Source organism: Oncorhynchus gorbuscha, linkage group LG02, assembly GCF_021184085.1.
Source record: "Oncorhynchus gorbuscha isolate QuinsamMale2020 ecotype Even-year linkage group LG02, OgorEven_v1.0, whole genome shotgun sequence".
Taxonomy (NCBI): Eukaryota; Metazoa; Chordata; class Actinopteri; order Salmoniformes; family Salmonidae; genus Oncorhynchus; species Oncorhynchus gorbuscha.
The window spans coordinates 17,296,175-17,368,263 of record NC_060174.1 but is presented as its reverse complement, the minus strand read 5'-3'; the positions used below and the strand labels follow the sequence as shown (position 1 = coordinate 17,368,263).

General features: G+C 44.2%; 1 protein-coding gene and 2 long non-coding RNA genes across 6 annotated transcripts; 2 read left to right on the top strand and 1 right to left on the bottom strand.

Moving 5' to 3' along the window:
- Nucleotides 1–24,002: 24,002 nt before the first annotated feature.
- LOC123997944 (interferon-induced protein 44-like) lies at nt 24,003–34,288 on the bottom strand. Of its 4 annotated transcripts, none has more exons than XM_046302687.1 (8): nt 34,111–34,288; nt 26,381–26,892; nt 26,249–26,300; nt 25,873–26,068; nt 25,435–25,587; nt 25,133–25,304; nt 24,928–25,028; nt 24,003–24,841 (listed from the first exon to the last, which is right to left on the bottom strand). In XM_046302687.1, the coding sequence occupies exons 2-8, from the start codon at nt 26,856–26,858 to the stop codon at nt 24,659–24,661; spliced, it is 1,335 nt and encodes a 444-aa protein (XP_046158643.1). In that variant the 5' UTR covers nt 26,859–26,892; nt 34,111–34,288; the 3' UTR covers nt 24,003–24,658. The 4 variants fall into 4 exon arrangements, with proteins under 4 accessions (XP_046158643.1, XP_046158660.1, XP_046158668.1 ...); XM_046302704.1 differs by having other exon boundaries at nt 26,639–26,892; XM_046302712.1 differs by lacking the exon at nt 34,111–34,288 and adding an exon at nt 27,305–28,745 and having other exon boundaries at nt 26,778–26,892.
- Nucleotides 33,451–53,833, top strand: LOC123997965. Its single transcript, XR_006832206.1, has 3 exons — nt 33,451–33,700; nt 51,735–51,782; nt 52,748–53,833. It is a non-coding gene; the product is annotated as an uncharacterized LOC123997965 (long non-coding RNA).
- A 1,683-nt stretch (nt 53,834–55,516) lies between these two features.
- LOC123997970 lies at nt 55,517–58,095 on the top strand. The gene is made up of 2 exons (XR_006832208.1): nt 55,517–57,293; nt 57,634–58,095. It is a non-coding gene; the product is annotated as an uncharacterized LOC123997970 (long non-coding RNA).
- Nucleotides 58,096–72,089: the final 13,994 nt, after the last annotated feature.

Sequence of the window (72,089 nt, the reverse complement as noted above, 5' to 3'; positions counted from 1 at the left end):
CAGCATTTTGAGATATCAGCTGATGTACGAAGGGCTATATAAATACTTTTGATTTGATTTGATTTCACAAACACCCTAGACATACAAAAACCCCAGACAGGACAAACAAGCATACCCACCCCCGTCACACCCTGACCTGACCAAAATAATACATAAAACATAGATAATTAAGGTCAGGGCGTGACACATACGGGATCTGTAAAATGTATATAGGTTCAGAACTTTTGTGAAATAGCACAGTTACAAATAGAAACTGGATGTACATCATAAATAGAAGGAGTAAAAACAAACAAAATATAACTATTGTAAAATAGTTTGTGTCTGTAAAATACTCCAATTGGGGGAAGTGTGGTATAGTTTGCAGGGAATATTAAAGGTATATTCTAAAAAAACGTATGTCTATATTAGATATGTGTATGTATATACAGTGGGGCAAAAAAAGTATTTAGTCAGCCACCAATTGTGCAAGTTCTCCCACTTAAAAAGATGAGAGAGGCCTGTAATTTTCATCATAGGTACACTTCAACTATAACAGACAAAATGAGAAAAAAAATCCAGAAAATCACATTGTAGGATTTTTAATGAATTTATTTGCAAATTATGGTGGAAAATAAGTATTTGGTCACCTACAAACAAGCAAGATCTCTGGCTCTCACAGACCTGTAACTTCTTTAAGAGGCTCCTCTGTCCTCCACTCGTTACCTGTATTAATGGCACCTGTTTGAACTTGTTATCAGTATAAAATACACCGGTCCACAACCTCAAACAGTCACACTCCAAACTCCACTATGGCCAAGACCAAAGAGCTGTCAAAGGACACCAGAAACAAAATAGTAGACCTGCACCAGGCTGGGAAGACTGAATCTGCAATAGGTAAGCAGCTTGGTTTGAAGAAATCAACTGTGGGAGCAATTATTAGGAAACGGAAGACATACAAGACTACTGATAATCTCCCTCAATCTGGGGCTCCACGCAAGATCTCACCCCGTGGGGTCAAAATGATCACAATAACGGTGAGCAAAAATCCCAGAACCACACGGGGTGACCTAGTGAATGACCTATAGAGAGCTGGGATCAGAGTAACAAAGCCTACCATCGGTAACACACTACGCCGCCAGGGAGTCAAATCCTGCAGTGCCAGACATGTCCCCCTGCTTAAACCAGTACATGTCCAGGCCCGTCTGAAGTTTGCTAGAGAGCATTTGGATAATCCAGAAGAAGATTGGGAGAATGTCATATGGTCAGATGAAACCAAAATAGAACTTTTTGGTAAAAACTCAACTCGTCGTGTTTGGAGGACAAAGAATGCTAAGTTGCATCCAAAGAACACCATACCTACTGTGAAGCATCATGCTTTGGGGCTGTTTTTCTGCAAAGGGACCAGGACAACTGATCGGTGTAAAGGAAAGAATAAATGGGGCCATGTATCGTAAGATTTTGAGTGAAAACCTCCTTCCATCAGCAAGGGCATTGAAGATGAAACGTGGCTGGGTCTTTCAGCATGACAATGATCCCAAACACACCGCCCGGGCAACGAAGGAGTGGCTTCGTAAGAAGCATTTCAAGGTCCTGGAGTGGCCAAGCCAGTCTCCAGATCTCAACCCCATAGAAAATCTTTGGAGGGAGTTGAAAGTCCGTGTTGCCCAGCAGCAGCCCCAAAACATCACTGCTCTAGAGAAGATCTGCATGGAGGCATGCCATTTTGTCTGTCATAGTTGAAGTGTGCCTATGATTAACATTGCAGGCCTCTCTCATCTTTTTAAGTGGGAGAACGTGCACAATTGGTGTTTGACTAAATACTTTTTTGCCCCACTGTATGTGTATATGTATGCCTGCATGCATGGATATATATATATGGATATATACACTGCTCAAAAAAATAAAGGGAACACTTAAACAACACAATGTTCCTCCAAGTCAATCATACTTCTGTGAAATCAAACTGTCCACTTAGGATGCAACACTGATTGACAATGAATTTCACATGCTGTTGTGCAAATGGAATAGACTACAGGTGGAAATTATAGGCAATTAGCAAGACACCACCAATTAAGGAGTGGTTCTGCAGGTGGAGACCACAGACCACATCTCAGTTCCTATGCTTCCTGGCTCATGTTTTGGTCACTTTTGAATGCTGGCGGTGCTTTCACTCTAGTGGTTGCATGAGACGGAGTCTACAACCCACACAAGTGGCTCAGGTAGTGCAGCTCATCCAGGATGGCGCATCAATGCGAGCTGTGGCAAGAAGGTTTGCTGTGTCTGTCAGCGTAGTGTAGAGCATGGAGGCGCTACCAGGACACAGGCCAGTACATCAGGAGACGTGGAGGAGGCCGTAGGAGGGCAACAATCCAGCAGCAGGACCGCTACCTCCGCCTTTGTGCAAGGAGGAGCACTACCAGAGCCCTGCAAAATGACCTCTGGCAGACCACAAATATGCATATGTCTGCTCAAACGGTCAGAAACAGACTCCATGAGGGTGGTATGAGGGCCCGACGTCCACATGTGGGGGTTGTGCTTACAGCCCAACACCGTGCAGGACGTTTGGTATTTGCCAGAGAACACCAAGATTGGCAAATTCGCTACTGACGCCCTGTGCTCTTCACAGATGAAAGCAGGTTCACACTGAGCATGTGACAGACATGACAGAGTCTGGAGACGCCGTGGACAACGTTCTGCAGCCTGCAACATCCTCCAGCATGACCAGTTTGGCGGTGGGTCAGTCATGGTATGGGGTGGCATTTCTTTGGGGAGGCCACACAGCCCTCCATGTGCTCGCCAGAGGTAGCCTGACTGCCATTAGGTACCGAGATGAGATCCTCAGACCCCTTGTGAGACCATATGCTGGTGCGGTTGGCTCTGGGTTCCTCCTAATGCAAGACTATCCAGTGTGTCAGCAGTTCCTGCAAGAGGAAGACATTGATGCTATGGACTGCCTGCCTGTTCCCCAGACCTGAATCCAATTGAGCACATCTGGGACATCATGTCTCGCTCCATCCACCAACGCCACGTTGCACCACAGACTGTCCAGGAGTTTGCGGATGCTTTAGTCCAGGTCTGGGAGGAGATCCCTCAGGAGACCATCCGCCACCTCATCAGGAGCATGCCCAGGCATTGTAGGGAGCCATGTTAGTTTGTTGGGGACGTGGTCACCAAGGAACTTGAAGCTCCCAACCTGCTCCACTACAACCCTGTCAATGAGAATGAGGGTGTGCGCGGTCCTCCTTTCCTGTTGTCCTCAATCATCTCCTCTGTCTTGATCACGTTGAGGGAGAGGTTGTTGCCCTGGCACCATATTGCCAGGTCTCTGAACTCCTCCCAATAGGCTGTCTCGTTGTCTGTGATTAGGCCTACCACTGTTGTGTCACCGGCAAATTTGATGATGGTGTTGGAATCGTGCCTGGCCATGCAGTCATGAGTGAACAGGGAGTACAGGGCGGGACTGAGCACGCACCGCTGAGGGGCCCTTTTGTTGAGGATCAGCGTGGCGGATGTGTTGTTACCTACCCTTTCCACCTGGGGGCGGACTGTCAGGAAGTCCAGGATCCAATTGCAGAGGGAGATGTTTAGTCCCAAAGTCCTTATTGGGGAGGTTTCTGGGCACTATGGTGTTGAATGCTGAGCTGTAGTCAATGAATAGCATTCTCACATAGGTGTTCCTTTTTCCAGGTGGGAAAGGGCAGTGTGGAGTGCAATAGAGATTGCATCATCTGTGGATCTGTTGGGGTCGTATGCAAATTGGAGTGGGTCTAGGGTTTCTGGGATGATGGTGTTGATGTGAGCCATGACCAGCCTTTCAAAACACTTCATAGCTACAGACGTGAGTGCTATGGGTCGGTAGTCATTTAGGCAGGTTATTTTAGTGTTCTTGGGCACAGGCACTATGGTGGTCTGCTTAAAACATGTTGGTATTACAGACTCGGACAGGGAGAGGTTGAAAATGTCAGTGAAGACACTTGCCAGTTGGTCAGCGCATGCTCACAGTACACGTCCTGGTAATCCGTCTGGCCCTGCGGCCTTGTGAATGTTGACCTGTCTAAAGGTCTTACTCACATCTGCTGCTGAGAGCATGATCACACAATCTTCCGGTACAGCTGGTGCTCTCGTGCATGTTTCAGTGTTATTTGCGTCGAAGCAAGCATAGAAGTAGTTTAGCTCTTCTGGTAGGCTTGTTTCACTGGGAAGCTCTTGACTGTGCTTCACTTTGTAGTCTGTAATGGTTTGCAAGTCCTGCAACATTTGACAAGCGTTAGAATCGGTGTAGTACGACTTGATCTTAGTCCTGTATTTACGCTTTGCCTGTTTGATGGTTCGTCAGAGGGCATAACGGTATTTCTAATAAGCTTCCGGGTTAGAGTCCTGCTCCTTGAAAGCGGCAGCTCAGTGCGGATGCTGCCTGTAATCCATGGCTTCTGGTTGGTGTATGTACATACGGTCTCTGTGGGGACGACTTCATTGATGCAATTATTGATGAAGCCAATGACAGATGTGGTGTACTCCTCAATACCATTGGAGGAATCCCAGAACATATTCCAGTCTGTGCTAGCAAAACAGTCCTGTAGTTTAGCATCTGCATCATCCACCACTTTTTTATTGATCTAGTCACTGGTGCTTCCGGCTTTAATTTTTAGTTTGTAAGCAGGAATCAGGAAGATGGAATTATGGTCAGATTTTGCAAATGAAGGGCAAGGGAGAGCTTTGTATGTGTCTCTGTGTGTGGAGTATAGGTGGTCCAGAGTTATTTTCCCTCTGTTTTCACATTTAACATGCTGATAGACATTTTGTAAAACTGTTAAGTTTCCTAGCATTAAAGTCCCCGGCTACTAGGAGCGCCGCCTTCTTTTTTGCTCATTCAATGCTATCTTAGTGCCAATCACTGACTGAGGTGGCATGTAAACAGCTACAAAGAATACAGATGAGAACTCTCTCGGTAGGTAGAGTGGTCTACAGCTTAGCATGATATAGTCTACCTCAGGTGAACAATAGCTCGAGACTTCCTTAGATATCGTGTACCTGCTGTTATTTACAAAAAGAATAGTCCGCCACCCCTTGTCTTACCAGACGCCGCTGTTCAATCCTGCCGGTACATTGTATAACCAGCCAGCTGAATGTTGATATTGTCGTCGTTCAACCACGACTCAGTGAAGCATAAGATGTTACAGTTTTTAATGTTCCGTTGGTAGTTTAACCTTCCACCTAACTCATTACACTGTAAGCTCTACACCGGTTGTATTCGACGCACGTGACCTGTGATTTGATAGAAGTTATTTTCGGTCATAAGAGACGGTAGCAGCAACATTATGTACAAAATATATAAAACAATAAGTTACAAAACGCAGATAAACAAACAAAAAAACACAATCGGTTGGGGGCATGTAAAACGTCTGCCTTCTGCTCCGGCTCCATGTTACATTTCAGTGAACTGATCAGTTAGCTCAGTTGGTCAAGGCTACGTTAAGTACATCAGAACATTAAATTGAACAGAAACTCTGTTGTTCTGAACGATCAGTTGAAAAATGGGGAGGGGTTGCGTTGTGGGCTCAAATTCACCGCTGCCCTTTAAATAATGTCACTCATTGCTTCAAACCACACCCCAGCACACCCACCGAATGTAGCACATTTATCTCAGTCTGTTCAAGAACGTACAATAACGTTTTGGGAAAACGTGTTCAGTACAAACCGTTCCGCAACACAGCAAACGTTCAAGTGAACTGAACACACCCCTGGTGTGGTGCCTAGTTGACAAAAATCCTTGCAGTGCCTGTGGTACTCCAGGAAAAGGGTTGCCTACTCCTGCTCCTGAGTCCTTTGGTGAAACGACTGGTGTACTAGGTATTGGGCAACAGCTTTCTTCCAGGGCCCATATTCTTCCAGGGCCCATATAGTGACTGTGTAAATCACCTCAATAGTCAGCCTATTGTGTGTATTGAACTTTCATATTGCAATGTACAGCCTTACCTATGGATCTTGGGTGTTGGATCCATGAAATGGAGTATCTGCCTACTCAGTGACACCAACAGTACACAAGAGTTTACAAAAATTATAGTTGTAGATTTTATTGCAGGACTTTGACACCACTGTGAAATGAGCCACGTTAACTCACCAGTCAACCTACCATGTGTATTGAGCATTCATATTGCAACAGATCCTACAGATCCTGGGTCCAGGATATAAATAGCTAATGACTGACACATCAATAATTGAGAATAATGTCTGCTGAACGACCCGGATGCTGTACACCTGGGTGACGGGAGGTTTCCTGGTCCACGTGTGTCGGCAGTGGTATTTGATTTACACCTACAAAACAAATTTCACACACTGTCAACTGACAGAATTGACCACAGTTCCTATCCTATAACCATTAATTCCATTGTTAAAATGCTTCCTATTGTTCTCACCCAGGTCACTGATGTGTTTCTGAAGCTGTTTGGGGGTGGAGGTGCGGCGATTTGTTTTTCGCTGACTGGGATGTATTTTCCCACGTTACAGACAGCTATATCGGTCCCCTAATACAGGACTAGTAAAAGCACAGTGCAGGCACTACTTTTGTGTTTTATTTATTTATTTTTTCTGATTGCTTAGGCACTATCTTTGAAACTATAGGACATTTTTGCAAAACTCTACACACTAACCACAAAGCCTTACACAAAACCAGCAAAACATTATGCATCTCTTGCAAAGCAAGCAATTCTTGCAAAACTCTTCAAACTCTTTTTCAAAAAAGGTGTTTTTGCATCAATACAGTACACACAAACCATCATTTGAATAAGCACACGAAGCACCAACTACGCACTGATAGTATAAATGAAAAACACTTCTGGTGCTTTTTCTGTGTGCAGGGCATAGCAGTTTGCAATAAAGTGTTGTCATACATGTAGTAAACACACATACAAACAGGTATCCTAATGTGTATTCCTCACTATCTCACTATCACTATCAATACAAATAATATTTTTTCTTTTTTCTCTCATTGTTCTAACGCTCCTCAAACAACAAAAGTGCAGTAGAAGAAAAACATTTGTGTTAGAATAAAAAGAACAGAAAAAAATGTGGCTACATCTCATCTTCTTTGTGGATCTGGCCATAAAGCTTCATCCACATCACATGCAATGTTGTCTTGAGCTAGGCAGCGTGGAAATTATCGTCTGGAGTGCCATATCCAGGCCTGGCATGACCCCTGATCAATATCATCCTCAATTGCCTGTACAAGGGGTATGCATTGGTGTGGCTGGCGATCATACTGATCATGGTGGGGCGGCAGGGTAACCTAATACTTAGAGCGTTGGACTAGTAACCGGAAGGTTGCAAGTTCAGATCCCCAAGCTGACAAGGTACAAATCTGTCGTTCTGCCCCTGAACAGGCAGTTAGTTAGCCCACTGTTCCTAGGCCGTAATTGAAAATAAGAATTTGTTCTTAATTAACTGACTTGCCTAGTTAAATAAAGGTTACATTTAAATAAAAAAAATGCACCTTCCAATATCATGCAGAGAAGAATTCTGTCAACGTTTTGGAATATGGTGTTATCTGCCATTATGTGGTCCTGCAGTTTTTAGTCTGATACAGCTATTTGCAATGACCATATTTACAGTGTGGGTCTCCTGCTCTGGGGTGAACAGTCACCTCTTCCACCAGATACTGGTTTTCTTGCAGTTTTGTAAAAGCATTTGAATGGTTTTAGTGATAGATCCTTCTCATTATGAAAGTACAGTACATATTACTGTACCAGTAAGACTACAGCACTTATTTACTTACCGGTTCTCATTATTGTGTTATGTGTTAATAACATTTAGACTACTTTACCCAGCAGGCTAGGTGGATGGTTAAAGAATGCCTTGCATGGCTAAACATGGAGTTTTCTAGCTGAAGTATATGTTCCTTAAAAGTAGTTAAACGCCTCAGTTTGTCATTATATAAGGAACAAACATAACATGGTGTCAGATTTGTAGTCGCTATGACAATAAAGGAGTAACTCTGCGACGAAAATTTAACATTCTACCACAAGTCAAGTGGCGTGAGTAGTCGAATATGCTAGCTTGCAAGAGCGAGGATAACAAACCGCAGCAGCGAGAGTGACAGCAGCGAGAGCGAGGCTGCATTGGAATCTGTTGACGAGCAAGTTGATGAGCAACATACTAAAGTAATAGAAATTGACACTGTTCCTGTTCTCTGTCATGGATAGGCTTAGTCCTTCTACTCCTATGCAGTTAACAGGCAATTTAGCTGACAATTGGAAACGTTTCAAGCAGAGATTCAATATCTACCTAGCAGCCAGTGGTTCAGGGGGAGATGATGACAAATTGAAAGCTTCTATTTTTCTACATGTTATTGGAGAGGATGCATTGGACATTTACAATAGCTTTCAGCAAGACGAGGCAAACTTGACATTGACTGTGCTAATGGCTAAATTTGAGGAGTACTTTGTACCAAGCCAGAACGTCACGTTTGAGAGAGACACGTTTTTCTCTCATGATCAGAAACAGGGAGTCCGTTTTGACCAGTATTTGACTGAGCTGAACACTGAGCAAAACGTGTGAATTTGAAAATCTGAAAGACTCACTAGTGAATGACAGGATAGTCTGTGGCATACTTGATAATGGACTCAAGGAGAGATTGCTGCGTGAGCAAGATTTAACTTTGGATAAAGCAGTAAATATGTGTCGAGCAGCTGAAACCACCAGAGCACAAGCTAAAGAGCTGTGCAGGGATGAGATGCCAGTGTATGCAATAAAAAGAGAGGAGCAACACAGACAACACCTTACTGTCATGTTTTGTCTTAGATTGTCTTGTCATTATGCTTTCCCTTCTGTTCGTTTCCCCCTGCTGGTCTTATTAGGTTCGTTCCCTTTTTCTATCCCTCTCTCTCCCCCTCCCTCTCTCTCCTCTCTCTATCGTTCCGTTCCTGCTCCCAGCTGTTCCTATTCCCCTAATCATCATTTAGTCTTCCCACACCTGTTCCTTATCTTTTCCCCTGATTAGAGTCCCTATTTCTTCCCTTGTTTTCCGTTCCTGTCCTGTCGGATCCTTGTCTATTGTTCACCGTGCTGTGTCTATGTATTGCCCTGTCGTGTCGTGTTTCCCTCAGATGCTGCGTGGTGAGCAGGTGTCTGAGTCTGCTACGTTCAAGTGCCTTCCCGAGGCAACCTGCAGTTCTTGATCAAGTCTCCAGTCTGTTCTCGTCATTACGAGTAGTATTATGCCTTTTGTTTGTAAAGTAACTTTACTGGATTAAAGACTCTGTTTTCGCCAAGTCGCTTTTGGGTCCTCATTCACCTGCATAACAGAAGGATCCGACCAAGGAATGGACCCAGCGACTACAGATGCTCGTAACACTGCCGTCGAGATCCAAGGAGCCATGCTCGGCAGACACGAGCAGGAATTGTCTGCTGCTCGCCATGCCGTGGAGAACCTGGCCGCTCAGGTTTCCGACCTCTCTGGACAGTTCCAGAGTCTTCGTCTCGTGCCACCTGTTACTTCCTGGCCTGCCGAGCCTCCGGAACCTAGGGTTAATAACCCACCTTGCTACTCCGGGCAGCCCACGGAGTGCCGCTCCTTTCTCACCCAGTGTGATATTGTGTTCTCTCTCCAACCCAACACATACTCTAGCGAGAGAGCTCGGGTTGCTTACGTCATTTCACTCCTTACTGGCCGGGCTCGAGAGTGGGGCACAGCTATCTGGGAGGCAAGGGCTGATTGTTCTAACAATTACCAGAACTTTAAAGAGGAGATGATTCGGGTTTTTGACCGTTCAGTTTTTGGTAGGGAGGCTTCTAGGGCCCTGGCTTCCCTATGCCAAGGTGATCGATCCATAACGGATTACTCTATAGAGTTTCGCACTCTTGCTGCCTCTAGTGACTGGAACGAGCCGGCGCTGCTCGCTCGTTTTCTGGAGGGACTCCACGCAGTGGTCAAAGATGAGATTCTCTCTCGGGAGGTTCCTTCCAGTGTGGACTCTTTGATTGCTCTCGCCATCCGCATAGAACGACGGGTAGATCTTCGTCACCAAGCTCGTGGAAGAGAGCTCGCGTCAACGGTGTTTCCCTGCTCCGCATCGCAACCATCTCCCTCCTCTGGCTCAGAGACTGAGCCCATGCAGCTGGGAGGTATTCGCATCTCGACCAAGGAGAGGGAACGGAGGATCACCAACCGCCTGTGCCTCTATTGTGGATTTGATGGACATTTTGTCAATTCATGTCCAGTAAAAGGCCAGAGCTCATCAGTAAGCGGAGGGCTACTGGTGAGCGCTACTACTCAGGTCTCTTCATCTAGATCCTGTACTACTATGTCGGTCCATCTACGCTGGACCGGTTCGGGTGCTACATGCAGTGCCTTGATTGACTCTGGGGCTGAGGGTTGTTTCATGGACGAAGCATGGGCTCGGAAACATGACATTCCTTTCAGACAGTTAGACAAGCCTACGCCCATGTTTGCCTTAGATGGTAGTCATCTTCCCAGTATCAGATTTGAGACACTACCTTTAACTCTCACAGTATCTGGTAACCACAGTGAGACTATTTCTTTTTTGATTTTTCGTTCACCTTTTACACCTGTTGTTTTGGGTCATCCCTGGCTAGTATGTCATAATCCTTCTATTAATTGGTCTAGTAATTCTATCCTATCCTGGAACGTTTCTTGTCATGTGAAGTGTTTAATGTCTGCCATCCCTCCCATTTCTTCTGTCCCCACTTCTCAGGAGGAACCTGGCGATTTGACAGGAGTGCCGGAGGAATATCATGATCTGCGCACGGTCTTCAGTCGGTCCCGAGCCAACTCCCTTCCTCCTCACCGGTCGTATGATTGTAGTATTGATCTCCTTCCGGGGACCACTCCTCCTCGGGGTAGACTATACTCTCTGTCGGCTCCCGAACGTAAGGCTCTCGAGGATTATTTATCTGTGTCTCTTGACGCCGGTACCATAGTGCCTTCTTCCTCTCCGGCCGGGGCGGGGTTCTTTTTTGTTAAGAAGAAGGACGGTACTCTGCGCCCCTGCGTGGATTATCGAGGGCTGAATGACATAACGGTTAAGAATCGTTATCCGCTTCCCCTTATGTCATCAGCCTTCGAGATTCTGCAGGGAGCCAGGTGCTTTACTAAGTTGGACCTTCGTAACGCTTACCATCTCGTGCGCATCAGAGAGGGGGACGAGTGGAAAACGGCGTTTAACACTCCGTTAGGGCATTTTGAGTACCGGGTTCTGCCGTTTGGTCTCGCCAATGCGCCAGCTGTTTTTCAGGCATTAGTTAATGATGTTCTGAGAGACATGCTGAACATCTTTGTTTTTGTCTATCTTGACGATATCCTGATTTTTTCACCGTCACTCGAGATTCATGTTCAGCACGTTCGACGTGTTCTACAGCGCCTTTTAGAGAATTGTCTCTACGTAAAGGCTGAGAAGTGCTCTTTTCATGTCTCCTCCGTTACTTTTCTCGGTTCCGTTATTTCCGCTGAAGGCATTCAGATGGATTCCGCTAAGGTCCAAGCTGTCAGTGATTGGCCCGTTCCAAGGTCACGTGTCGAGTTGCAGCGCTTTTAGGTTTCGCTAATTTCTATCGGCGTTTCATTCGTAATTTCGGTCAAGTTGCTGCCCCTCTCACAGCTCTTACTTCTGTCAAGACGTGTTTTAAGTGGTCCGGTTCCGCCCAGGGAGCTTTTGATCTTCTAAAAGAACGTTTTACGTCCGCTCCTATCCTCGTTACTCCTGACGTCACTAGACAATTCATTGTCGAGGTTGACGCTTCAGAGGTAGGCGTGGGAGCCATTCTATCCCAGCGCTTCCAGTCTGACGATAAGGTTCATCCTTGCGCTTATTTTTCTCATCGCCTGTCGCCATCTGAGCGCAACTATGATGTGGGTAACCGTGAACTGCTCGCCATCCGCTTAGCCCTAGGTGAATGGCGACAGTGGTTGGAGGGGGCGACCGTTCCTTTTGTCGTTTGGACAGACCATAAGAACCTTGAGTACATCCGTTCTGCCAAACGACTTAATGCCCGTCAAGCTCGTTGGGCGTTGTTTTTCGCTCGTTTCGAGTTTGTGATTTCTTACCGTCCGGGTAGCAAGAACACCAAGCCTGATGCCTTATCCCGTCTGTTTAGTTCTTCTGTGGCTTCTACTGATCCCGAGGGGATTCTTCCTTATGGGCGTGTTGTCGGGTTAACAGTCTGGGGAATTGAAAGACAGGTTAAGCAAGCACTCACGCACACTGCGTCGCCGCGCGCTTGTCCTAGTAACCTCCTTTTCGTTCCTGTTTCCACTCGTCTGGCTGTTCTTCAGTGGGCTCACTCTGCCAAGTTAGCTGGTCATCCCGGTGTTCGAGGCACTCTTGCGTCTATTCGCCAGCGCTTTTGGTGGCCGACTCAGGAGCGTGACACGCGCCGTTTCGTGGCTGCTTGTTCGGACTGCGCGCAGACTAAGTCGGGTAACTCTCCTCCTGCCGGTCGTCTCAGACCGCTCCCCATTCCTTCTCGACCATGGTCTCACATCGCCCTAGACTTCATTACCGGTCTGCCTTTGTCTGCGGGGAAGACTGTGATTCTTACGGTTGTCGATAGGTTCTCTAAGGCGGCACATTTCATTCCCCTCGCTAAACTTCCTTCCGCTAAGGAGACGGCACAAATCATCATCGAGAATGTGTTCAGAATTCATGGCCTCCCGTTAGACGCCGTTTCAGACAGAGGCCCGCAATTCACGTCACAGTTTTGGAGGGAGTTCTGTCGTTTGATTGGTGCGTCCGTCAGTCTCTCTTCCGGGTTTCATCCCCAGTCTAACGGTCAAGCAGAGAGGGCCAATCAGACGATTGGTCGCATACTACGCAGCCTTTCTTTCAGAAACCCTGCGTCTTGGGCAGAACAGCTCCCCTGGGCAGAATACGCTCACAACTCGCTTCCTTCGTCTGCTACCGGGTTATCTCCGTTTCAGAGTAGTCTGGGTTACCAGCCTCCTCTGTTCTCATCCCAGCTTGCCGAGTCCAGCGTTCCCTCCGCTCAAGCTGTCATGCAGGTGAAAGAGGACCCAAAAGCGACTTAACAGAAACAGAGTTTATTTAAATCCAAACAGGGAATAACAAAAATCCTCTAGTCTGTAGAGGGGAATAACTAGAGAAGCGGCCACAGACTGCAGGTCGCTTCGGGTAGGCGCAGGCCGTAGTTGATAGAGCCACCTGCTCACACGCAGCATCTGATGAAGGCAAAAAACACGACAGGACAGGGCGAAACACAATCACAGCATGGTGAATACAAAACGAGGAACCGACGGGACAGGAACGGATCACAAAGGAATAAATAGGGACTCTAATCAGGGGAAAGGATCGGGAACAGGTGTGGGAAGACTAAATGATGATTAGGGGAATAGGAACAGCTGGGAGCAGGAACGGAACGATAGAGAGAAGAGAGAGCGAGAGAGTGAGAGAGGGAGGGGGAGAGAGAGGGATAGAAGGAGGGAAAGAACCAAATAAGACCAGCAGAGGGAAACGAATAGCATGGGGAGCACAGGGACAAGACATGATAATAAATGACAAACATGACAGTACCCCCCACTCACCGAGCGCCTCCTGGCGCACTCGAGGAGGAATCCTGGCGGCAACGGAGGAAATCATCGATGAGTGAACGGTCCAGCACGTCCCGAGACGGAACCCAACTCCTCTCCTCAGGACCGTAACCCTCCCAATCCACTAGGTATTGGTGACCCCGTCCCCGAGAACGCATGTCCATGATCTTATGTACCTTGTAAATAGGTGCGCTCTCGACAAGGACGGGAGGGGGGAGGGAAGACGAACGGGGTGCGAAGAAAGGGCTTAACACAGGAGACATGGAAGACAGGATGGACGCGACGAAGATGTCGCGGAAGAAGCAGTCGCACAGCGACAGGATTGACGACCTGGGAGACACGGAACGGACCAATGAACCGCGGAGTCAACTTACGAGAAGCTGTCGTAAGAGGAAGGTTGCGAGTGGAAAGCCACACTCTCTGGCCGCAACAATACCTTGGACTCTTAATCCTGCGTTTATTGGCGGCTCTCACCGTCTGTGCCCTGTAACGGCAAAGTGCAGACCTCACCCTCCTCCAGGTGCGCTCACAACGTTGGACAAACGCTTGAGCGGAGGGAACGCTGGACTCGGCAAGCTGGGATGAGAACAGAGGAGGCTGGTAACCCAGACTACTCTGAAACGGAGATAACCCGGTAGCAGACGAAGGAAGCGAATTGTGAGCGTATTCTGCCCAGGGGAGCTGTTCTGCCCAAGACGCAGGGTTTCTGAAAGAAAGGCTGCGTAGTATGCGACCAATCGTCTGATTGGCCCTCTCTGCTTGACCGTTAGACTGGGGATGAAACCCGGAAGAGAGACTGACGGACGCACCAATCAAACGACAGAACTCCCTCCAAAACTGTGACGTGAATTGCGGGCCTCTGTCTGAAACGGCGTCTAACGGGAGGCCATGAATTCTGAATACATTCTCAATAATGATTTGTGCCGTCTCCTTAGCGGAAGGAAGTTTAGCGAGGGGAATGAAATGTGCCGCCTTAGAGAACCTATCGACAACCGTCAGAATCACAGTCTTCCCCGCAGACAAAGGCAGACCGGTAATGAAGTCTAAGGCAATGTGAGACCATGGTCGAGAAGGAATGGGGAGCGGTCTGAGACGACCGGCAGGAGGAGAGTTACCCGACTTAGTCTGCGCGCAGTCCGAACAAGCAGCCACGAAACGGCGCGTGTCACGCTCCTGAGTCGGCCACCAAAAGCGCTGGCGAATAGACGCAAGAGTGCCTCGAACACCGGGATGACCAGCTAACTTGGCAGAGTGAGCCCACTGAAGAACAGCCAGACGAGTGGAAACAGGAACGAAAAGGAGGTTACTAGGACAAGCGCGCGGCGACGCAGTGTGCGTGAGTGCTTGCTTAACCTGTCTTTCAATTCCCCAGACTGTTAACCCGACAACACGCCCATAAGGAAGAATCCCCTCGGGATCAGTAGAAGCCACAGAAGAACTAAACAGACGGGATAAGGCATCAGGCTTGGTGTTCTTGCTACCCGGACGGTAAGAAATCACAAACTCGAAACGAGCGAAAAACAACGCCCAACGAGCTTGACGGGCATTAAGTCGTTTGGCAGAACGGATGTACTCAAGGTTCTTATGGTCTGTCCAAACGACAAAAGGAACGGTCGCCCCCTCCAACCACTGTCGCCATTCGCCTAGGGCTAAGCGGATGGCGAGCAGTTCACGGTTACCCACATCATAGTTGCGCTCAGATGGCGACAGGCGATGAGAAAAATAAGCGCAAGGATGAACCTTATCGTCAGACTGGAAGCGCTGGGATAGAATGGCTCCCACGCCTACCTCTGAAGCGTCAACCTCGACAATGAATTGTCTAGTGACGTCAGGAGTAACGAGGATAGGAGCGGACGTAAAACGTTCTTTTAGAAGATCAAAAGCTCCCTGGGCGGAACCGGACCACTTAAAACACGTCTTGACAGAAGTAAGAGCTGTGAGAGGGGCAGCAACTTGACCGAAATTACGAATGAAACGCCGATAGAAATTAGCGAAACCTAAAAAGCGCTGCAACTCGACACGTGACCTTGGAACGGGCCAATCACTGACAGCTTGGACCTTAGCGGAATCCATCTGAATGCCTTCAGCGGAAATAACGGAACCGAGAAAAGTAACGGAGGAGACATGAAAAGAGCACTTCTCAGCCTTTACGTAGAGACAATTCTCTAAAAGGCGCTGTAGAACACGTCGAACGTGCTGAACATGAATCTCGAGTGACGGAGAAAAAATCAGGATATCGTCAAGATAGACAAAAACAAAAATGTTCAGCATGTCTCTCAGAACATCATTAACTAATGCCTGAAAAACAGCTGGCGCATTGGCGAGACCGAACGGCAGAACCCGGTACTCAAAATGCCCTAACGGAGTGTTAAACGCCGTTTTCCACTCGTCCCCCCTCTCTGATGCGCACGAGATGGTAAGCGTTACGAAGGTCCAACTTAGTAAAGCACCTGGCTCCCTGCAGAATCTCGAAGGCTGATGACATAAGGGGAAGCGGATAACGATTCTTAACCGTTATGTCATTCAGCCTCGATAATCCACGCAGGGGCGCAGAGTACCGTCCTTCTTCTTAACAAAAAAGAACCCCGCCCCGGCCGGAGAAGAAGAAGGCACTATGGTACCGGCGTCAAGAGACACAGACAAATAATCCTCGAGAGCCTTACGTTCGGGAGCCGACAGAGAGTATAGTCTACCTCGAGGAGGAGTGGTCCCCGGAAGGAGATCAATACTACAATCATACGACCGGTGAGGAGGAAGGGAGTTGGCTCGGGACCGACTGAAGACCGTGCGCAGATCATGATATTCCTCCGGCACTCCTGTCAAATCGCCAGGTTCCTCCTGAGAAGTAGGGACAGAAGAAACGGGAGGGATGGCAGACATTAAACACTTCACATGACAAGAAACGTTCCAGGATAGGATAGAATTACTAGACCAATTAATAGAAGGATTATGACATACTAGCCAGGGATGACCCAAAACAACAGGTGTAAACGGTGAACGGAAAATCAAAAAAGAAATAGTCTCACTGTGGTTACCAGATACTGTGAGGGTTAAAGGTAGTGTCTCAAATCTGATACTGGGAAGATGACTACCATCTAAGGCGAACATGGGCGTAGGCTTATCTAACTCTCTGAAAGGAATGTCATGTTTCCGAACCCATGCTTCGTCCATGAAACAACCCTCAGCCCCAGAGTCTATCAAGGCACTACATGTAGCACCCGAACCGGTCCAGCGTAGGTGGACCGACAAAGTAGTACAGGACCTTGATGGAGAGACTTGAGTAGTTGCGCTCACCTGTAGCCCTCCGCTTACAGATGAGCTCTGGCTTTTACTGGACATGAATTAACAAAATGTCCAGCAACTCCGCAATAGAGGCACAGGCGGTTGGTGATCCTCCGTTCCCTCTCCTTATTCGAGATGCGAATCCCTCCCAGCTGCATGGGCTCAGTCTCAAAGCCAGAGGAGGGAGATGGTTGCGATGCGGAGCAGGGAAACACCGTTGATGCGAGCTCTCTTCCACGAGCCCGGTGACGAAGATCTACCCGTCGTTCTATGCGGATGGCGAGAGCAATCAAAGAGTCCACATCTGAAGGAACCTCCCGGGAGAGAATCTCATCCTTAACCACTGCGTGGAGTCCCTCCAGAAAACGAGCGAGCAGCGCCGGCTCGTTCCACTCACTAGAGGCAGCAAGAGTGCGAAACTCAATGGAATAATCCGTTATGGACCGTTCACCTTGGCATAAGGAAGCCAGGGCCCTAGAAGCCTCCCCACCAAAAACTGAACGGTCAAAAACCCGAATCATCTCCTCTTTAAAGTTCTGGAATTTGTTAGAGCAATCAGCCCTTGCCTCCCAGATAGCTGTGCCCCATTCTCGAGCCCGGCCAGTAAGGAGTGAAATGACGTAAGCAACCCGAGCTCTCTCTCTAGAGTATGTGTTGGGTTGGAGAGAGAACACAATCTCACACTGCGTGAGAAAGGAGCGGCACTCAGTGGGCTGCCCGGAGTAGCAAGGTGGGTTATTAACCCTAGGTTCTGGAGGCTCGGCAGGCCAGGAAGTAACAGGTGGCACGAGACGTAGACTCTGGAACTGTCCAGAGAGGTCGGAAACCTGAGCGGCCAGGTTCTCCACGGCATGGCGAGCAGCAGACAATTCCTGCTCGTGTCTGCCGAGCATGGCTCCTTGGATCTCGACGGCAGTGTAACGAGCGTCTGAAGTCGCTGGGTCCATTCCTTGGTCGGTTCCTTCTGTCATGCAGGTGAAGAGGACCCAAAAGCGACTTAACAGAAACAGAGTTTATTTAAATCCAAACAGGGAATAACAAAAATCCTCTAGTCTGTAGAGGGGAATAACTAGAGAAGCGGCCACAGACTGCAGGTCGCTTCGGGTAGGCGCAGGCCGTAGTTGATAGAGCCACCTGCTCACACGCAGCATCTGATGAAGGCAAAAAACACGACAGGACAGGGCGAAACACAATCACAGCATGGTGAATACAAAACGAGGAACCGACGGGACAGGAACGGATCACAAAGGAATAAATAGGGACTCTAATCAGGGGAAAGGATCGGGAACAGGTGTGGGAAGACTAAATGATGATTAGGGGAATAGGAACAGCTGGGAGCAGGAACGGAACGATAGAGAGAAGAGAGAGCGAGAGAGTGAGAGAGGGAGGGGGAGAGAGAGGGATAGAAGGAGGGAAAGAACCAAATAAGACCAGCAGAGGGAAACGAATAGCATGGGGAGCACAGGGACAAGACATGATAATAAATGACAAACATGACACAAGCGTTTGTCCAACGTTGTGAGCGCACCTGGAGGAGGGTGAGGTCTGCACTTTGCCGTTACAGGGCACAGACTGTGAGAGCCGCCAATAAACGCAGGATTAAGAGTCCAAGGTATTGTTGCGGCCAGAGAGTGTGGCTTTCCACTCGCAACCTTCCTCTTACGACAGCTTCTCGTAAGTTGACTCCGCGGTTCATTGGTCCGTTCCGTGTCTCCCAGGTCGTCAATCCTGTCGCTGTGCGACTGCTTCTTCCGCGACATCTTCGTCGCGTCCATCCTGTCTTCCATGTCTCCTGTGTCAAGCCCTTTCTTCGCACCCCCGTTCGTCTTCCTCCCCCCCCTCCCGTCCTTGTCGAGAGCGCACCTATTTACAAGGTACGTAAGATCATGGACATGCGTTCTCGGGGACGGGGTCACCAATACTTAGTGGATTGGGAGGGTTACGGTCCTGAGGAGAGGAGTTGGGTTCCGTCTCGGGACGTGCTGGACCGTTCACTTATTGATGATTTCCTCCGTTGCCGCCAGGATTCCTCCTCGAGTGCGCCAGGAGGCGCTCGGTGAGTGGGGGGTACTGTCATGTTTTGTCTTAGATTGTCTTGTCATTATGCTTTCCCTTCTGTTCGTTTCCCCCTGCTGGTCTTATTAGGTTCGTTCCCTTTTTCTATCCCTCTCTCTCCCCCTCCCTCTCTCTCCTCTCTCTATCGTTCCGTTCCTGCTCCCAGCTGTTCCTATTCCCCTAATCATCATTTAGTCTTCCCACACCTGTTCCTTATCTTTTCCCCTGATTAGAGTCCCTATTTCTTCCCTTGTTTTCCATTCCTGTCCTGTCGGATCCTTGTCTATTGTTCACCGTGCTGTGTCTATGTATTGCCCTGTCGTGTCGTGTTTCCCTCAGATGCTGCGTGGTGAGCAGGTGTCTGAGTCTGCTACGTTCAAGTGCCTTCCCGAGGCAACCTGCAGTTCTTGATCAAGTCTCCAGTCTGTTCTCGTCATTACGAGTAGTATTATGCCTTTTGTTTGTAAAGTAACTTTACTGGATTAAAGACTCTGTTTTCGCCAAGTCGCTTTTGGGTCCTCATTCACCTGCATAACACTTACAAAACAAAAACAAGCAAAAGAGAGAAATCAAAACACTACATGTGGAAAATGTGGATTTATCCACAAGCCAAAAAAATGCCCTGCATATGGCAAATCATGCAACAACTGTGGGAAAAATAATAATTTCTCAAAATGCTGCAAAGCTGAGGCTACAAAGAAAAAGGTTCACACAGTCGAGTAGATGGAAGAATTCTTGGTTGATTCTTTGCTGAATGGATTGTGCCATTGAAGGTGAATGAAACTATAATTACCATTCAAGCTTGATACTGGAGGTAAACCTGTTATCGCTGGATGACTACAAAACACTGAAGGCGAAGAGCAAAATACCCCTGGTGAAAATGAAGTTTACTGGTTATACTGGGGAGAACATACCAGTCAAAGGAAGCTGCATAGTATCTTTACAGCATAAAGGAACATTTAGAGCACAGCTGCTGATTGTGGAAAATAGTGTACAGCCTATTCTAGGAATCCATGCATGTGAAAAGCTCAATTTGTTGAAAAGAGTGTATGTAGTGACATCACAGACTGAAAATGAAATGTTATTGTGGTGAAAAATAATGGCGATCTCAGGATATGTCTAGACCCGAGAGATCTCAACAAAGCAATCAAGAGAGAGCATTTCAAGTAGCCAACCAGAGAAGAGATAATGTCACAGTTTGCTGGAGCAAAGTGGTTCAGTAAGCTTGATGCCTCATCAGGATTCTGGCAAATGAAGCTAGATGATGCAAGCTCAAGGCTATGCACATTCAACACACCTGAGGGCAGGTACAGATTTCTTCATCTACCATACGGAACTCTCTCAGCGCCAGAGGTCTACCACAAAACAATCCACATGATCTTCGAGCACATTCCAGGAGTGGAGACTATGATGGATGACATCATCGTCTGGGGGTCCACAAAAGAAGAACACGATGCGAGAGTGAGACAAGTAATGGACCTGACACGGAAAGTCAAACTAAAACTAAACAAGGACAAATGCGAGTTTGGTGTGAAAACACTTACCTTCGTGGGAGACGTACTTTCAGAGGACGGAGTCAAACCAGACCAGAGGAAAACATCAACCATCAACAACATGGAGCACCCGAAGAACAAGGACGATGTGAGACGCTTCATGGGCATGATCACCTACCTTGCAAAGTTCATACCTCAACTGTCAGTACAGTCCGCTCCACTCAGATGTCTTCTGGAACAGAAAAATGAATGGGAATGGTCCCATGAACAGGAAAACTGCTTCAAAGACAATCACAGAAGAGCCAATGCTCAGGTTCTATGATCCAGAGAAAAGCACAAGGATTTCTGCAGACGCGTCACAGTTTGGCCTGGGAGCAGTTCTTCTGCAACAGCATGGCGACACATGGCAACCCGTCGCTTATGCGTTCAGAGCCTTGACTGGCGCAGAGACAAGGTATGCACAAATAGAGAAAGAACTACTGGCGAGCACATACGCTTGCGAAAGGTTTCACCAATAAGTTTACGGACAAGACTTCGAAGTAGAAACCAACCACAAACCATTGGTGTCAATCATGTCTAAGCCACTGAATGATTGTCCAATGAGAATCCAGAGAATGTTGATCAGACTGCAAAAGTATGATGTGAAGATGATCTATACCCTGGGAAAGTTCATGTTCGCCGCCGACACTCTTTCTACGTCGACATGATTGTAGCATCACTTCCTGTGTCTTCTGAGAGCATGGAGCAGATCAAAAGACCAAACAATGACAGAGTTAAAAGAAACAACACTGATAGGATGGCCTGCACAGAAAAACAACTGTCCAAGGAGAATACAGTATTCCTGTGTGTGCAGAGCAGAGCTCACCATTGTGGATGACATAGTGTTCAAACAAATGCTACAGAAAATACATGAGGGCCACTTGGGTGAGGAGAAATGCAAACGACGAGCACGAGAAGTAATGTACTGGCCAAGAATGAACCAGGAAATCAGCCAGACCACAGCTTCATGTGAACTGTGTTTGACCTACAGGCCAAAGCAGCAAGCAGAGCCACTAATGCCTCATCCAGTACCCAACAGACCCTACTACAAAATTGTCAAAGGTCTGATGAAAAAGGCACACGATGGAAATTGTCTACCGCAACACACCCCTGCATGACAGACTATCACCTGCACAAATGTTGATGGGACGTCGCATCAGAACCAACCTACCCATCCATGAGGACTTGATAACACCCAGAGGTGCTCACAAAGTCAAACTTGCAAAGGAAAAACAGAAGGACAAACAAAAACAGTGACATGACAAAAGTGCAAGACACTTACCTGGACTGAATGTTTTGTTAATGTGAAAAGAAATAGAGCCACAATAGAGTATTGTTGGACAGACTATATTTAGTTGAAAATGTTTTTATTATTTTTTTTAAGGAAACATTTTTGGGGGGGAAGAAATGTGTGTTATTGAAAATGGCATGTTATGCAGGTTGAGTAAACAAATATGGAAAATAAGTTTTAATTTAAAGGAAAGAAGATGTTTTGTTGTGTTAATAACATTTAGACTACATAATAATATAATAATAATATATGCCATTTAGCAGACGCTTTTATCCAAAGCGACTTACAGTCATGTGTGCATACATTCTACGTATGGGTGGTCCCGGGGATCGAACCCACTACCCTGGCGTTACAAGCGCCATGCTCTACCAACTGAGCTACACAGGACCACCCAGCAGGCTAGGTGGATGGTTAAAGAATGCCTTTCATGTCTAAACATGGAGTTTTCTAGCTGAAGTATATGTTCATTAAATGTAGTTAAACGCCTCAGTTTGTCATTATATAAGGAACAAACATAACAATTATGAAAGTACAGTACATACTACTGTATCTATTACTGTACCAGTAAGACTACAGCACTTCGTTACTTACCGGTTCTCATTTCAAAATATCCAGATGATACCTGCAACAGTATAGCGGCTCAGATTTGGTTGAACCCGTTGCCCAGCCTCCCTCATGCTCATCGCATGGTTGACACGGTCAACCACAGTCGCTCTGATTTCATCAGCTATTGTGTTCCTTACTCCTCTTCCCTGTCCTCTCCTTCTCCCCCGTCCTACTTCACCTCTTCCTCCTCCTTCGCTTACTTCTTCTTAACCACCTCTTCCTCATCCTCCTCGTTTAGTTCTCACCCCTTACCCTCTGTCCAATATTAGCCTCCATTGTTGTCCAAACCAAATGTTTACCTGTGGCCTATTTATGGTGCTCAAGCTCTGATTTGTAAGTGAACTCATTATCTAAGTGTTTTCACATGTATCCATGTAGAAAGACAATTGGCGAAAGTGTAGTAATGTAGAGACCAATGTTTAGTTTTGAAAAAAGTGTGTTATAAAATGACAAACAGTGTAAAGCAGAGAATGTGCATTCAGTTTGCCACACTTGGTAAATGCATTGGCTACAAGTGTTAATGGTTTCAGAGATAGTGCTTCAAGAATCACTGTTAGTGTTTAAACATTCAGAAAAAAAAGAATAATTCAGCAGCCTACTTCCCACGGCTATATGTGTAACTGGACACTTTAGAAGCATCCACCACGAAGACGACAATTTGGACCTTGACTTTTAAGGTACGGCTTCTTCACATAGCCCACAGGCTGTTCAAGACTGAACATTACCTTGATTATTCAAACCAACCAGCTGAAAGAGTTGGAATATTCTGTACTTAGAGACATGTATGTCAGGGGTGAGCAACTCTTGTCTTATCCTGTGAGGCTGCCTGCATGAGTATGTTCCAACCCAGCGCTATCTCACCTGAGTCATAGTTGAATCAGGTGTGCTAGAGCTAAACTGAAACAAAAGCTGGCACACACTGTGGCCCCTGTTGCATTATAATCAAATTGGTTATTGTCTTATGTTTTTGTAATATGTAAGCACAGACGAAACAAAAACCTGTAAGCAGTCTATTGACTAGTAAAATATACAAAGGAGTGATCAAGAAACTTCCTCTTGTCATTTTGAAATGTTTTAAGGTCAGTGACATTTTGCAAGTCTACCGGTAAAGATATAATTAAATGAAGTCACCCAGAACCAAAACCAGTTTCTTTTTTTCAGCAACAGCTGTATGCATTATTTTCCTCGCTATGTCACAATCTAAACTGGACTATTATATTGAATTCCTGTTTTCATATAGGAGATACAAGTTATGTTTTGGGAGAGGGTTTCATTTCAGCAATGACGCTCGTCTTCCAGCAAAGTCATTTGAAAGAATCGATGAGGCCCCGAAATAAAATATTCTCTGGCTGTTTTGGAGTGCTTGTTGTGTTCCTTCTCTGGGGTGAGGACAGTGAATCACACCGCATTACATAGTAAGACCTCTGTCACCTGTCTGGAAGGGACATGGTGTCTAAATGAAGTTAAGCTCCTCAGTTGTAACACTGGAAAGACGTGGCAGCAGAAAGTAGTTGACAGTTTGTATTTGAAAGTAAGCAGAGTAGTCGAGGAACAGGTCAGGACCAATATAAAGGGAAACAGTGCTCAAAAAAATGTTCAAACATGTTCATTCCATTGATTTACTGTTTCATATGTGATCAATGGTGATTTAAATGTACCGTAGTGTCAACTAATACAATGAAAAATGAGGACACAATACTATGATATTCAACAAAGGTAACTTTAAATGGGCAGCTTTTCCAACAGCAGCACACACTGTTAATAACAACTTATTTTCACTTTCATGGTGATATACTGCCATCTAGTGGTTAAACTTCAAGCATTTGCAAGCCAAATGTGAAGTGAATCTAATATAAAAACTACATGATCTTGTACTAAGTTTTAGCTTGTCCTTTTCTTCAGCGGGGGTATATTCTGAGGAGCAGATTGCTATATGAGACTATCCAAGAACTGACTATGTAGGATCAACTAGTATAGAGTGGTGGTGTCTTTAGTTTGATGCAAAGCAACCAATGAACATATGAAGAAAACCCAATCCTTTCACCTATCCCATGTAATCCAAACAATCACAATGATGTAAACAGAATTAGCAACGCTAGTGAACTAACTTTCAATCTAGGCCTAATACAGATTATTTCTAGCAATCGAATCAAATATTCAAGATGTAGGCTCAATGAGGCATGTTAAGATATTCTTATCATTCTGTAGTTTTGTGTAATGGATAACTAGTCATCATAATTATGATTACGTGAACACCATAGAACAAGATATACAGAATGAAGCAGAGAGAGGGCTAAACAAGGTGGCATAGACAGGAAATACCACCACCATGCTGGGTGATCTCCTCCACTTGGTCTAGTCGTGCTTCTCTTGGTCGTTGACATCATCAAAGTAGTTGTCTACGAAGCGGAGCATCTGGATCAGGGCACTGAGGAGCAGGATGTCACAGCTCATGTCCAGCTCCAGCTCTTCACTGTAGTTCTTTACTGGGACAATGCAGGACATGGGTACCCCCAGACGGCCACTCACCTCCTGGGCCTATAGGAGTCGGGACACACCAAGCATTACCAAACATTAATGTGACTGTTCATGGTCATCTAATACAGGGGGAGTGCAGAGCTCACCTTGGTCTTTATGTACTGGCTGTTATACACATTCCTCAAGTTGTCAGCCACACAGGGACAGGCCTCATCCACCTTGGTAAGAAGAACCAGCTGTGGGATGCCTGTGGAACAACAACCCTCCATTAGTGTCACTAACCAGGGATTGCGCTAGTATAGTCTGTATAATCCATCATCTTTAACCCAGGTTTTTCTCTGACTGACTGACCTAGCAGGTTGACCCTCCTGCGAATGGCTGCCAGTTTCTCCTCTAGTTTGGTTGACATAATGGAGACTTTGCAGGTGTCCATGACGTACACCACACAGTGGATCCTTTTATGCAGGTTCACTGACTGCTGGAATTCCTGGGCATCTGCTTGCAGAGGGACTGATGGGTTGAACTGGGGAAGGGAAAGATGAGGGGTTTGGGTCACACTAAGGAGAATCAAAGTATATGCATGTATGCATGTATGCATGTATGCATGTATGCATGTATGCATGTATGTATGGTATGTATGTAGTGCCCCTCACCCGGTATCTGTCTGGCACATGGCCTTTCAGAATGCTGCTGATGTCATCCACATCTAGCCCCGCCCCTGTGGCCTCCTCCATTCCCATCGTGTCACACAAAATGATTGGCAGCGGTTTGCCATCGCGTCCAGCCTTAACTGAGTAGGTGCGAAACTGTGAAATATAATTAATGCATCTTCATTTTGTCCAGTGATGCAGTAGTAAAAAATAAATAGGTAAGCAAACTCCAATCATTGGTTGCGGTGGAAAAACTAATGCTGCCTGTACATTCAAAAGGTGTGTAGACTGTTGAGCAACAACAACAAAAAGTAGGTAAACTGTGTTTACCCTCTACTACATAACTGATTTTGTCCACATAAATGATGAAATTCATTCAAACTGTTGAAGCAGAGACAAAAGAAGAAGAAGACCAGTTGTTTAACATGGTAGACCACATACCTGAGTGGTCAGACTGGTTCCAGAATTGCCCGATATGGCCTGGCTGGTCACATGGCCTCGGAAGATGGAGTTGACAGAGTTGAAAAAGCTGGACTTTCCAGCTCCGACGGGGCCGATGAGTAGAACTCTAGCCTGACCCACAGAACTGATCGTGGGCCTGAAGAGCTTAACAGAATCCATCAGCTCCTTTCTCCTCCTGTGGATAACAAGAACCTCAATTTAATATGCAAATGCTTTAATGTACTGTACTCATCAAACGTATAACATTCAGTATATGTGGCCCATGTGAGAATCAAATGATGCAATTTGTAGTCAACTTTAATATAGGCATTACAGCATCACAAAAAATAAATGGTCATTTCTGGTTGGAGCTTACTCAGCTTTCCAAAGAATTGTCCTCCATGGCTTTTCGATGATGTTACCACCTTCTGTTAAAAAAAAAATAATCATAACATGCACAATAAAAAAATACACATTAAAGAGAGAAGAGAATTGATTCTACACTTACCTTCCACTTTATACACCTCACACTCAGTTAGGTTAAGGTTATTGCCATGCATTTCTGCAGCATTGAAGTTGTAGTAGTTTCCTGGAGTGCTGATCACTGTAGCTGTGTTAGCGTTCATAAACACCAAAGCCTCCCCAAAGTAAGGGCCAGTTGTGTTAAGCATTTTGACCGCACATTGGGCATTTGTGACGGGATACCTGACAGGATTTCTACCAGTTAAACTAAACAAAAAGGCTTTGTCATCCTGTATGTACTTGCCTTGCTTGGCTAGGTCATGATCTTTACTTGTGTAGCCTCCAAAAACAAACCCTGTGGAGTTATATCCTACAGAGACTGTGGGACCTTGGTGGTCACATTTCTGGTGAAAGGCTGCTCCTGTGTAACCATGTATACTGGCCTTGAACAGCAGGCTGAGTTTGATGTTTCCCAGTAAGGAACACAGCTGTTTCTCCTGTTCCTGGGTCAGTTTGGGGTTCATGGTGGGGATCACGTTTCTTCTCAGTAGGGGTAGTCTGAGGAAAAACACAAATGAGTAGTGATGCACCGATATTACATTTTTGGCCGATACCGATATTTTCCTTGTCAAAAACCCGATAACCGTTATTAAACATTTTAGATGCCTTAAGCATTTTGGTACAGTAAAATACACACAAGGACACAGCGGTCTAAGGCACTGCATTTCAGTGCAAGAGGTGTCACTACACTCCCTGGTTCGAATCCAGGCTGTATCACATCCGGCCGTGATTGGGAGTCCCATAGAGCGGAGCACAATTGGCCCAGCATCGTCCGGGTTTGGCCGTCATTGTAAATAAAAATGTGTTCTAGTTAAATAAAGGTTACACACACCAAAAATGTATTTAGTTGGCATTTACGCATGTCCCCATTACCAGTAAAACATAATCAAAACCTATTTCTTTCACTTACTTGCTGTGCTGTTTCGTTGTTCAGTCGTTTTATTCTCAACCAGAATTTCATCAGAAATGTCAAGCAGTGAAGTTTCAGCTCTGTCTGTCCGTGGCCTCTCTTTCTCGGTGCGCACTGTCCCTGTGTCCGTTTCCATCTTGTGTATGTAACATTTCACGTAAACCCGGTTTCTTGTCTGAATCGACATAGCGGTCCTTGTACATAGCATCGATCATGGTGGCGACACAGTAAAGAGAGAATGCCACCGAATCGCTTGTTCACAGCCTGTCGACAGTTTTGTTGAGCAGGTGTTTCAATGCCATGAGAGGGTATCACATCTGTTGCAGGCGCAGTAGAGCTTATTTCTCGAGTCAGTTGTTCGAATGGAGCTATCTAGTGTGTTCATGTTTCCAAGTTCAAAACATGTTCTCAAATGCCATTGAAATGGCAGCAGCGGTATGACAACCAGCATATTCTTGAGCATGCAATATGACTTTGCTCAGTACAAAATTCTCGACGACCCACTGTGCTGTTAGACTCAGCATGCTCATGGAGCTGATATGCTGGTCCAAATGTCCGTCGTGAAGCTATTATTGTGTAACTCCGGTAGGGCAACATATGAAAAATAACGCATGTGGTAGTGTGTACCTGTGCTCGACCAGTCGGCGAAAGCAAACATCACCCACGACAGAGAACGGTTGATTGTCAAGAGCAATGAATTCCAATATCTTGGCTTTAATGGATTTTGGCTTTTGAGTTGTCTCGCTGAAATTTTCTTACTCTTTCAAATGACTGCTTCACTTGTTGACTGCTCGATCCACACAGCAGACACTGTGGGCTAGGTTAGGAATGCTGTGCTGCACACGTAGCGCAACATTTTACCTGGCGCCATTACATCATGTACCTACGTTATATAAGTATGCACGTCAGCTTTCACATCGGGTTTGCACACCGGTGTTAAACTAGACATCGCTCGATCGGGTCACCGATATATCGTGCATCCATCTACAAATGAGATGCTGACATAAGACCCTAATGCTTCAGCTGTAGTTTTATCAAATTTACCCAGCTAACAACAAATGTTCCCACAACTTTAGAGAATGCGCCAAATGTTTTCATAGTAATGTTCCAGTGAATTGCAAGGACTGTTTAAGAGACCATTCCCTTAATGTCAACCAGAACTAACCCAGAACGTCATTACCATGTTCTAAAAATATTCAATATTAATGTTCTAGACATGTTTCATGTGAACTCTGTGTCCAGTTCTGAGGTTTAGTAGAACATTCCATCAACATCCCATAAACTTACATAGAACATGGTTGCCATGTTCTCACAATATAAGATCTAGAACACGGGTATACAACTGGGGGCCGCAGCGGTACTGCAGGGAGTCGTAAAAAAAATGATATACAGTGCATTCGGAAAGTATTCAGAACCCTTGACTTTTTCCACATTTTGTTACGTTACAACCTTATTCTAAAATGAATTAAATAATTTCTCTCTTCATGCTACACACAATACCTCATAATGACAAAGCAAAAACTGGGTTAGAAATCTTTGCAAATGTATATATGATTTTAAAAAGTAAATATGACATTTACATAATTATTTTGACCCTTCACTCCTTGGTTTCTCAAATGATTGCCTCGCCTGGTTCACCAACTACTTCTCTGATAGAGTTCAGTGTGTCAAATCGGAGGGTCTGCTGTCTGAACCTCTGGCAGTCTCTATGGGGGTGCCACAGGGTTCAATTCTTGGACCGACTCTCTTCTCTGTATACATCAATGAGGTCGCTCTTGCTGCTGGTGAGTCCCTGATCCAGCTCTACGCAGACGACACCATTCTGTATACTTCCGGCCCTTCTTTGGACACTGTGTTAACAACCCTCCAGGCAAGCTTCAATGCCATACAACTCTCCTTCCGTGGCCTCCAATTGCTCTTAAATACAAGTAAAACTAAATCCATGCTCTTCAACCGATCGCTATCTGCACCTACCCGCCTGTCCAACATCACTACTTTGGACGGCTCTGACTTAGAATACGTGGACAACTACAAATACTTAGGTGTCTGGTTAGACTGTAAACTCTCCTTCCAGACCCATATCAAACATCTCCAATCCAAAGTTAAATGTAGAATTGGCTTCCTATTTCGCAACAAAGCATCCTTCACTCATGCTGCCAAACATACCCTTGTAAAACTGACCATCCTACCAATCCTCGACTTTGGCGATGTCATTTACAAAATAGCCTCCAATACCCTACTCAAAAAATTGGATGCAGTCTATCACAGTGCAATCCGTTTTGTCACCAAAGCCCCATATACTACCCACCATTGCGACCTGTACGCTCTCGTTGGCTGGCCCTCGCTTCATATACTCGTCGCCAAACCCACTGGCTCCATGTCATCTACAAGACCCTGCTAGGTAAAGTCCCCCCTTATCTCAGCTCGCTGGTCACCATAGCATCTCCCACCTGTAGCACACGCTCCAGCAGGTATATCTCTCTGGTCACCCCCAAAACCAATTCTTTCTTTGGCCGCCTCTCCTTCCAGTTCTCTGCTGCCAGTGACTGGAACGAACTGCAAAAATCTCTGAAACTGGAAACACTTATCTCCCTCACTAGCTTTAAGCACCAACTGTCAGAGCATCTTACAGATTACTGCACCTGTACATAGCCCACCTATAATTTAGCCCAAACAACTACCTCTTTCCCAACTGTATTTAATTTATTTATTTATTTTGCTCCTTTGCACCCCATTATTTTTATGTCTACTTTGCACATTCTTCCATTGCAAAACTACCATTCCAGTGTTTTACTTGCTATATTGTATTTACTCTGCCACCATGGCCTTTTTTGCCTTTACCTCCCTTCTCACCTCATTTGCTCACATTGTATATAGACTTGTTTATACTGTATTATTGACTGTATGTTTGTTTTACTCCATGTGTAACTCTGTGTCGTTGTATCTGTCGAACTGCTTTGCTTTATCTTGGCCAGGTCGCAATTGTAAATGAGAACTTGTTCTCAACTTGCCAAACCTGGTTAAATAAAGGTGAAATAAATAAATAAAAAGTAGCTTGTTGCAGCACCTTTAGCAGCGATTACAGGCTAGAGTCTTCTTGGGTATGACACTACAAGCTTGGCACACCTGTGTTTGGAGAGTTTCTCCCATTCTTCTCTGCAGATCCTCTCAAGCTCTGTCAGGTTGGATGGGGAGCGTCAATGCACAGCTATTTTCTGGTCTCTCCAGAGATGTTTGATCGGGTTCCAGTCCGGGCTCTGGTTAGGCCACTCAAGGACATTCAGAGACTTGTCCCGAAGCCACTCTTGTCTTGTTTTCGCTGTGTGCTTAGGGTTGTTGTCTTGTTAGAAGGTGAACCGTCACCCCAATCTGAGGTTCATAGCACTCTGGAGCAGGTTTTCATCAAGGTTTTCTCTGTACTTTGCGCCGTTCATCTTTGCCTTGATCCTGACTAATCTCCAAGTCCCTGCTGCTGACAAACATCCCTACAGCATGATGCTGCCACCACCATGCTTCAACATAGGCATGGTGCCAGATTTACTCCAGACGTGATGCTTGGCATTCAGGCCAAAAATAGTTAAATCTTGGTTTCATCAGGCCAGAGAATCTTGTTTCTCATGGTCTGAGAGTCTTTAGGTGCCTTTTGCCAAATTCCAAAAGGGCTCTCATGTGCCTTTTACTGAGGAGTGTCTTCCGTCTGACCACTCTACCATAAAGGCCTAATTGGTTGAGTGCTGCAAGGACGGTTGTCCTTCTGGAAGGTTCTCCCATCTCCACAAAGGAACTCTGTCTGACAGGGCTCTGTGCAGGCTCTGTCAGAGTGACCATCGGGATCTTGGTCATGTCACTGACCAAGGTTCTTCTCCCTCGATTGCTCAGCTCTAGGAAGAGTCTTGGTGGTTCCAAACTTCTTCCATTTTAGAATAATGAAGGCCACTGTTCTTGGGGACATTCAATGCTGCAGACATTTTTTGGTACCCTTCCCCAGATCTGTGCCTCAACACAATCCTGTCTCGGAGCTCTCGGGACAATTCCTTTGACCTCAAAGCTTGGTTTTTCTCTGACATGCACTAACAACTGTGGGACCTTATTTAGACAGGTTTGTGCCTTTCCAAATCATGTCCAATCAACTGAATTTACATCAGGTGGACTCCAGTCAAGTTGTAGAAATATCAAGGATGATCAATGGAAACGGGATGCAACTGAGCTCAATTTCAAGTATCGTAGCAAAGGGTCTGAATACTTACATAAACAAGGTATTTCTGTTTAAAAAATGGTTTTAACTGTTTTCCCTTTGTCATTATGGGTTATTGTGTGTAGATTATTTAATCAATTTTAGAATAAGGCTGTAACATAAAATGTGGAAAAAGTCAAGGTCTGAATACTTTGTGAAAGCACTGTATATATACACTACATACATATACTATATACAAAAATATGTGGACACCTACTCTCATTCCAACATCTCATTCCAAAAATCATGGGCATTAATATGGAGTTGCCCCCCCCCCCCCTCTCCACTCTTGTGGGAAGGCTTTCCAATAGATGTTGGAACATTGCTGCAGGGACTTGTTTCCATTCAGCCACAAGGGCATTAGTGAGGTCGGGTACTGATGTTGGGTGATTAGGCCTGTTTCACAGTTGGTGTTACAATTAATCCCAAAGGTGTTCGATGGGTTAGAGGTCAGGGCTCTGTGCAGGCCAGTCAAGTTCTTCCACAACGATCTCGACAAACCATTTCTGTATGGACCTTGCTTTGTACACAGGGTATTGTCATGCTGAAACAGGAAAGGGCCATCCCCAAACTGTTGCCACAATGTTGGAAGCACCGAATTGTCTAGAATGTCATTGTATGCTGTAGCGTTAAAATTTCCCACCACTGGTATGAAGGGGACTAACCTGAACCATGGAAAACAGCCCCAGGCCATTACTCCTCCTCCACCAAACTTTACAGTTGGCACTATGCATTGGGGCAGGTAGCGTTCTCCTGGCATCAGCCAAACCCAGAATTGTTCGTCGGACTGCCAGATGGTGAAACGTAATTCATCACTCCAGAGAATGCGTTTCCACTGCTCCAGAGTCCAATGGCGACGAGCTTTACACCACTACAGCCGACACTTGGCATTGCACATGGTGATCTTAAGCTTGTGTGCGGCTGCTTGGCCATGGAAACCCAATTCAAGGAACTTCCAACTAACAGTTATTGTGTTGACTTTGCTTCCAGGGGCAGATTGGAACTCAGTAGTGAGTGTTGCAACTGAGGACAGATGGTTTTTACGCACTTTAGCGGTCCCGTTATGTGAGCTTGTGTGGCTCATCAGTAAGGCCATTCTATTGCCACTGTTTGTCTCTGGAGATTGCAGGGCTGTGTGCTCGATTTTATACACCTGTCAGCAAAGGGTGTGGCTGAAATAGCCGAATCCACTAATTTGAAGGGGGTCCACATACTTTTGTATATATAGTGTATTTCCAACCCTTTTTCATAAAACAGTTTAACACGCAAGAACTGATGTGCATCCAGAAATAACAGCAACAAAGTACTGGAAACCTACTTCAGATACACTAGAGTGAATTAGATACATTCACTCAGAGGTGGTTTAAACTGCATTCTAATGTCAACCATACTTATGAAAAATCGTATCAAGTCAAAGTTTTAAGCATGCTCGGTTATTGGGTCTCGTGCACTGCGCGAATGAATTTGAAATGGAAGTTATTATGGAACTCCCTTGCGTGCTTCTGTTATGAGAAAAATCGGGGCTATAGGCTACATACAATCATAAATCCAGATTGTAGTCAGTAGCATAGGCCATATGCCTATTGAAATGACAAGTAAATCTCGCAAATATACCATTTATAACTGTAGTCTTAACAGCTGGCACATACTAAACTGAACACTCTAACAAAATAACAAAGAGAATAAACGAAACCAAAACAGTCCTGTCAGTCCTGTTTGACCAGAAATATGTAGGCAATAGGGTGCCATTTTGACTGCAGTCCATGTCCTTTAAGCACAAAGGTCTCAATCTTCCACCATTGATTTGGACTTTTCTTAGCAGATATTAGCAGATATCTTAGCAGAGTATTCATCTGTGTCGTTTTACATAAAACGCTGGATGAAAGGAATATTTTCAGAGGCCGTTCTTATAGCCAAATCTGGTGCTGGCACAAGCATACTTCAAATATGTGATAGGAGGGACCTTGGGATGACTGTGCCAATGGTCACAGAAGTTGTATCAACCACTTCTGGTAACTTTAAAGTCCCGAGGAGTTACTCAATGACCACCATTGTCTTTTTTCAGGTTATTTTGGGTGTAAACATTACTGTCCTGGAAAAAGAGATTGAGATGCATAAAGAAATCGAGGCAAATCTCACTTCAGAAATCACGCTACACCAAGGTAGGAAAATTGCTGTCACAGTGGGAGGTATGGGATTTTTGTCTCTGGTATTGGCTACCATGAAAGGAGCTCTTTCTCACCAACAATATTGCTAGCAGCATTTCCCCCTGTAACTATAGAAACCGCCCAAATTAGGATAAATGAATACACATGAATGGTTAGTTATTGTTAAAAAAGGCTGTGCTTACAGCTGTTCAAAATGATGACAAATTATGATTTAAGTGAAAGTTCTAGTAAAGTGAATTTCTTTAATAGCCATCCCATCTGTTTACCATTCCTTAAAAGCTGTCACACAGGCTACTTTCAAATGAAATAGTGGACTCCCAAATGACCTTGTCTCTAATAATGATCACTACTCACACATTTTTTTACTTAGCTTAACAAGTTACCAAGTTAATTCAGTTACTCACTTTACTGTAGGCCTCCCAAATGGTCTGTTCTCTAACAATTAATCACCACACAACATAGTAGGCTGTAAGAAAATAGTTGTTAAGTCTGGTATTAAAATTCCGATATATGTAGGGTATAACTTCATAAGCGAGTCAGCGAGTCAGCGACCGGTCACATACTTCAGAGTAAATAGGTTAATCAGCCTGGTCTCAAAGACTAGACGTAACATAGTAAAAGCAAATCCGGGACACTACAATGAGTATTATATGTAACGTTTGGCATGGTTACATAAGACAGATGGTTACTTAAGGCAAACTTAGCAATTTTGTTACTACTTACTACTTTTTAGCTACTTTTCACATACTTAAAATGCTAGTTAACCATTCTCCTAACCATAAACCTAACATTAACCCTTTTAGCTAGCCCTTCCCCTAACCTTAACCCTTTAACCTAACTTATAAACGTAACCCTAACCCCTAACCTATCTGACATTAGCCAACTAGCTAACGTTAGCCACCTAGTTAGAATTCATAACATATCATACGTTTTTCAAATTCAGAACATATAGTAATTTTTGCAAATTTGGAACATATTGTACGTTTTGAAAATTGGTAACATATAATCAGTTGTGGAAGTAGTACCCAATTGTCATACTTGAGTAAAAGTAAACATACCTTAATAGAAAATTACTCAAGTAAATGGGAAAGTCACAGTAAAATCCTACTTGAGTAAAAGTCTAAAAGTATTTGGTTTTAAATATACTTAAGTATCAAAAGTAAAATTATACATAATTTCAAATTCCTTAATTACTTACTTTTTTATGATGGTTAATCGCTCAGCTCTAATAACCATATAATACCAAGTCCAGGTCCATCTTATTGTCGTAATTGTCTTCAATGACCACACAGGCTCAGCATCATGTTCCTGGAAACCATGTGGAAGGCAAATATTTAATCACATTGATATATAGATTATAGACAGTTACAGACAGTGTCTATGAATATCAAATCAAACAAACTAAGATTTATGATATGTTTGTTGTTATGATCTTTGGTTTATTTTCCACACTGCTATCACAGCCACTGCCTATATACAGTAAGCGTCCATGGCATTGAATAATGATGCTTAGTTAGCGCTTAGTGATATTACACTCACATGTTATCAAATGCAGACTGACGAAGAGGACAACAGACAGGGCAAGAATGCTACTCTGGGGTGCGGCAACTCCGCTCGCTGTGATGGTTCACTTTGCACATCTGCCTGCAAATATAACCATGGTGCAAAAACGATATCAACCCTCATGAAAGTTAAACCAGCCAGGCATGTTTAGCTGATTCATAACAGTAGTCAAGCTGAAGGTGTATATCAGTTCAGTATAACTCTGTACCAGGTCAGTGTCACTCTATTGATACTTACAGCTGCTTCTGTAAATACTGCTTGTTGGACTCGCAGTCCTTGGCCTTGCTCTCAGCTGCTATCCGCTGACTTTCAGCAGCTGAGTACAAAGCCTTGCAGGACACCCACTTATGAGATGTCCATGTCAAGTTATCCTGAAGGAATTTGATGTGCTCTGAAATCATAAGGCGCGAAAACAAAACATTTAGTGACATAAATAAAATCTTGAATCCATGTTGACCATAATCAGTTTTGAAGTGCAATAACAGTGCCATTTGATGCTAAGGCATACTATTGGTAGTTAGGGATGTTTTTGACATCTTCTTTGATAGATCAAAATAGGACATCCCTAGTTCTCATTACACAGGCAGCCCAATTCTGATATTCTTTCCACTTACATATTTGTCTTTTCACCAATCACATCTGATAAATCTCCTGTGAAAAAAGCTTTAATTGTAATCTGTCCCCCTTCTGCTTCACATGAATCCAACCTGGTCTCAGAGCATTTCATATTATTTTGTAAGTAAATCTGAGACACTCCATTTAGTATGATCTGTTACGTTTTGTATGGTATGTATTAATTTGTGGATGTCCATCACCCATTTTGTATGATATGTAAACAAATTACAATTCATATTATATGCAGTGATGTAAAGTACTTAAATAGCACTTTCAAGTATTTTTATTTAAGTAGTTTGTTTTGGTATCTGTGCTTTACTATTTATATTTATGAGTACTTTATACTTTTACTTCATTACATTCCTGAACGTAATTATGATATTTTTACTCCATACATTTTCCTTCACACCCCAAATTATTTGTTACATTTGGAATGCTTAGCAGGACAGGAAAATGGTCTAATTCACACACTTATCAAGAGAACATCCCTGGTCATCCCTACAGTCATGACTCTCCTGGTCAAGGATCCAAGGCCTCAGATCAGCTTGGCAAATGGCTGACAGATAATCAGACCCCCCTCTCTCCCACAGGAGAGGAGAGGGGGGGCAGGGCCGGTTTATGACACCTCACACCAATCGTACATTTTGTGCAGCAGAGAACACTCTCTTGCTTTTTAGTGTCAAGATTGGAATGTCTTTGTTACAGAGACATTTTGCCGCCCAAAAACTCTAATGTCCAAAGTTTGAACTTTGGAACAATATTTTGAAGAATATTTTGAATATTATGAATTGTCAGTGGGGATCTGAAGAATAATCATGTCATATTGCTTTTCATTTTGTGATGTTATTAAAAACTGTATGAACCAAATACAGTAACTTAGGAAGGAAACCCCCTTAGGCTGTTAAGTTTCCATCCAATATGATGTTAATACAATATGACAAAACTATTTTTGTTAAGATATTAATGTGATTTTAGTTTTCTAATGAGATCATAGTCTTTATATCCTTTGCACATTAACTAAGCCATGCCCTGAATGAGGTCAGAAGATGAATATCAGTGTGATGGAGCCCCCATTTTTGACCAGAGTGCTTTAAAAGATTAACTTACTAGACCAGGACTCCGTCAGTCTGCAGCTGTGCATGTAAAGTGAGTTAGGAACTTTGACTATCTACCCGAGGAAGAGAGGAGAAGCTCAACTCAGACAATCACTGGTGGATCATTGAAGCCACAGTCAACTAAGAAGAAGTACATTGTGACCTCTGGTGGACAACCAGAGCCTTACACCCATTGAGCCCTTCCCATAGAAGGATTGGTTGGTTTCAACAGAGAGAGGCGACGAACAAAGACATCTACACGTAAGTACATTGCACTTCTTACCCAAACGGGCGGCAGTTCGTGAGCAAGGTATCGGATTAATGTGAGAACATTCGTCTTGGAACGTATCCATAATAAATGTCCCCTTTCTCCATCTCTCTCTTTCCCCACTCCCTCTCCATATGTGTAACAAGCCGTCATATCTTATATTCTGTGTTATTATTTAGTTAGTTAGTAAATTTATAATTAAATACAGTTGTGTAGTACTGAATAATTAGAAACGGCGGGGGTTCTTGTGGATTCAAGTCTGCAACGTTCAGGTAATGATTAATAAGTGACTGTTATCGATATATAATTACTGCAACTCGCTGTTGGCTGGGCTCCCTGCCTGTGCCATTAAACCCCTTCAACTCATCCAGAACGCCGCAGCCCGTCTGGTGTTCAACCTTCCCAAGTTCTCTCACGTCACCCCGCTCCTCCGTTCTCTCCACTGGCTTCCAGTTGAAGCTCGCATCCGCTACAAGACCATGGTGCTTGCCTACGGAGCTGTGAGGGGAACGGCACCTCAGTACCTCCAGGCTCTGATCAGGCCCTACACCCAAACAAGGGCACTGCGTTCATCCACCTCTGGCCTGCTCGCCTCCCTACCACTGAGGAAGTACAGCTCCCGCTCAGCCCAGTCAAAACTGTTCGCTGCCCTGGCCCCCCCAATGGTGGAACAAACTCCCTCACGACGCCAGGACAGCGGAGTCAATCACCACCTTCCGGAGACACCTGAAACCCCACCTCTTTAAGGAATACCTAGGATAGGTTAAGTAATCCCTCTCACCCCACCCCCCCCCTAAGTTTTAGATGCACTATTGTTAAGTGACTGTCCCACTGGATGTCATAAGGTGAATGCACCAATTTGTAAGTCGCTCTGGATAAGAGCGTCTGCTAAATGACTTAAATGTAAATGTAAATGTAAATATAACACACATACACATATATACATATATATATATATCTTTTAGAGTTCGGGAGATGAAAACTCTATGAATAACTTCTTCCGTGGTGCCCCAAATTCCTAATGAGTTCATTGTTACCAGATTAATTTAATCTGGTAACAATTAAACATAGTTAGTTGATCCGATAAATTACAGTCATCACATTAATGAAAGTCACGTCATGACACTACTGCCTCTGATCTGGCGGCCTCACTAAACACATGCTTCGTTTGTAAATTATGTCTGTGGGTTGGAGCTATCCGTAATTTAAAAAACAAGAAAATGGTGCCATATGGTTTGCTTAACTCTTGGAACTACCCATCCCGGATCCGGGAGAATTGTCATCAACTAACACTAATTAGCATAACGCAACTGACAAAAAATCTTACTAGAAAATATTCATTCTCATGAAATCACAAGTGAAATATATTGAAACACAGCTTAGCCTTTTGTTAATCACCCTGTCATCTCAGATTTTGAAATTATGCTTTACAGCCAAAGCAAGACAAGCATTTGTGTAAGTTTATAAATAGCCTAGCATAGCATTATGCCTAGCTAGCAGCTGGCAACTTGGTCACGAAAATCAGAAAAGCAATCAAATTAAATCGTTTACCTTTGATGAGCTTCGGATGTTATCACACACGAGACTCCCAGTCAGATAGCAAATGTTCCTTTTTTCCATAAAGATTATTTTTGTAGCCGAAATAGCTTTTCAAAATAAAAGCCTGAAACTATGTCTTGTGACACTAGACACATTAGGGAAGCCATAGAAAAAGGAATCTGGTTGATATCCCATTCACTGCTCAATAGGGTTGCATAGGAACGCAGAGGTTTCTAAATAAGAGTCCCTTCCTGATTGGATTTTTCTCAGGTTTTCGCCTGCAATATCAGTTATGTTATACTCACAGACAATATTTTTACAGTTTTGGAAACTTTAGAGTGTTTTCTATCCTAAGCTGTCAATTCTATGCATATTCTAGCATCTTGTCCTGACAAAATAGCCCGTTTATTTTGGGAACGTTATTTTTCCAAAAATGAAAATCGTGCCCCCTAGTTTCAAGAGGTTAACCTTTCTGGGATAGGCGGGATGCTTGCGTCCCACTTGGCCAATAGCCAGGGAAAATGCAGAGCGCCAAATTCAAATAAAATACTATAAAAATCAAACTTTCATTAAATTACACATGTAAGACCCCAAGTAAAAACTACACTCGTTGTGAATCCAGCCAACATGTCAGATTTCAAAAAGGCTTTTCGGCGAAAGCATAAAATGCTATTATCTGATGATAGCACAATAGAAAACAAAGAGAGAGTAGCATATTTCAACCCTGCAGGCGCGACACAAAACACAGAAATAAAACGAGCTAGTTTTGTAGGCACTCCAGCATGTGCCATAAACATCACAAATGGTCCTTTTGTTCGATTAATTCCGTCGATATATATCCAAAATGTCAATTTATTTGGCACGTTTGATCCAGAAAAACACAGCTTCCAATTTGCGCAATGTCACTACAAAATATCTCAAACGTTACTTGTAAACTTTGCCAAAACATTTCAAATTACTTTTGAAATACAACTTTAGGTATTTCTAAACGTTAATAATCGATCAAATTGAAGACGGGACTATCTGTGTTCAATACAGGAAGACAACAAACTGACGCTACTTTTCGAGTGATGCACCTCTCTCAAAAAGTACACTTCAAATGACACTCGTTCAAGATGGCCGTACTTCTTCCTTACACAAAGGAATAACATCAACCAATTTCGAAAGACTGGTGACATCCAGTGGAAGCAGGAGGAACTGCAAACAAGTCCCTTAGAAATCTGATTTCACAATGAAAACTCATTGAATAGACAGTGACCTTAAAAATAAAATCTGAATGGTTTGTCCTCTGGGTTTTGTCTGCTACATAAGTTCTGTTATACTCACAGACATGATTCAAACAGTTGTAGAAACGTCAGTGTTTTCTATCCAAATCTACTAATAATATGCATATCTTATATTCTGGGGATGAGTAGCAGGAAGTTGAATTTGGGCACGCTATTTATCCAAAAGTGAAAATGCTGCCCCCTATCCCGAAGAAGGTTTAAACAAATAATTGACCAACCTCGGTTCAATTACTTGAATTTCATTTCATTTTATTTTTGGGAGCCCAACTTGCTGTTTCTCTAGAGAGAAATCAAATGATTCACAAGATAAATCAACTCAAGAAATGTGTGGGACGCTGGGCTGAAGGGAGTTTCCTTTAAGAAAATATTCAACCTAGTTCATTGTAGAAACATGTTAATTATTTACAGTGACCATAATCTATTGCGCCTATTTTCCTGTCTCATTCAGAGACAGAAACACTTTTACTCCTGCTATGTTAGGTTAGATATATACAGACCGCATAGACCGCATGAGAGAGGAATGTACACAACACAAAGACCTCAGAGAGGGATTGAGGAAGTTTGTGAAACTACGCCTTATTTTCTTTGAAGAACTAGTAAAATGATAACGTCAGACAACCTTGCAGCTAGCCTTGCTAAATATAATGACTAAAGACAGAACAGCATGGGGAGTACAGAGATGACGTTGTCTGGCTGTTTGGCTGCTAATTCCTGAGCAGTGATGAGATTATGACTTTAAGGAAAAATAATAATAAAGTCATCAAATAATATACACAACTGAAATATTGTATTATTTCATAGTAATTTTCTATTTTTCTATTGATGTCTACCCAATGTGGACCTGACAGAGACAATGGGACATTTTAGCCATCTGGCTTTTACCCAAAATGCCAGATGGCCAGTCCACCCATGCCAGAGTCCAGCCATTTTGGCTAATAATGGTGGCCTCAAGAAAAAACAATTGCTGGTGTGTTAGGAATGCCCGGGCTCATTTCTGGTCCCAGTCAGCCCTTGGACAGATGCATTTAAAAGTGTATGCTATTACAAGGTCAACTTGCAGAGCACAATTTGTTGAAGTTTTAGCAAAGCAAAACCCCTCTCGCTACAAGTGGAGTCTGGAAATATTATATTAGCCTCACAGACTGATTGTGGTGGCTTAGTACAACTTTGAATCAACATAGCCACCATTAGCCTGCTTCTTCCCCAATGCAAATCTGTGGTCATGTGCGGCCTATGATGAATGTTTCATTCCGAGCTATCCCAGAGGGGTATATGACAAAGCAGGATAAGTGAGTCACAGTTATTGTCTAATTGACTCAACAACAAAAAACACATACTGTATCTAAATTGAGCTTTCTTAAGAAAATGTAAACTTAATTCTGTTTGTTTATCAAAGTTAACTGGCTAACTCATTGATCCAGTTTTGTAAAATACCAATCTGATAGGTAGCTAGTTAACTAGCTATCTAGTGCTGTAGCAACTAGCTACTTTAGCAACTCTTCTCATTTTAACCAAATTGTTGTCTAGCTGGTGTGGTAACTGGATCCACAAATTGATGTTACACCTTCAATCAAGTGACTAAGTATACTGAGTTTTCGGGGTGTGTCGGGTGACATTCATTGTTGGCATTGTTGGTAGGATGGGCTAACTAACTTAGGCTGCATTTAGACAGGCAACCCAGTTCTGATCTTTATTTTATGTGATGTGATTGGTCAAAAGACCAATTAGTCGAAAATGTATCAAAATTGGGCTACCAGTGTGAACAGATTTTTCAAACAAAAGGCACATTCAGAAGGAAGTAACATTTTGGAACATTCACATAGAAATGTGCTTGTTATGTAGAACAAACATCCCTCTCTGGCATGTAGAATAAGGTATCACGCCTGCTCTATTCATGGTATTTCTATCTGCAACGTTTAAGAACATATTTAGGCAAATGAACATGGCCAAAGTAGTGACTGCTAGCTAGAACCAATGATGACTTACGTTAGCTGTTCCTCTGTGCAAATGCGAAAGTGGTTATGTTTTGATACGAAGTAACAGTAAACCAATAAAGTAATGTTAACATGACGTACTCTTTTTGGCAATTCTGAATCTGATATATTGGCTGCAGATACTGAGACAGAGGGGCGCTGTTTCTCTCGCTTGGATGCTTTTTCCTATGAGATTCAGCTACTTACGAATTGGAGCAAAATGAAAAAAATATTTCTTTATTTTGTCACGCCTTGGTCTTAGTATTTTGTGTTTTCTTTAATTATTTCTTCAGGCCAGGGTGTGACATGGGTTTATTGTGTTGTAGTATTGTTTTTTTTAATGTAGGCATTGGGATTGTGGCTGTTTAGGGGTGTGTCTAGCATAGGCTTGGCTGCCTGAGGCGGTTCTCAATCAGAGTCAGGTGATTCTCGTTGTCTCTGATTGGGAACCATATTTAGGTACCCTGGGTTTCACTGTGTATTTTGTGGGTGATTGTTCCTGTCTCTGTGTGGTTGTTCACCAGACAGGCTGTATAGGTTTTCACGTTCCGTTTGTTGTATTTGTATATTTATAAGTTATTTCATGTGTCGCGATTCCCCATTAAAGAACATGAGTAACCACCACGCTGCATTTTGGTCCGCTTCTCCTTCAACAGACGAACGCCGTTACAGAATCACCCACCACAAATGGACCAAGCAACGTGGTAACAGGCAACAGCGGCAGCAGGAGCAGCGCGACAAGAATTTCTGGACATGGGAAGACGTGTTGGATGGCAAAGGTTGTTACACTTGGGAGGAGATACTGGCCGGAAGAGATCGCCTCCCATGGAGACAGGTGGGCGGTCGACCCAGAGAGAGTGCCGGAGCCCGCCTGGGATTCACTGGAGCAGTGCGAGGAGGGTTATAGGAGAATGGAGTTGGAGAGACAATCACGACGGCGCAGAAGAAAGCCCGTGAGTCACCTCCAAAAATGTATTGGGGGGGGGGGCTCAGGGAGAGAGTGGCAGAGTCAGGAGATAGACCTGAGCCAACTCTCCTTGTAAATCGTGAGGAGCCAAGGAGGAGACCAGAACCAGAGCCGGTGTTAGAGGTGAGCGAAGCAGAGACTGTGAAGGAGTTAATGGGGAAAGTGGAGGAGAGAGTATTGAGGGAGTTGCTAGCTTGGTGCTTTAGGTACAAGATTCGTCCGACGGAGCGTGTCGGGGATTTGATGGCACCTGGGTCAGCGCTCCATACTCGTCCTGAGGTGCGTGTTAGTCGGCTGGTGAAAATTGTGCCAGCCTCACGCACTAGGCCTCCTGTGTACCTACCTAGCCTTGCACGTCCTGTGCCAGCCCTGCTCTCAGGCTCTCCAGTAAACCTTCACGGTCCAGTCCATCCTGTGCCACCTTCACACACCAGTCCTCCGGTGGCATCTCCCCGCGCCAGGCTTCCTGTGCGTGTTCTCGATCCAGTTCCAGCACCACGCACCAGGCCTTCAGTGCGCCTCGCCTGTTCAGCACAGCCAGAGCCTTCCTTCCCTCTAGCGCTGTCGGAGCCTCCCGCCTGTTCAGCGCAGCCAGCGCTTTCCTCCTCTACAGCGCTGCTGGAGTCTCCCTTCTGTTTAGCGCAGCCAGAGCCTTTCTCCTCTCCTGCGCTGCCAGAGCCTCCTGCCTGTTCAGCGCAGCCAGAGCTGCCAGCCTGCATGGAGCAGCCATAGCTGCCAGGTTGCATGGAGCAGCCAGAGCTGCCAGTCTGCATGGAGCAGCCAGAGATGCCAGTCTGCATGGAGCAGCCAGAGCTGTCAGTCTGCATGGAGCAGCCAGAGCTGTCAGTCTGCATGGAGCAGCCTGAGCTGTCAATCTGCATGGAGCAGCCTGAGCTGTCAATCTGCATGGAGCAGCCTGAGCTGCCAGTCTGCATGGAGCAGCCAGAGCTGCCAGTCTGCATGGAGCAGCCAGAGCTGCCAGTCTGCATGGAGCAGCCAGAGCTGCCAGTCTGCATGGAGCAGCCAGAGCTGCCAGTCTGCATGGAGCAGCCAGAGCTGCCAATCTGCATGGAGCAGCCAGAGCTGTCAGTCTACATGGAGCAGCCAGATCTGCCAGTCAACCAGATTCTGCCAGTCAACCAGACTCTTCCAGATCTGCCAGTCAACCAGACTCTTCCAGATCTGCCAGTCAACCAGACTCTTCCAGATCTGCCAGTCAACCAGACTCTTCCAGATCCGCCAGCCAGCCAGGATCTGCCGGAGCCAACTACCTGCCTGAGCTTCATCTCAGTACTGGGCTTCCTCTCAGTCCTGGGCTTCCCCTCAGTTCCGGGCTTCCCCTCAGTCCCGGGCTTCCCCTCAGTCCCGGGCTTCCCCTCAGTCCCGGGCTTCCCCTCAGTCCCGGGCTTCCCCTCAGTCCCGGGCTGCCCCTCAGTCCCGAGCTGCCCCTCAGTCCCGAGCTGCCCCTCAGTCCCGAGCTGCCCCTCAGTCCCGAGCTGCCTCAGTCCCGAGCTGCCCCTCAGTCCAGTGGGGTTCTGGGTGAGGACTATTAGGCCATGGTCGGTGGCGAGGGTGGATTATCCCAGGACGCGAGGGGGAGGAACTATGACATTAATGGAGTGGGGTCCACGTCCCGAGCCGGAGCCGCCACCATGGACAGACGCCCACCCGAACCCTCCCTATGGTTTTGAGGTGCGTCCGGGAGTCCGCACCCTGGGGGGGGGGGGTTCTGTCACGCCTTGGTCTTAGTATTTTGTGTTTTCTTTAATTATTTGTTCAGGCCAGGGTGTGACATGGGTTTATTGTGTTGTTGTATTGTTTTTTTGTAGGCATTGGCATTGTGGCTGATTAGGGGAGTGTCTAGCATAGGCTTGGCTGCCTGAGGCGGTTCTCAATCAGAGTCAGGTGATTCTCGTTGTCTCTGATTGGGAACCATATTTAGGGACCCTGGGTTTCACTGTGTATTTCGTGGGTGATTGTTCCTGTCTCTGTGTAGTTGTTCACCAGACAGGCTGTATAGGTTTTCACGTTCCGTTTGTTGTATTTGTATATTTATAAGTTATTTCATGTATCGCGATTCTTCATTAAAGAACATGAGTAACCACCACGCTGCATTTTGGTCCGCTTCTCCTTCAACAGACGAACGCCGTTACATATTTGTTTTATTTTTTCTTGTTCACATTTTTGGGGAAGCATGGCTTCCCTTGGCACCCATGAATACACCCACTGCAGTAGGTCTAATGACAATGGCCAAATGTCCTTACACTGATGGTGTTTGTAACAGATGTTTCTTTCCATTAATCAGGTGGTTTGGATGCTGAAATGATTTTGGAATGGATGAAAGTGCTGCAGGTAGCCTACTTTTTGAAGTAATTTGTTCAACAATCAGATGAAAACATCATGACTGGTTGTGTTCATGCCACATTAAAATGTAATACATTGTTACCGTTAAATGACATGTCTTAACTATTAGGCACAATAGGGGCTCCCCAAATGTCAAGGTACAATTTGCACTCTGCTAACATACTTTGAATAAGGGCACATATACACTAATGTACACACATCCCTTTCGATATCGGACGGATTTGTAAACACATGTGGAATCTGTGCATGTTTTTAGAAAAGCTAACCATCTCTTCCTACTGTGTTTTGGAGGGAAGGGGTGCAGTAATTTCTATCCTTTTCACATACTTCACCTTGTTTCAATTGTGCAAGGTTTTGAGACAGGTGTGCAATTCCTAGTGCTAAGCGATTAACCAAAACGTTGGTTATTTTTTGTTGAATTGACCAACATCAGTTCAATTATTTGAATTCTATTTTGTTCAGTTTTTTTCTGTGAACACAATGCCACATTGAGCTGCAGTTTCTTGAGAGATAAATTAGATCATAACCAAACTGTGCAATGTAGTAGGGAGTTGTAGTTTCTAACAGGCCACTGTTCTACATAGTTTAGAGCAAAACATTTTTTGATAATGAACTACAATAACCATAATCCATTATGCGGCTACTTATCCAGTCTGTGTTCCTTTTATGCCTGCTACATAAGAGACCGACGAATGCTGTGATCAAGAGGGGATACATAGAGAGCAGTTGCTTTGCAAGGTATTGGTACTCAGCAAATCAAATCAAATTGATTTATATAGCCCTTCGTACATCAGCTGATATCTCAAAGTGCTGTACAGAAACCCAGCCTAAAACCCCAAACAGCAAACAATGCAGGTGTAAAAGCACGGTGGCTAGGAAAAACTCCCTAGAAAGGCCAAAACCTAGGAAGAAACCTAGAGAGGAACCGGGCTATGTGGGGTGGCCAGTCCTCTTCTGGCTGTGCCGGGTAGAGATTATAACAGAACATGACCAAGATGTTCAAATGTTCATAAATGACCAGCATGGTCAAATAATAATAAGGCAGAACAGTTGAAACTGGAGCAGCAGCACAGTCAGGTGGACTGGGGACAGCAAGGAGCCATCATGTCAGGTAGTCCTGGGGCACGGTCCTAGGGCTCAGGTCCTCCGAGAGAGAGAAAGAAAGAGAGAATTAGAGAGAGCATATGTGGGGTGGCCAGTCCTCTTCTGGCTGTGCCGGGTGGAGATTATAACAGAACGTGGCCAAGATGTTCAAATGTTCATAAATGACCAGCATGGTTGAATAATAGTAAGGCAGAACAGTTGAAACTGGAGCAGGAGCATGGCCAGGTGGACTGGGGACAGCAAGGAGTCCTCATGTCAGGTAGTCCTGGGACATGGTCCTAGGGCTCAGGTCCTCCGAGAGAGAGAAAGAAAGAGAGAAGGAGAGAATTAGAGAACGCACACTTAGATTCACACAGGACACCGAATAGGACAGGAGAAGTACTCCAGATAAACAAACTGACCCTAGCCCCCCGACACATAAACTACTGCAGCATAAATACTGGAGGCTGAGACAGGAGGGGTCAGGAGACACTGTGGCCCCATCCGAGTAAAAGTATACCTTGTATACTTTGAAGAACTACTAAAATTGTGATTTTGTCAGACAGCATAGGCAGCAGCTCTATAGAAATAAGATGATAACTTGGAGTAAAATAATAAAATCATCAAATAAACCAAATGTAACTGACACAACAACTGAAATATTTTATTAAAGTAATGTGAATAAACTGATGGTTAATTAGTGATTAAGGAGTCATGGGCAGTCACTACCATCATGGGACTTTTATTCATTGTTTTATTCTGTGTTACAGCATTCAACCCACATAATGCATTTAATGTTTAAAAAAGAATTAAAACGGAAAATCGTGAGAATTGTTTTATAATTGAACTGAAACCGGACTGACCTCAAAATCGACTATTTGCTCAACACTAGCAATTCCAAAGGAGGAAGGATATGGAAGTGGAAATGTTGGGAGAATATCACAGGCAGGCCCTCTTGTTATTGCCAAACTCAGTACTCTTTTCTTGCTCTGACTGGGATACATTCATCAGTAGCCATTGGTGGAGGACTCCCAGCTAGCACATTTGGTTCCTTGGAAGTTGTGGGAACATATGTTTTTGGTTTCCCATTGGTTTAACGTTCTGAGAACTGAAGTGAAAATGTTGCCTGTTCTGGGAACTTACACTTTTAGGTTGCAGGGGGGTTCTGAGAATGTTTTACTATGTATGGTTCCCTGAAGGTGTTCCTGGGAGGTTTTATTAACATTCTGAGAATGGAAATTATAGGTTATTTTAAGGTAATTAAATACCGTTCTGCGAACATGTTTCAATTAGACTTTTAATAACATTTTGTCTTAACTCATTTGAACTCAAAGCACAGAAAACACAATTAATTTGCTTAAGCCGGAATTTCCCAACTCATGTACCCACAACAGTGCACATTTTTGTTGTTGCCCCTGACAATCTCACCTGATTCAACTCATTGATGGCTTGATAATTAGTTGACAAGTTAAATCAGGTGTGCTTGTCCAAAAGCTACAACAAAAATGTTTAGTGTTGGGGTACTCAAGGAAATACTGGCTTAGGCATTAATCATGCAAACATTTCAAATGTTTTATTGTCAAACGGCATCAGTGAGATTTGAAACTATGATCTTCTGTTCTCTTGCCATGTAATTAGTCCAAAGTACCACCAAGATGGAGCCAGTGTATCTTGCTTCCGGCCTTCTTCAACGTGGGCTTGAACCAGGGACCCTCTAAACCAGGGGTGGGCAACTCCAGTCCTCAGGGGCCGGACTGGTGTCACACTTTTTCACCCATCCACAGCAAGCACAAGGGGATTAAACTAATTGTGTTCTAAAATGAAGATCATGATTAGTTGATTATTGGAGTCAGGTGTATTACCTGGGGCTAGGGCAAAAGTGTAACACCAATCAGGCCCCTGAGGACTGGAGTTGCCCATCCCTGCTCTAAATACATCAATAACAGTCACCCACGAAGCATCGCTACCTATCGCACAACAAAAGCTGTGGCCCTTTGCAGAGCAAGTGTAACAGTATAATTTTACGTCCGTCCCCTCGCCCATACCCGGGCGCGAACCAGGGACCTTCTGCACATATCAACAACAGTCACCCTCGAAGCATCGTTACCCATCACTCCACAAAATATGCGGCCCTTGCAGAGCAAGGGGAACTACTACTTCACGGTCTCAGAGCAATTGACGTAACCGATTGAAACGCTATTTAGCGCGCACCGCTAACTAAGCTAGCCGTTTCACATCCGTTACACTCACCCCCCTTTTGACCTTCCTCCTTTTTCCGCAGCAACCAGTAATCCGGGTCAACAGCATCAATGTAAAAGTATAATTTTAAACCGTCCCCTCGCCGGGCGCGAACCAGGGACCTTCTGCACACATCAACAACAGTCACCCTCGAAGCATCGTTACCCATCGCTCCACAAAAGCCGCGGCCCTTGCAGAGCAAGGGGAACTACTACTTCAAGGTCTCAGAGCAAGTGACGTAAGCGATTGAAACGCTATTTAGCATGCACCGCTAACTAAGCTAGCCGTTACACAAGGGATACAACTAGTTCAAGCTTTAGAGCAAGGGATACAACTATTTCAAGCTTTAGAGCAAGGGATACAACTAGTTCAAGCTTTAGAGCAAGGGATACAACGACTTCAAGCTTTAGAGCAAGGGATACAACTACTTCAAGCTTTAGAGCAAGGGATACAACTACTTCAAGCTTTAGAGCAAGGGATACATCTACTTCAAGCTTTAGAGCAAGGGATACAACTACTTCAAGCTTTAGAGCAAGGGATACAACTACTTCAAGCTTTAGAGCAAGGGATACAACTACTTCAAGCTTTAGAGCAAGGGATACAACTACTTCAAGCTTTAGAGCAAGGGATACAACGACTTCAAGCTTTAGAGCAAGGGATACAACGACTTCAAGCTTTAGAGCAAGGGATACAACGACTTCAAGCTTTAGAGCAAGGGATACAACTACTTCAAGCTTTAGAGCAAGGGATACAACTACTTCAAGCTTTAGAGCAAGGGATATAACTACTTCAAGCTTTAGAGCAAGGGATACAACTACTTCAAGCTTTAGAGCAAGGGATACAACTACTTCAAGCTTTAGAGCAAGGGATACAACTACTTCAAGCTTTAGAGCAAGGGATACAACTACTTCAAGCTTTAGAGCAAGGGATACAACTACTTCAAGCTTTAGAGCAAGGGATACAACGACTTCAAGCTTTAGAGCAAGGGATACAACGACTTCAAGCTTTAGAGCAAGGGATACAACGACTTCAAGCTTTAGAGCAAGGGATACAACTACTTCAAGCTTTAGAGCAAGGGATACAACGACTTCAAGCTTTAGAGCAAGGGATACATCTACTTCAAGCTTTAGAGCAAGGGATACAACTACTTCAAGCTTTAGAGCAAGGGATACAACTACTTCAAGCTTTAGAGCAAGGGATACAACTACTTCAAGCTTTAGAGCAAGGGATACAACTACTTCAAGCTTTAGAGCAAGGGATACAACGACTTCAAGCTTTAGAGCAAGGGATACAACGACTTCAAGCTTTAGAGCAAGGGATACAACGACTTCAAGCTTTAGAGCAAGGGATACAACGACTTCAAGCTTTAGAGCAAGGGATACAACTACTTCAAGCTTTAGAGCAAGGGATACAACTACATCAAGCTTTAGAGCAAGGGATACAACTACTTCAAGCTTTAGAGCAAGGGATACAACGACTTCAAGCTTTAGAGCAAGGGATACAACGACTTCAAGCTTTAGAGCAAGGGATACAACTACTTCAAGCTTTAGAGCAAGGGATACAACTACTTCAAGCTTTAGAGCAAGGGATACAACTACTTCAAGCTTTAGAGCAAGGGATACAACTACTTCAAGCTTTAGAGCAAGGGATACAACGACTTCAAGCTTTAGAGCAAGGGATACAACGACTTCAAGCTTTAGAGCAAGGGATACAACGACTTCAAGCTTTAGAGCAAGGGATACAACGACTTCAAGCTTTAGAGCAAGGGATACAACTACTTTAAGCTTTAGAGCAAGGGATACAACTACTTCAAGCTTTAGAGCAAGGGATACAACTACTTCAAGGTCTAAGAGCAAGTGATACAACTACTTCAAGGTCTAAGAGCAAGTGACATCACCAATTGAAACGCTACATGTGTGCACCACTAACTAGCTAGCCATTTAACACCGATTCAACTAGCATGCCATGTTTTGTTTTACTCATACATAGCGATTCATTTTAATCTATTCAAACAGACCCCATTTCAAAGGAATCAAACACACATTAAGATCACGTGTGGCCAATTAGTGGGCGCAGCCAACACATCTGTACACTCTTTACAAGATAGAGGATAGAGAGAGTTTTGTTGACACTGAACTGAATGTACAAGCACATGAAACCACCATTATGCCATGTTAATGACAGCTGAGTGAGAATGGCTAACAAAATCAACAGGGGCACCCTGCAGGTCAGGGGCCCTGGGCATGTGCCCTGAGTGCCGGGTCGATATTCGGTAATGATAGCTGGCTAGATTAATTTATCAATTAAAAAATTGTTAGCTGACTGTCAGTCACTGACATAACAAGAGAAAAATTACTGATGCACAACCAAATTTATAACTTGCACCTTGTGTATTCTACTATTCTAACAGTAAGTTGAGACCTCAACTGAGTTCCTAAAAATAAAAAAATGTACTTTTCTTTTGTTTTTTGGGTCGGGCACCATAGTGGCCTAGGACCCTAAGCAACAGCTTATATCGCTTATGCCTGGAGCCGACCCTGTGTACATGTTTTTAAATAACAATCTTGATTATTATTCATGTTTACATGTTGTTTTTATAGAAAGTGTTCTTAATGTTCTGACAACATTACTTTAAATAGAACCATGAGGAAACCTGCAGAAAATGTCATAATGAAGTACTGAAATTCCCACAGATGAACGTTGATTCTTAATGTTTTCTGAAACAATTTGACAACATTACTTTAAATAGAACCATGAGGAAAGCGGTAAGAAACGTTATGCTGAAGTACTGAAATTCCCACATAAGAAACTTATATCGGCTGGAAGACACTATATTAACATAGACTGTTGGTCAATATTCACGTAGCTGATGGTCATTCACATTCTCATAGTTTACAGCTGAAGATATGATTCTCAGAATGTTGTGGGAAGGTTGTATGCAAAATAACCATAGGACAACCACACTCTCATCAAGCACTAAGAAACATATGATTCTCAGAACGGTGTGTGCTAGCTGGGCTGTGTATTTTGTTTTGCAGAGTGTTCGGTGTAGAAGGAAACAAACACTGATCCAAGAATACATCTGAGTAAGTCCCGCAGGCACACACTTCTGTCAACACATCTTTATTAACTAATGCCAGTCAATTCTTCCTCCTAACTGTGCGCTATCTCATGTCACAAGAGTAGAGGTGTTTTTAGTAGCTCTGTTTGTGTACAATGAGGTTCATTTCCTTTTCAGATGTGCAGTTTGACACTTTGATACTTTCTGACCAACTTCACCTCCCATATCACCCACAAGCCATCTGCAGCAGGGATGATTGGGTGTTGGCTTTTCTCTAGTCAACATTCTGTTCAACTTAAATTTGTCCTGTTGAGATACAGTTGTTGTCATTGTAAACCTGGCTCACGTACTGCCGTTTACATTATTTTCAGATACCATTTCAGATTATAGAGTGACTTCCCAGAAGTAGATCCTGAGTTATTTGAGCACTTGTGGGACAAAGGGTTGTACAGTTGAATGGAATCCACAATTGCAAACTCAGTATGTTAGTCAACTTACTGCCATACTTGTAATACTGGTGCAAAGGCAGAGCTCTTGATTTTGCAATAGAAAAAAGTTCAACAAGTTAAAATGAAATGACGCAGCCTAGTTCTTTGGCATGATTGATAGTCTAGTGTAAAGGGCAGATCGCTTGGACATCATGGGATGATATAAGAGTACAGATGCTAACACAGACAGTAAGCCCACATGTTCAAATGAGATGACACATGTTTACTACAATGTTGCCTTGTTTGAAACTGTGATCGTTGCACAGGAGGTTGGTGCAACCTTAATTGGGAAGGATGGGTTTGTGGTAATGGCTGGAGCAGAATGGTATCAAACACATGGTTTGATGCCGTTCCATTTGCGCCGTTCCAGACATTATTATGAGCTGTTCTCCCCTCAGCAGCCTCCACTGGTCGTTATCTATAACATGATCATGTGTGTTTGCATAGAATGTCCGTATTAAATCTCCCGATAACAACAATAGTATCTTTCACCCTCTCGCAGGTGATCATGGGTGAGAACCAATGAGAAAATTGAAATACCAGCGTTCACAGCGCTTGGTAAGGGATTTGTTCCCCTCAGGAGAGACCAGCAGCACTCCGGTGTTAGGATACCCCAGGACATCCAAAAAGTTACCATTGGCCCCTGAAGAGCAAGAAACGAGCAAGGAAAATAGCGGAAGGCCCTGGGCACATATCCACAAATCATCTCAGAAACATGTTTTAAGAGAAAAAAACTCCCAGTTCAGAGTAGGTTTTCATAAAGGCTTATCTCAACTGGTAATCACAACAGTTTGAGGTACCGCAGAAAAGATAGTGATGACGCTCATTAGCATTGTTGCAAATTATGGGAATAACCAATCGCAATGAGAAACCGCAACCTGTAAACTCTATAGCACAATTTAGACAACAACACTCTTAGGAAAAAAAGGGTTCCAAAATGGTTCTACCTAGACCCTTTAACAGAACCGTTTTTGGAAGATTGTTATTTTGTAAGGCAAAGGGTTCTACCTAGACCTTTTAACATCCTAAGAACCGTTTTTGGAAGAAATGGCTCTTTGATGATTCTTTGGAAGGCAAGAAAGATTCTTTGGAAGGCAAGAAGGGTTTTACATACTGTAGAACCTTATAATAATATTTCCCAGCATGCTCTATTGCAAGGAAATTTTCATAACTGTTTGTTTTACTGTAATATGTGTTTTTCCATGTACATTGATTGGTTGATTACTTTTCTGCTACAGGAAGATAAATAACATACACTTTTCTAAACTAATCCAATTAGATAGTAATTTGATTTATTGGACTCGTTACGGAGATAGTTGTTCCTGCTTAGATGACTGAGGTAGTCTCAGTATTCAAACTACCGTACCCTGGCAGTTATGAATGCAGGTGATTTTAACAATTCCACTTGTTGGATATCCTAACGCTGTCTGGATTCCAATAGGAATTACGCATCACTTTGCAAGCCAGCATAATTTGACCTGCAGACCTATTGTGGCCTGTTAACCAGGTGTTTCCCTAACACCTGTGGTAAATTCAATTGATTGGACATAATTTGGAAAGGCATACACCTGTCTATATAAGGTCACACAGTTGACAGCACGTCAGAGCAAGAACCAAGCCATGAGGTTGAAGGAATTGTCCGTAGAGCTCCGAGACAGGATTGTGTCGAGGCACAGATCTGGGGAAGGGTTGCAAAACATGTATTCAGCATTGAAGGTCCCCAATAACACAGTGGTCTCCATCATTCCTAAATTGGAAGAAGTTTGGAACCACCAAGACTCTTCCAAGAGCTGGCCGCCCGGCCAAACTAAGCAATCAGGGGAGAAGGGCTTGGTCAGGGAGGTGACCAAGAACCCGGTGGTCACTCTGACAGAGCTCCAGAGATCCTCTGTGTAGATGGGAGAACCTTCTGTAGAAAGACAACCATATCTGCTGCACTCCACCAATCAGGCATTTATGGTACAGTGGCCAGACAGAAGCCACTACTCAGTAAAAGGCACATGACAGCCCACTTGGAGTTTGCCAAAAGGCACCGAAAGGAGTCTCAGACCATGAGAAACAGGATTCTCTGTTCTGATGAAACCAAGACTGAACTATTTTGCCTGAATGCTCAAGTGTAACGTCTGGAGGAAACCTGGCACCATTCCTACGTGAAGCATGGTGGTGGCAGCAACATGCTGTGAGGATGTTTTTCAGCAGCAGGGACGGGGACACTAGTCAGGATCAAGGAAAAGCTGAACAGAGATTCCTGATGAAAACCTGCCCCAGAGCACTCAGGACCTCAGACTGGCGGCAAAGGGTCAACTTCCAACAGGACAGCGACCCTAAGCACACAGCCAAGTCAACGCAGGAGTGGCTTCGGGACAAGTCTCTGAATGTCCTTGAGTGGCCTAGCCAGAGCCCGGACTTGAACCTGATCAAACATCTCTGGAGAGATCTGAAAATAGCTGTGCAGCGATGCTCCCCATCCAACCTGACAGAGCATGAAAGGATCTGCAGAGAAGAATGGGAGAAACTGCCCAAATACAGGTGTGCCAAGCTTGTAGCATCATACCCAAGAACACTTCAAATCAAATGTATTTATATAGCTCTTCGTACATCAACTGATATCTCAAAGTGCTGTACAGAAACCCAGCCTAAAACCCCAAACAGCAAGCAATGCAGGTGTAGAAGCACGGTGGCTAGGAAAAACTCTCTAGAAAGGCCAAAACCTAGGAAGAAACCTAGAGAGGAACCAGGCTATGTGGGGTGGCCAGTCCTCTTCTGGCTGTGCCGGGTGGAGAGTATAACAGAACATGGCCAAGATGTTCAAATGTTCATAAATGACCAGCATGGTCCAATAATAATAAGGCAGAACAGTTGAAACTGGAGCAGCAGCACGGCCAGGTGGACTGGGGACAGCCAGGAGTCATCATGTCAGGTAGTCCTGAAGCATGGTCCGAGAGAGAGAGAAAGAAAGAGAGAGAGAGAGAATTAGAGAGCACACTTAAATTCACACAGGACACCGAATAGGACAGGAGAAGTACTCCAGATATAACACATTGACCCTAGCCCCCCGACACATAAACTACTGCAGCATAAATACAGAAGAATGAGACAGGAGGGGTCAGGAGACACTGTGGCCCCATCTGAGGACACCCCCGGACAGGGCCAAACAGGAAGGATATAACCCCACCCACTATGCCAAAGCACAGCCACCACACCACTCGAGGGATATCTTCAACAACCAACTTACCATCTCGAGACAAGGCCGAGTATAGCCCACAATGATCTCCGCCACGGCACAACCCGGGGGGCCGGGGGCGCCAACACTTGAGGCTGTAATCACTGCTAAAGTTTCTCCTACAAAGTACTGAGTAAAGGGGGGCCACATTGCGGGCCACCAGTTGTCCATCCCAACCCTTGTCATCTGAAGCAGAGAATAGCTAACTCACACATTGCTTACATACTGTTGAGCTAGGCCCGTGAGTTGAATTGGACCGGGTCCCTCCGGGGTCGAGAACTGGCACCAGGCGGAGCTGAGACTCTGTACCTTTTGGTTATTTGAATGATCTAATAGTTGTCCACATTTAATTTTCCACAGCCAACAACATGAGTAAGCGACAACAAAATCAGACAACCACATAGTTGACGTAAGTAATTGTTCAGCCTGTCGCATATATGCAAGAAAATAATACTCCTGTCGAGTCGCATTGAAATTGCAAGTACCTGATAGTGGAATTTCTAAATTCCTGTATGTTTTGTAGCCAAAACCAGATTCTCACTCATTCTAATTCATTAATGAGTTGTAAGTTCATTAATTATGCATGAAGTAGATTGAGACCAGTCTTAAAAGCCAAAGGTAACAGCGTTTATTTCAAGAGAGTACTAACCACATACACATATTTCCACAGGTTATAAACTGAAAATGACATCATCAGTTTCCCACACTCTCTCCGATTCTCACAATAGCCCAGGGTTTTTAGGTCTGGAGATTTTTCTACTCCCCTCATAAACCAGACATTCCAATCTGTCTAAAAGATATCTTCTCTTCCACAAATGGTACGTCAAGGACCATTCTTATCTGTCAGAAAAGATACGTGCTCTCTCTCCCTTAAACCGCCCGAGAGGTACAGACAATTAATTCGTTTTGCTTACATTTTCAGTAACAGCTTAACCAAGAGCCCATACATAATAGAATTAGAAGAAATGGTTCTAATTGAAATGTATACATTATTAATCATTTCAACTATAATTTCCTCCAACAGTACCTCACATGGAGAGAAATATATATGCCCAGTCATTGTACAACGTTCTTAATGCAGTTGCAGGAAAACACCTTTGAGAGCAGTTTTGATGGCCACTGTTAAAAGAGGAGGATCCTGGAGCTTTCTAGTACCAGTCTACACTTAAATCCAACAAATTTGTCAAATGCACAATTTTAGAATCAGTTTTTAGCAGCGGAATGGTTAATGCGTGTTAGGGCTTTCTAAAGGCGTTGGATGCATAGGTAAGACTGGGGCTAAATGTAACAAAGGTAGTCCTACATTATATTCACAGTACATGGTCCTTGGTTGCCTAAGTGCCAGTGCAATGTTTTTTCAGGGGACATTCAAGTCATCAATATGTTGCTAACTAGCAATATTTAGACTTGAGTTTATGATCTAGCTAATGATTAGCCAAAGGGGCAACCCTCAGCCTACTTATTTATAGCCACTTGGCTTCATCACGTAAACTGGTGATACCTGATGATACCTAAGGCTTATATAGCTTCGCTTTAGTACATAATGAACGCATGCGCAGTACATAATCTTCACTTTCAATCCAACCAGTGAAAACAACACGCGCTCTCTTCCAAGATGTCAGCGCCTATGGAAATAGTTTTATGTGCCGATTCGGCTGGACAGCTATGGAACTGTGCCATTCTTGAACTCCATTCTGGTACAAATCTCTTGGCCTATCGAGGTGGTAATACTTCTTCGAGGTCCCTCACAGTTTTGAATGGAGAGTACATCCTCGGAGCCCAACTCGGGAAAAACTTCATCAACGTGTGGGAAATCCAGAGAAAGGTAGCTAGCTAACTTGCAAACGTTTAAAAGCTGTCTACCTTGCTAGCGGCGTATGCTCTGTTCATAGCTGTCTGAAGATATAACTGAAATGTATTTGGACATGGCTACGTTTAGAACAAGAGATTCTGTCATATATACATATATTCATACACATAGCTCATATATCAAGCACATATAGGCTGCTTTAAGAGCCTGTTTTTGACCATAGGATTAAAGCTTGCACAACACACCCAGCCATAAACTGCCCCTCTCAGTTCCCCTTATCTCACGATTCCCTGACACACAAACACCTTCTTGCATAAGCACACACACACACTCCACCCCCTCTTCAACTGGGCAGGAGCCAGGATCGGACGACTTCACGGGGCACCAATGAGGCTCCTGCACAGGCTCGGTCAGGACCCGCCCCCAACCTTCACCAACCAGTCAGAAGACAGAACTACAAGAATCAACCTACGTCATTCTATATACAAAATCCGCTACACACTCTGTTTAGGGACCCTTTTCAGCTGACTCCTTCCGAGCCATATTTTTACCTTTATTTTACTAGGCAAGAAGGTTAAGAACAAATTCTTATTTTCAATGACGGCCTAGGAACAATGGGTTAACTGCCAGTTCAGGGGCAGAACGACAGATTTGTACCTTGTCAGCTTGGGGATTCAAACTTGCAACCTTTCGGTTACTAGTCCAACGCTCTAACCACTAGGCTACCCTGCCGCCCCATATGATTAGGTCCGTGCACGCTAAAACTGTAGGACAAGATATCTTTTGACTAAATAAACTGCCTTTTTGCTATACTTGATTCCACTCTGTCCAGCTTCTTGATTTGGTCTCCCTCTCTGGTAGTTATTCATCAACAATTCCCTAAAAACACACCACTTAGGGTGACACATGCTCTCCAAACCTACGAAAAGTCATTTCCGGTTGTAAATGGGAGTCCTAAACTGTTCGATTACCCAGACAAACATACTGTAATGACCCTGGGTTTCTAAGCGAGGAAATCGACTCTGCCGCACGAGCATGCTTTTGCAGCACAGTCGATAGCGCGCCAGACCTTGGGGTCGAGATCTGCTCCCTGCTGTTTCATTACAATACTGTATACTACATATTTAACGAGTATATACAACATACTATTCATTTTAGTAACGTTATACTGTAAACGAATAGCATGCTTTCAGTTTTCAAATTCATTTGAGCGTACAAGCGGTTAGACTGTCTACCGGAAGTTGATGCAGTTGCTATGCAACCTCTTGTTAGCATAACACATTTACTAGATATATTTTACGACTTCGGGTGTGTTAAATTCAATCTGTACTGCAAGAGTGCGCTCGTAAATTCAGAGCATTGTTGGTATGTAAATGCAGAGCGTTTCACGTTCGGAGCGCACACTACGTTCGGGCGGAGTAGTAGGGTTGATTTGAGCGTCCTGACCAAGTTACAACGGGAGTCAAGCACCAACGCTAACGTTAGCTAGCTACTACTTTAGCCGTCCTATCAGAGCTGGTTCGGCAGTTTGTTATCCAGAGCGTAGGTGATTAACTGTGCTGCTGGCAGCAATTTAATTGAGCTATTTTTGCCGACGTTTACCGACACCAGCCATATTCAACAGGTGTTGAGAGCTCGTAAATTCATTATTCTGCGCTCTGGTACACTCAGACGAGTGTTCTGAAATCGGAGTAGATAGCCAGAGCGAACTTACGAAAGCCCCGCAATGTCCATTGGGAACGCCCAACGACTATACCATTCAGCGAATCTAAGAGTGACGGGAATAATCAAGTAAATAAACGTTGGGTAGTTAGTTAGCCTATAGTTATATTAACTAACGTTAGGTGCTAGCTAACAACATACCGGTACCTAATGCTGCTGTACTGATACGCTATGTGGTTCGTAAGGACAGCGTAGCTGACATTGTAAACCAATATAACGTGTAAGGTAACTTATTTGAAAAGTAATTACTTTATAATTACTTTATTACATTGCTCAACATTTTCTTAACATTTGTCATAATTGGTTAAAGCAATGAATTTGTATCCGCTCTCGTTGTACTTCGACTGCGGTGAAGCCACGGCAATTTCCTGAAGAATTGCATTATGGGCCCTAAAGTACGAAAATAGTGTCCTCTGCGTGTATAGCTCATGTTTTGGCGAATTTAGTACCGCATCCGGAAACGTTTGGTATACTAACTATATTCACACTATGATCCATAAGGATATATTAAATTCACGTCACAAATAGTACGGTTAGCATCTCCCAAGTGGCACAGCCAAAGATAGATGAGAGGGATATGTATAAATGTGAGACATCCGGTTTGCGTTTCCTCTCACTACCAAATATGACAGTGATAGGAAGCCCGTTTGCCGGCCGTGGGAGAAGATTGAGCTAGATGGATTTTGGCTGACATTTGGCTAATTTTCTCAAACATTTGATTTCCAAAACTAGAATCTATAACATAGTGCACAAAGTTCAGTAGACTTGACTTACCTAATTGTTTATAGAGATTACTTTGTGTAGGATGAGTGCACTAGATAGTGGGTGTTTTCCTAATGAACATAATGCATATTCAGTAAGGCACAAATGGTCTCCATCCTCTTCTTGGCGGTAGCTGGTTAGCTAATTCACCCCAACGTACTGGACTTAAAAATCGAGAATTTGATTTCTTTGCATGTTTTCCCACTACTAGTACCTCTTCTGTGAATCAACTTTTTTCCCCGATAAGAAACATGTCATCAATAAATACCTTGTTTACTGTAAATGGAAGGGAGGAAAATCCCTTTTCCAGTTTCCAACAGACGTTGAAAGGTATGTAATAAATAATAAAGGTGCATTTGGAGTAATTATTGCATGTTGAGGCACACGTCTTTGGTTGTATAATCAGTAGAGTGCTGTATCCATGACTATCCATTGAATCAATCACCAAAGCAATGTTCACTGATAGATAAAACATGCTAGCTACCAGTAATGAAACAAATCTATCGCTGGGTTTAACACAACTAGCATGAGGCAGCATGGCTAGCTAACATTGGTAAACTAATGTGCCCAGCCATATTACATCCAGGGCCATCCCAGGGTATGCTGCACAATCAATAGAAGCCATTTGTGACACTGGGTCTTTCCAAAGTATTTTATTGAGTTGTGGAACACCATTAAGTACCTCTTAAAGTATTGTAGATGTCTGTAAAACATATTATAGGCAACTGTTATGCAGGTGAGTGAGGACCCAAAAGCGACTTAACAGAAACTGAGTTTATTCAAGTCCAAACAGAAAATAACAAATCCTGAATCCTTAACAGGAAATGTCCAAACGGGGATAACAGAAATCCTCTAGTTTGTAGAGGGGAATAACAGGATAAGCGGCCACAGACTGCAGGTCCCTTCGGGTAGGCGCAGGCCGTAGCTGACAGAGACACCTGCTCACACGCAGCATCTGATGAAGGCAAAACACGACAGGACGGAACAAGAACACAGCACAGCAAACAAGGATCCGACAAGGACAGAAGCAGAAACAGAGAGAGAAATAGAGACTTAATCAGAGGGCAAAATAGGGGACAGGTGTGAAAGAGTAAACGAGGTCGTTAGGAGAATGAGGAACAGCTGGGAGCAGGAACGGAACGATAGAGAGAGAGAGGGATAGAGAGAGGGAAAGAAACCTAATAAGACCAGCAGGGGGAAACGAATAGAAGAGAAAGCACAGGGACAAGACATGACAATATATGACAATACATGACAGGCAACTACTTATGTTCTGTTGCCCTATGATCAGATTAAGTAAGAATACCACAAAATATAGTCTACTATAATGATATGCATCTTCAGGAAATGGACACAACTCTAAAGGTTGTACGTTTATTAAATGCCTGTTAAAATGGTGAAAAATATAGAACCTATCAGAACCATGATAGTAGAGCATTTGATCACATTGTGCATGCACCCCTCAATAGGATAATGGTGAAAAATACATTTCATTTGAGTGTAGAGCTTCATGTGTAACATTCGAGCAGAGCTTTAACACATCTATAAGGTTTAAGAGGGCAGCAACTGAATCATTCATAGGATAAAGTTTGGGTCTTTGTTGTAATGTTTCATAGGGCAGGATAAAGTGTGGGTCTTTTTATTCTATAATATGTTCTCCGTTATTGGGACTTTTGCTAATCAGGCAATGGTTAAGCTGGTGTCTCAGAGGAGTATCAGTTTTGATTGAAGAGGTGTCTGCAGTCTGAGAAACATTAGTCTGCAGAAGTTCTTTGAGGACCTGAAGAAAGGGGGTTGCGCTGTGTGCGAGGAGCACTTTGAAGAGCGTTTTATCCTGATTATTGACCATTTTTGTCAAAAAATGCATTTCAGTCATATGATACTTTTCTGGAAGACACTGTCCTCCGAGGCAATACTGTGGCGAAATCCTGCATGGAGCGTTCACTGTGCGTTGCCACTTTAAGAGCGCATCAGCAGTAAGGAAGGAGGAAATAAAGACAGCTTTTTCATGGGAGGAGCTCTGGGTTGGTGCGACAGTTTAATTGTGTATGCTATGCTGCATACGTTTTGTTTATTTTCACAATAGTTAATAAAGTATTTAACTCACTCATCGGTGTGACCGCTCTAGGTCGTGGTTGTCATGGTTTGGGACCGCACCGGTTGTGGATCAATGGATTAGTAGCAACATTGTTTCGAAGCTTTGACATACAAACCATCGGGCGGTCAGACAGGACAACTGCAAGTCCGAAGACCACAGCTAAGATCTCTCTCTCTCTTTTGCTTCCCTCTATCGTTCCAGTGCTTTACACTCCAGCAGACTTTCTATTTTTCAAATGCACTTCCTGTTGACGTTCATTAGTGCTGGACTATTATTGCCCTGCCAGAAGTATTTGGGTTGACATTTTAATTAAAAGGGAGGTTGCTTGCAAGTTGTGTATTGTTAGTTGAGCTGTATTGAGGTGGTGTGTACTAATGACATGTGGCCGAGAAGATTGTGGACATTTTTAAGGCCTTTGTTTTGTCTATGAACACCCCCCACATTCATACCCTTTGCACTCCTCCACTGGAAAATAATACAGATTATTGCAAATCCTCTGATGACTGGGTTCTACTTCCGGCGCCGACAGAGATGGCCGCCTTGCTTCGCGTTCCTAGGAAACTGCAGTTTTTTTTACGTGCTATTTCTTACATTGGTACTCCAGGTAATCTTAAGTTTCATTACATACAGTCAGGAAGAACTACTGAATATATGAGAAAAGTCAATTCACCATCAGTACGACCAGGAATATGACTTTCCCAAAGCGGATCCTGTGTTCCGCCTTTCACCCAGAACAACGGAATGGATCCCAGCCTGCGACCCAAAACAAAGATGTCGTAAAAGAGGGAAACGAAGCGGTCTTCTGGTCAGGCTCCAGAGACGGTCACATCGCATACTTCTCGCCAATATCCAGTCTCTTGACAACAAGGTTGATGAAATCCAAGCAAGGGTAGCATTCCAGAGGGACATCAGAGACTAACGTTCTTTGCTTTACGGAAACATGGCTCACTCGAGAGACTCTAACGGAATCGGTGCAGCCAGCTGGTTTCTTCATGCATCGCGCCGACAGAAACAAACATCTTTCTGGAAAGAAGAGGGACGGGGGCGCATGCCTTATGGTTAAGGAGACGTGGTGTGGTCACAACAACATATAGGAACTCAAGTCCTTCTGTTCACCTGATTTAGAATTCCTCACAATCAAATGTCGACCGCATTATCTACCAAGGGAATTCTCTTCGATTATAATCACAGCCGTATATATTCCCCACCAAGCAGACATATCGATGGCTCTGAACTAACTTTATTTGACTCTTTGCAAACTGGAAACCACATATCCTGAGGCTGCATTCATTGTAGCTGGGGATTTTAACAAGGCTCATCTGAAAACAAGACTCCCTAAATTGTATCAGCATATTGATTGCGCAACCAGGGCTGGTAAAACCTTGGATCATTGCTATTCTAACTTCCGTGACACATATAAAGCCCTCCCCCGCCCTCCTTTCGTAAAAGCTGACCACAACTCCATTTTGTTGCTCCCTGCCTACAGACAGAAGCTAAAACAAGAAGCTCCCGCGCTCAGGTCTGTTCAACGCTGGTCCGACCAATCTGATTCCATGCTCCAAGACTGCTTCCATCACGTGGACTGGGATATGTTCCGCACTGCGTCCAACAACAACATTGAAGAATACGCTGATTCGGTGAGCGAGTTCATTAGAACGTGCATTGAAGATGTCGTTCCCAAACATTCCCAAACCAGAAAACGTGGATTGATGGCAGCATTCGCGTGAAACTGAAAGCGCAAACCACTGCTTTTAAACAGGGCAAGGTGACCGGAAACATGACCGAATACAAACAGTGTAGCTATACCCTCCGCAAGGCAATCAAACAAGCTAAGCATCAGTATAGAGACAAAGTAGAGTCGCAATTCAACGGCTCAGACACGAGGTATGTGGCAGGGTCTACAGTCGATCACGGATTACAAAAAGAAAACCAGCCCCGTCACGGACCAGGATGTCTTGCTCCCAGGCAGACTAAATAAATTTTTGCCCGCTTTTGAGAACAATACAGTGCAACTGACACGGCCCGCAACCAAAACATGCGGCCTCCCCTTCACTGCAGCCGACGTAAAACATTTAAACGTGTTAACCCTCGCAAGGCTGCAGGCGCAGACTGCATCCCCAGCCGCGCCCTCAGAGCATGCGCAGACCAGCTGGCTGGTGTGTTTACGGGCATATTCTATCAATCCTTATCCCAGTCTGCTGTTCCCACATGCTTCAAGAGGGCCACCATTGTTCCTGTTCCCAAGAAAGCTAAGGTAACTGAGCTAAACGACTACCGCCCCGTAGCACTCACTTCCGTCATCATGAAGTGCTTTGAGAGACTAGTCAAGGACCATATCACCTCCACCCTAACTGACAACCTAGACCCACTCCAATTTGCTTACCGCCCAAATAGGTCCACAGACGATGCAATCTCAACCACACTGCACACTGCCCTAACCCATCTGGACAAGAGGAATACCTATGTGAGAATGCTGTTCATCGACTATAGCTCAGCATTTAACACCATAGTATCCTCCAAACTCATCATCAAGCTCGAGACCCTGGGTCTCGACCCCGCCCTGTGCAACTGGGTACTGGACTTCCTGACGGGCCACCCCCAGGTGGTGAGGGTAGGTAACAACATCTCCACCCCGCTGAACCTCAACACTGGGGCCCCACAAGGGTGCGTTCCTGTACTCCCTGTTCACCCACGAACATAAATAATGCAAAAACAATGTGTTGGAGAAAGTAAAAGTGCAATATTTGCCATGTAAGAAAGCTAACGTTTAAGTTCCTTGCTCAGAACATGAGAACATATGAAAGCTGGTGGTTCCTTTTAACATGAGTCTTCAATATTCCCAGGTAAGAAGTTTTAGGTTGTAGTTATTATAGGAATTATAGGACTATTTCTCTATACCATTTGTATTTCATTAACCTTTGACTATTGGATGTTCTTACAGGCACTTTAGTATTGCCAGTGTAACAGTATAGCTTCCGTCTCGCTCCTCATTGGGCTCGAACCAGGAACATAACGACAACAGCCACCCTCGAAGCAGCGTTACCCATGCAGAGCAAGGGAAACAACCACTCCAAGGCTCAGAGCGAGCAAGTGACGTTTGAAATGCTATTAGCGCGCGCAAACTAGCCAACCATTTCACTTCGGTTACACCAGCCCCATCTCCGGAGTTGATATGCTTGAAGTCATAAACAGCGCAATGCTTGACGCACAACGAAGAGCTGCTGGCAAAACCCACGAAAGTGATGTTTGAATGAGTGTTTATGCGCCTGCTTCTGCCTACCACCGCTCAGTCAGATGCTTAGATGCTTGTATGCTCAGTCAGATTATACACAACGCATGACACGCTAGATAATATCTAGTAATATCATCAACCATGTGTAGTTAACTAGTGATTATGATTGATTGATTGTTTTTTATAAGATAAGTTTAATGCTAGCTAGCAACTTACCTTAGTTTACTGCATTTGCATAACAGGCAGTCTCCTTGTGGAGTGCAACAAGAGGCAGGTCCAACTCAATGATCAAGTTTGCAGACGACACAACAGTGGTAGGCTTGATTACCAACAACGACGAGACGGCCTACAGGGAGGAGGTGAGGGCCCTCGGTGTGTGGTGTCAGGAAAATAACCTCACACTCAACGTCAACAAAACTAAGGAGATGATTGTGCACTTCAGGAAACAGCAGAGGGAACACCCCCCTATCCACATCGATGGAACAGTAGTGGAGAGGGTAGTAAGTTTTAAGTTCCTCTGCGTACACATCACAGACAAACTGAATTGGTCCACCCACACAGACAGCATCGTGAAGAAGGCGCAGCAGCGCCTCTTCAACCTCAGGAGGCTGAAGAAATTTGGCTTGTCACCAAAAGCACTCACAAACTTCTACAGATGCACAATCGAGAGCATCCTGTCGGGCTGTATCACCGCCTGGTACGGCAACTGCTCCGCCCACAACCGTAAGGCTCTCCAGAGGGTAGTGAGGTATGCACAACGCATCACCGGGGGCAAACTACCTGCCCTCCAGGACACCTACACCACCCGATGTCACAGGAAGGCCATAAAGATCATCAAGGACAGCAACCACCCGAGCCACTGCCTGTTCACCCCTCTATCATCCAGAAGGCGAGGTCAGTACAGGTGCATCAAAGCTGGGACCGAGAGACTGAAAAACAGCTTCTATCCCATGCCATCAGACTGTTAAACAGCCACCACTAACATTGAGTGGCTGCTGCCAACACACTGACTCAACTCCAGCCACTTTAATAATGGGAATTGATGGGAAATGATGTAAAATATATCACTAGCCACTTTAAACAATGCTACCTAATATAATGTTTACATACCCTACATTATTAATCTCATATGTATACGTATATACTGTACTCTATATCATCTACTGCATCCTTATGTAATACATGTATCACTAGCCACTTTAACTATGCCACTTTGTTTACATATTCATCTCATATGTATATACTGCACTCAATACCATCTACTGTATCTTGCCTATGCCGCTCTGTACCATCACTCATTCATATATCTTTATGTACAAATTCTTTATCCCCTTACACTTGTGTCTATAAGGTAGTAGTTTTGGAATTGTTAGCTAGATTACTTGTTGGTTATTACTGCATTGTCGGAACTAGAAGCACAAGCATTTCGCTACACTCGCACTAACATCTGCTAACTATGTGTATGTGACAAATCAAATTAGATTAGATTTTGATTTGAGGTCGTTATTGCGTTGGACTAGTTAACTGTAAGGTTGCAAGATTGGATCCCCCAAGCTGACAAAGTAAAAACCTGTCGTTCTGCCCCTGAACGAGGCAGTTATCCCACCGTTCCGAGGCCGTCATTGAAAATAAGAATGTGTTCTTAGCTGACTTGCCTTGTTAAATAATGGTGTAAAAAAATATTTAAAAATAATCGGCAAAATAGGTGTAAAATTGATTGTTATGAAAACTCGAAATGGGCCCTAAGTAATCGGCCATACCGATCAATCGGTCGACCTCTAGTTAACGCCCTGACATGTCTTGATGTTGCTTCAATATTAAAGGTCGACCGATTAATCGGAATGGCCGGTTTAATTAGGGCCGATTCTCAGGTTTTTTTCAGGTATTTTTGGACACCGATTTGGCCTATTTTTATTTTTTAACTTTATTTTTTTAACACCTTTATTTATCCTTTTTAATTAGTCCAACGCTCTAACCACCTGATTACATTGCACTCCACGAGGAGACTGCCTGTTACGCGAATGCAGTATGCAGTAAGAATCCAAGGTAAGTTGCTAGCTAGCATTAAACTTATCTTATAAAAAACAATCAATCAATAATAATCACTAGTTAACTACACATTGATGATATTAATGTCCTGCGTTGCATATAATCGATGCAGTGCATATTCTAGAAAAAGGACTGTCTTGCTCCAATGTGTACCTAACCATAAACATCAATGCCTTTCTTAAAATCAGTACACAAGTATATATTTTTAAACCTGCATATTTAGTTAATATTGCCTGCTAACCTGGCACTTTGCGAACTCTGTGAAGACTATTTCTTCCTAACAAAGACAACCAACTTCGCCAAACGGGGGATGATTTAACAAAAGCTCATTTGCGAAAAAAACACAATCGTTGCACGACTGTACCTAACATTAAACGTCAATGCCTTTCATAATATCAATACACAGAAGTATATATTTTTAAACCTGCATATTTTGCTAAAAGAAATCTAGGTTAGCAGGAAATATTAACCAGGTGAAATAGTGTCACGTCTCTTGCGCTCACTGCCTAATTTGCCAGAATTATACGTAATTATGACACAACATTGAAGGTTGTGCAATGTAACAGGAATATTTAGACTTATGGATGCCAAATCAAAATCAAATCAAATCAAATTTATTTATATAGCCCTTCGTACATCAGCTGATATCTCAAAGTGCTGTACAGAAACCCAGCCTAAAACCCCAAACAGCAAACAATGCAGGTGTAAAAGCACGGTGGCTAGGAAAAACTCCCTAGAAAGGCCAAAACCTAGGAAGAAACCTAGAGAGGAACCGGGCTATGTGGGGTGGCCAGTCCTCTTCTGGCTGTGCCGGGTAGAGATTATAACAGAACATGACCAAGATGTTCAAATGTTCATAAATGACCAGCATGGTCGAATAATAATAAGGCAGAACAGTTGAAACTGGAGCAGCAGCACAGTCAGGTGGACTGGGGACAGCAAGGAGCCATCATGTCAGGTAGTCCTGGGGCACGGTCCTAAGGCTCAGGTCCTCCGAGAGAGAGAAAGAAAGAGAGAATTAGAGAGAGCATATGTGGGGTGGCCAGTCCTCTTCTGGCTGTGCCGGGTGGAGATTATAACAGAACGTGGCCAAGATGTTCAAATGTTCATAAATGACCAGCATGGTTGAATAATAGTAAGGCAGAACAGTTGAAACTGGAGCAGCAGCATGGCCAGGTGGACTGGGGACAGCAAGGAGTCATCATGTCAGGTAGTCCTGGGGCATGGTCCTAGGGCTCAGGTCCTCCGAGAGAGAGAAAGAAAGAGAGAAGGAGAGAATTAGAGAACGCACACTTAGATTCACACAGGACACCGAATAGGACAGGAGAAGTACTCCAGATATAACAAACTGACCCTAGCCCCCGACACATAAACTACTGCAGCATAAATACTGGAGGCTGAGACAGGAGGGGTCAGGAGACACTGTGGCCCCATCCGAGGACACCCCGGACAGGGCCAAACAGGAAGGATATAACCCCACCCACTTTGCCAAAGCACAGCCCCCACGCCACTAGAGGGATATCTTCAACCACCAACTTACCATCCTGAGACAAGGCCGAGTATAGCCCACAAAGATCTCTGCCACGGCACAACCCAAGGGGGGGGGGCGCCAACCCAGACAGGCTGACCACAACAGTGAATCAACCCACCCAGGTGACGCACCCCCAGGGACGGCATGAGAGAGCCCCAGCAAGCCAGTGACTCAGCCCCCGTAACAGGGTAGAGGCAGAGAATCCCAGTGGAAAGAGGGGAACCGGCCAGGCAGAGACAGCAAGGGCGGTTCGTTGCTCCAGAGCCTTTCCGTTCACCTTCCCACTCCTGGGCCAGACTACACTCAATCATATGACCCACTGAAGAGATGAGTCTTCAGTAAAGACTTAAAGGTTGAGACCGAGTTTGCGTCTCTGACATGGGTAGGCAGACCGTTCCATAAAAATGGAGCTCTATAGGAGAAAGCCCTGCCTCCAGCTGTTTGCTTAGAAATTCTAGGGACAATTAGGAGGCCTGCGTCTTGTGACCGTAGCGTACGTGTAGGTATGTACGGCAGGACCACCCGTTAGATAACATACGGAACGGTTCCGGTTTTACTGAAAGAATAAACGTCTTGTTTTCGAGATTATATTTTCCGGATTCGACCATATTAATGACCTATGGCTCGTATTTCTGTGTGTTATGTTATAATTAAGTCTATGATTTGATAGAGCAGTCTGACTGAGCGATGGTAGGCACCAGCAGGCTCGTAAGCATCCATTCAAACAGCACTTTTGTGCGTTTTGCCAGCAGCTCGTCGCTGTGTTTCAAACATTGAGCTGTTTATGATTTCAAGCCTATCAACTCCCGAGATTAGGCTGGTGTAACCGATGTGAAATGGCTAGCTAGTTAGCGCACGCTAATAGCGTTTCAAACGTCACTCGCTCTGAGCCTTCTAGTAGTTGTTCCCCTTGCTCTGCATGGGTAACGCTGCTTCGATGGTGGCTGTTGTCGTTGTGTTGCTGGTTCGAGCCCAGGGAGGATCGAGGAGAGGGACGGAAGCTATACTGTTACACTGGCAATACTAAAGTGCCTATAAGAACATCCAATAGTCAAAAGGTTGATGAAATACAAATGGTATAGAGGGAAATAGTCCTATAATAACTACAACCTAAAACTTCTTACCTGGGAATATTGAAGACTCATGTTAAAAGGAACCACCAGCTTTCATATGTTCTCATGTTCTGAGCAAGGAACTGAAACGTTAGCTTTATACATAGCACATATTGCACTTTTACTTTCTTCTCCAACACTGTTTTTGCATTACCAAATTGAACCAAACAAAATTGAACATCTTTCATTATTTACTTAAGGCTAAATTGATTTTATTGATGTATATTAAATTAAAATAAGTGTTCATTCAGTATTGTTGTAATTGTCATTATTACAAATAAAAAAATAATTACAAAAACCGTCCGATTAATCGGTATCGTTTTTTTTGGTCCTCCAATAATCGGTATCGGCGTTGAAAAATCATAATCGGTCGACCTCTAATTAAAACAGCACTTTACTTCACTTTTCGCACCAAAGTACGTTCATCTCTAGGAGACAGAACTCGTCTCCTTCCTGAGCGGTATGACGGCTGCGTGGTCCCATGGTGTTTATACCTGCGTACTATTGTTTGTACAGATGAACGTGGACCTTCAGGCGTTTGGAAATTGATCCCAAGGATGAACCAGACTTGTGGAGGTGTACAATGATTTTTCTGACGTCTTGGCTGATATCTTTTGATTTTCCCATGATGTCAAGCAGAGAGGCACTGGGTTTGAAGGTAGACTTTGAAATACATCCATAGGTACACCTCCAATTGACTCAAATGATGTCAATTAGCCTATCAGAAGCTTCTAAAGCCATGCCATCATTTTCAGTAATTTTCCAAGCTGTTTAAAGGCACAGTCAACTGAGTGTACAGTGCCTTGCGAAAGTATTTGGCCCCCTTGAACTTTGCGACCTTTTGCCACATTTCAGGCTTCAAACAAAGATATAAAACTGTATTTTTTTGTGAAGAATCAACAACAAGTGGGACACAATCATGAAGTGGAATGACATTTATTGGATATTTCAAACTTTTTTAACAAATCAAAAACTGAAAAATTGGGCGTGCAAAATTATTCAGCCCCTTTACTTTCAGTGCAGCAAACCCTCTCCAGAAGTTCAGTGAGGATCTCTGAATGATCCAATGTTGACCTAAATGACTAATGATGATAAATACAATCCACCTGTGTGTAATCAAGTCTCCGTATAAATGCACCTGCACTGTGATAGTCTCAGAGGTCCGTTAAAAGCGCAGAGAGCATCATGAAGAACAAGGAACACACCAGGCAGGTCCGAGATACTGTTGTGAAGAAGTTTAAAGCCGGATTTGGATACAAAAAGATTTCCCAAGCTTTAAACATCCCAAGGAGCACTGTGCAAGCAATAATATTGAAATGGAAGGAGTATCAGACCACTGCAAATCTACCAAGACCTGGCCGTCCCTCTAAACTTTCAGCTCATACAAGTAGAAGACTGATCAGAGATGCAGCCAAGAGGCCCATGATCACTCTGGATGAACTGCAGAGATCTACAGCTGAGGTGGGAGACTGTCCATAGGACAACAATCTGTCGTATATTGCACAAATCTGGCCTTTATGGAAGAGTGGCAAGAAGAAAGCCATTTCTTAAAGATATCCATAAAAAGTGCTGTTTAATGTTTGCCACAAGCCACCTGGGAGACACACCAAACATGTGGAAGAAGATGCTCTGGTCAGATGAAACCAAAATTGAACTTTTTGGCAACAATGCAAAACGTTATGTTTGGCGTAAAAGAAACACAGCTCATCACCCTGAACACACCATCCCCACTGTCAAACATGGTGGTGGCAGCATCATGGTTTGGGCCTGCTTTTCTTCAGCAGGGACAGGGAAGATGGTTAAAATTGATGGAAAGATGGATGGAGCCAAATACAGGACCATTCTGGAAGAAAACCTGATGGAGTCTGCAAAAGACCTGAGACTGGGACAGAGATTTGTCTTCCAACAAGACAACGATCCAAAACATAAAGCAACATCTACAATGGAATGGTTCAAAAATAAACATATCCAGGTGTTAGAATGACCAAGTCAAAGTCCAGACCTGAATCCAATCGAGAATCTGTGGAAAGAACTGAAAACTGCTGTTCACAAATGCTCTCCATCCAACCTCACTGAGCTCGAGCTGTTTTGCAAGGAGGAATGGGAAAAAATTTCAGTCTCTCGATGTGCAAAACTGATAGAGACATACCCCAAGTGACTTACAGCTGTAATCGCAGCAAAAAGTGGCGCTACAAAGTATTAACTTAAGGGGGCTGAATAATTTTGCACGCCCAATTTCTCAGTTTTTGATTTGTTAAAAAAGTTTGAAATATCCAATAAATGTCGTTCCACTTCATGATTGTGT

Bases quoted from the DNA above. Each gene is read 5' to 3' on its own strand.
- LOC123997944 (XM_046302687.1), bottom strand. From the start codon at position 26,858: ATGAACCCCAAACTGACCCAGGAACAGGAGAAACAGCTGTGTTCCTTA. The intron at 25,029-25,132 runs GTCAGTCAGTCA...GTTGTTCCACAG, and splicing joins CAGGAGGGTCAACCTGCTAG to GCATCCCACAGCTGGTTCTT. The intron at 24,842-24,927 runs GTGAGCTCTGCA...CGACTCCTATAG, and splicing joins GCCAGTACATAAAGACCAAG to GCCCAGGAGGTGAGTGGCCG.